A 72,089-nucleotide genomic window follows, 5' to 3' on the forward strand; every position below is an offset into this window, starting at 1 on the left:
AGCAAGGCACTTAACCCTAATTGCGCTGGATAAGAGCGTCTGCTAAATGACTAAAATGTCAAATGTAAATGTGTCTATATCCCCTGCCTATCTAAAAGCTTGTGATTTCAACCGGTGGCTACAGAGAATCCCCTACACTAAGTCTGATATCTAATCTAATAAGTGCTCGTCATATTTCTGCATGGACTGGCCTGGACACCTCTCCCTCTCAGCCAATCAGAGGACACCTATCATTCTCTCAGCCAGTCAGAGGAGACTAGTTAATACCAGCAGCTAAACACTTCTTCCTCCCCAGCTCAGCTAGCTCCTCCAGGGACCAGTGGCTTCATTGTCCTAAATTACATCCTATTCCCTAAATAGTTCACTAACTTTGATCTGAGCCCTAGGGTAGTGCACCATACAGGGAATATGGTGCCATTTGGGACACATCCCAGGGGCTTCTCAACCACTTAGCAGGAATGCCATGAGACATTACAGTAGTGAGTGGAGTAGACAGATCTATGCAGCATTAACACCATTTCAATGTTTACACTGCACAAGTGTACATTTCAATAAGGGAATAGATAAAACAATAAGGATAATAGACAGGGCACTGTCTATATAAAACTTCACAAGATAGTATGCATTTCCTTGAGTTTTCATTTCTATTTTGATCTACCGTTGATGCTCTATTTCCTCTGGAAAACAACAGGTGTACCAGTTGTTGCACTGGTGTTAAGAGTTAGTGAGTCTGGTGGTCCTCTGAGTGGGCTCACCAGAGAGGGGTTGTGTTGTGGGTGGAGGGGGCATCGGAGGCTCCAGTCTGGGGATCCTAGAGCCCACTGGCTCTGGAAGAGAGACAAAGAGAGAGAACAATATGTCACACTAACATACCTACTGTTATGAATCATATGAATCTTTGGCAGCCATACGTGTCCATGGAATCATCTAGAGTCTGTGCCAGAGAAAAGGTTAATGTGCTCACCAGGTGCCTTGCTTTCTTCTGTAGGAGATCATATCTAAACCACAAGGGAAATGGGTGTCAAAACAACTCAATTGAGTTAATCTGATCATAAAAAGAGCATGATGCCTGCCCTCACAAGAACCTTTTAACTCAAATGTCAAACTCACGTGGGCTCATTTGAGCTGGCGAGGAGGGCTGGTCTGGGGCGAGACCTTCTTGCTGAGTGGTGGCAGGATGGGGGGGTTGGGGAGCGGGAGCTGGGTGAGAGTCTGCAGCTGCTGGGGAGTGGGGGGGGGGGGGGGGGGGTCTTCTTGCTGGAGGTCTGGGGCATCTGCTGCTTGCCCTTGGAGTACAGGTCTAGGATCTGGTGGCAGATGTCTGTGGAGCAGAGGAGGTCATTAATGAGGAGTGTATTTCATACGTATGAAACTAAATGATGGTACTACATGAGTAATGATACTAACATGGTCATAAACAAATAGTCCACAAACTGAAGTCAAGAGGGGTCAAAGTAGCCTTGGAGCCACCCTGATCTCGCTAACTTATTATTATTGTTTATATTTTGTACCTTTATTTAGGCATTAAGGCATGTCAGTTAAGAACAAATTCTTATTTACAATAATGGCCTACCAAAAGGCCTCCTGCGGGGATGGGACTGGGATTAAAAATACAAATGTAGGACAAAACACATCACAACATTAAGAGAGACCTAAGACAACAACATAGCATGGCAGCAACATAAAAACACAGCATGGTAGCAACACAACATGGCAGCAGCACAACATGGTAGCAGCACAGAGCATGGTACAAACATTATTGGGCACAGACAACAGCACAAAAGGCAAGACGGTAGAGACAACAATAGATCACACGAAGCAGCCACAACTGTCAGTAAGAGTGTCCACGATTGAGTCTTTGAATGAAGAGATGGATATAAAACATGAATGATATGCAAATTGTTCACAAACTGGGCAGCGAACCATTCATGAACCATTCATGTACCATTCATGTATCATTCAAGAACCATTCATGTATCATTCAAGAATCATTCAAGAACCATTCAAGAATCATTCAAGAACCATTCAAGAACCATTCATGTGTCATTCAAGAATCATTCATGTATCATTCAAGAACCATTCATGTATCATTCAAGAACCATTCATGTATCATTCAAGAACCATTCATGAAAGCTTGTGAGATCTGGATGAAACAAGCTTTCAATTATATATGCTTTTGTTTTTAACATTTAAAACATCCTGCACAAATGTCATAAACCCACAACTGTTTCATAGAGAAAGACCAGCCAGTCCCACGTTCCCAGCAGCTCCACTGGGACATCCTGCACAAATGTCATAAACCCACAACTGTTTCATAGAGAAAGACCAGCCAGTCCCACGTTCCCAGCAGCTCCACTGGGACGTCCTGAACAAATGTCATAAACCCACAACTGTTTCATAGAGAAAGACCAGCCAGTCCCACGTTCCCAGCAGCTCCACTGGGACGTCCTGAACAAACTGCTCCCAACATCGCCGCGAAGACTGCCTGGACGTCCACCCCTGGATGTCAAACTAACACAGCCGGCCGGCCAGGTACATGACTGCTACAGCTATGATCTCTGGCTCCCACTGCAGGGACAGCATAGTACACAGACTGAGGAGAGAGAGGTGTGTCCATCACTCACAGGGCACATATTCATAAAGCATCTCAGAGTAGGCGTGCCGATTTAGGATCAGTTTTGCCTATTAAATCATAATGATTAAGATGGGGGACCTGATCTTAGATCAGCACTTCTACTCCGAGACGCTTTGTGACTATTTGACCTGATTGCTTCATCGTAGGCACATCGATGTACTTTCATGGTTCTGCTAAGTTATGCATCCATGCACAGTCAACTGCTCACCTGTCTTTCACAAAGGTCCAGGCCATCTCAACTAGTTTTTGGACTTTGTTCTTATCACCTGAAACAAATCAGAAATACTTCAGATCTGTGAACAGAAAGAGGTGAAGGGGTAGCTTTAATTCAGACAGGGTAATAATAGACTAGATCAGATTATTATTTTATTGTTTTAGATAAACTGTAGTGCCCGATTCCCACTATAGGGCCAACTGGTTACACTGTGCTGACTGGGTTCATATTTTCTCTTCACATTGTCCTTTTCCAGCACAGATCCAGCAACTATGGTGAACAGCTCAGCCCTAGTGTCAAATTTGGATTACTTTCCCAAACTTTCTAGAAATTCCATTTGGAGGAGTCACGGATTTCCTCCTTATTTCCATCCAGGAATATTCCAACCAGGATTTCTTGAAAACCTGAGAAAATGTAGGAAAGTTAGTGAAATGTTGCAACCCTAATCAAGCATATGTATCTGTGTACCTTTGAGCTGCTTGGTGTAGCAGAGCAGGAACTGGTATGGTAAAACCTAATGGTCTGCAGCAGGATCCTCTCCAACACCATCACCTCCGCCTGTACAGGGACAGAGTCATGGAAAACATTGTGACCAGGAAGTATTTTGGATTCAGACTAAGGGTGTGAATGTTTAAACGTTAAAATTAAGTTGGTATCCTTAATGTCATCGAAAAATCCCTAACTGAAAAACTGTTTTTTAGTTTTCCCCCCACACAATTAAAATCACAAAACATTATTTTCGTTGTTATAGTAGACATGCTATAAAGGGCCTGGGAAAGTCAAATAAAACCAGAGCGGAAGAGGTGAATTTGAAAGCTACTTGGTGAATTTGCAAGCCAAGACAATGAGAGATGCAGATTACCAAAACATATGAACCCACCTTCACCTCCGTCTCCCGCCTGCTCGGTCTCTTTCCTAATAATGCAAGTGTGTCTTCGGTCTGTTGCGTGTAGAATATCCTAGTCTAGTCATGGCACCGATGTCCTCGGGCCAGTCTTGCGAGCACGGGGTAGCGTACTCTTAATTTTTGCCTCATATGAGATGACAGTATGCTACCGGTAGCCTGTATCAATGACCCTTTTCTGACATAATGGAATGTGGCCTGTCATGCCAAATAGTGTGTGTCCCTGCGTCACAATGGGATTTGATGAGTTGTGAGAAAGGATGAAAGTGAGAGAGAGGTGGGAAGAGAGTGGAAGACAGACAGAGAGAGATGGAGAGAGAGAAACAGAGAAAGACAGCAGTGCAAATATACTTAGATTAGAGTATTTCAACCACTCTTCTCTTCCAACTTGTTAGGCAATCATATCTACCTATGGGGGAAGGATGGCCAGCTAGACAGGAGGGTGATTTTTACTAAGGAGGCCGTGCTGACCGAGATGCATGCTGTCCATTTCGGAGTGAAGCGCATGATTGCCAAAATCAACCTACTCTTCTTCTGACGGGGAATTGTCAAGGAGGTGGACAGCTGGGCAAGTGAAATAACCTTTTGTTTATCAATCATATTCTATTATATCTGGAATTATTATGATTTCAATGAAAGTCATATCAGAGAGGACACAATGTTTCAATTTGTAACTTTTTGCTTAAAAGGTCAGTACCCGTCTATCCTGCCAGAAGATTGAGAGGGTGAAGACTGTGGCTCCGGAGTTGAAGCCCATCAAAGTTGTTTCACCATGGCACATGATCGGTATCTGTCCCAATAAACATTTCATCCTGATAAGTTGTTTTGTAATGGTTGCTTTATTTGACCACAGCAGATATCAATATTATAGAATGTGTGTCAGTATCCTTACAAATTTGAAAATCTGCATACTGTATGACACAGATACAGGTAAGAATAAAGTAACCTTCTCTCAAACACTTCAAATGTTGGTGACCTCATCGGACCCTGCACGAAATCTAAGAATGGCATCAGTTGGTGTCTGATGGTAACCGATGGGTGGAGTGGAGTCAATAACCATTAAGGCCATTAAAGGAGGAGTACGTGCTGAACTCTAAATTCCCTTCTGTAACCCATTAAAAAGTGTGTTTGGAACCAAAAATAGATTTTTGTTTTGTATGATACCCCTCAAGGAGGAGACTGGCGAGGCCACCTCCAAAGTGATGATGGACATCTTCAACACCCACAGTTTTTGTTTTTCCATGGTACATAAATCAGACATATTTCAATATCTTTCATTGTCAATAGATATCACCTTCCTACCCCTCCTCCAGGTTTGGGGAATGGACCAACCAGACCCTCAAGACTGCCATGGGCAAGTCCCTTGATTGGTACCTGGAAGCGTGGGAGAAAACCTGAAGGTAATTCTCTTTGCACACAACAGCAGCATCCAGGCCTCTGAGTACGGATGGGAGGATAACAATGAAATTGCATATACAATTATTCTTTCAAATGTCTTTCAAATGTCTGATTGGACTTAGCGTTGTTGTTGATCTATTGCTATTTTTGTATAACGTCTGTGCTCTGAGTCGGAGGGGGACCAGCTTGAGGTAGACTATACCTTCCAAAAGTGTTGAAAAGTACATATCTCCCATTTATAACACTGCACTAATCCATCACATTCTCACTGTAGAGTGTAACCTGTGTGTTTGCTTGTCTCTGTCTCCTACCCTGTTCCCTTTAACTCTGCTCCTGTTCTCCAGAAGCTAGGGGTTCTGCCCAACACCCAGACATGGATCCACCTGATGTTCTCCATTACTAACCACCCTCCAACTTTTCATTACATCATCTACAGCTACTGTTGTTGTCATGTCTGCTCAAAAGGTTTTGTTGCTCGATCATACTGTGCACATAATATGTGAGATATACAGATGAACTAAAAACACTAGCACTGCAGACACTCAGAATAAAGTCAGCAGCAGTGCCTGGACTTTGTAGTCTCCCTCTTCAAGTCTCCCTTCCGAGATTGGCTGTCTGTTGAGAACAAGTGACAGGCAGAACCTCACACCCCCACAGCAACCACCTCTTCAAAATTCCACACACCAGAATTCAATATTTTAGTCTATGATTGCCATGTGAGTGTACCAAAGAAAAATCTGTGAAAATAATGACAAAGGTACCAAAAAATATCAACGTTTATGTATTAAAATCTTAAATATTGCCAGGTTGGTTTTCACAGCTGTTTCACACGGTGTTCATTACTGTAAGTTTTAAGGTTTCCTTTGGTGGTATTTATTTGCTCCACATGATTCATTGTAGTATCCTAGGACTTACAATACATACATATATATTCAACCACAAGGGTGTACTAATGAGCTATGCAATATAGAAAATGAAATAGTCCTAATAGAGGACTACTGAAATGATATTATTTCAGTGCAGACAAGGGAAGGGCAGGTGAAAATAAAAACAAGACATTTAGTAGAAATAAAACACTTTTAGCTACCCTACCTTAAAAAAACAACACAGCAGCACATCAACCAGCAATGTTAATTGTTGTCAGGGAAAAAAATAACCTTTTACACCAGAGCAGAATTCTACTGTCTGAAAGTGGTACATACCTGATGTGAAAAGTTGTCAATTGTCGCTATGGACATGTTACTGTAGCTGTGTTCTATGTCTGTAAAGGGTCGTTGTAGATAGAGCTTCATTGTCTGACTCTGGCGGTCATACATAATAGGACCATTATTCTACATTGTAAATTGAGATGGAATTTTATGATTTTTCCTTATTGTTTTCAGAAAAACAATTTAAAAAATGGCAGTTTAAACGTGAAGCAAAATCGTTCATTTGTTACATCCCGAATTCAGACCCTGTCCTTCGCAGGGATGGAAATATCATTTACTACTCGGTCAGGGGTCACAACTTTATACTAGCACAGCGCTTCCCAAACTCAGTCCTGGGGACCCCAAGGGGGGCACATTTTGGTTGTGGCCCTAGCACTACACAGCTGATTAAAATAATCAAAGCTTGATGATGAGCTGGATATTTTAAGTAGCTGTGTAGTACTGGTGGGGGGACACACATGCAATGGACACATCCATTCGAAGGACGAGGTACCCTCAATATCAAAGTACCAACTATTACTGAATATATGACATCTTGTAATCCAGACAATTGCAAAAGGTTAAATTAGTTTACACACTTGGTGAAGCTCTCACCTTTGGGTCATCTCCAAACTGAGCAAACTGTATATCGTTCAGCAGGCTGCGAGCCGTCTTGATGATGTCTTTACATTTCTTGGGGGTCTCTTCCACTTTAAAACACAGTCTGTGTTTTCTCAAATGACACATCCCTGGGGGGTACCTTTATCTACTTCATAGCTTTTTGACATAGAGCTCCTCACCCTCACTTCTATTGATCGCCCAAAAATACAATCTTTTAACCTTCCTCCAAACCCCATGATATCCTTATTTGCCTGTGCCTTCCGTATGACTGACTCAAGGCACAGTACAGGATCCATTGTTCCACTTTCATCTGGTGACATTAGTCCTCTACTCTGTAGAAAGTAAGTCAGCCTTTCTGTTACCATCCTTTCCATAAGTTTACATGCATGAGATGTCAATGTTATCGGTCTATAGCTTGAAAGACGAGTAGGGTCTTTCCCTGGTTTCCGTATTGACACCACTACCGCCTGCTTCCAACTTCCAGGCAGTTTCCCTTCCTGCCACATGTTATTTTAAAGGTCCAATACATTCCCCATTGCAGTGTCACTGAGATGAGCCATCATGATGTAACACATCTCATCCTTCCCAGGTGATGATACCCCAGCTTTAGCTAATGATCTCTTCATCTCAGCCATTGAAAAAAAAAGGTCCTTCAATGCATCCCGCACCATCCCTCTCTGATCCAGGACCCCCGGATGTTCTCCTCTAAACCCATCTCCCACCATCTCTCTCTGATCCAGGACCCCCGGATGTTCTCCTCTAAACCCATCTCCCACCATCTCTCTCTGATCCAGGACCCCCGGATGTTCTCCTCTAAACCCATCTCCCACCATCTCTCTCTGATCCAGGACCCCCGGATGTTCTCCTCTAACCCCATCTCCCACCATCTCTCTCTGATCCAGGACCCCCGGATGTTCTCCTCTAAACCCATCTCCCACCATCTCTCTCTGATCCAGGACCCCCGGATGTTCTCCTCTAACCCCATCTCCCACCATCTCTCTCTGATCCAGGACCCCCGTATGTTCTCCTCTAACCCCATCTCCCACGCAGCCCCTCTTTCGTCAGATTATTTGAGCTGTGTACCTTCACAAATGGCTGGGCTAAAATCTCTGCTTTCCCCATATCTCTCACTGCAACAGTCTCCTGTCATTCTATCCTGCCACACCGATTCCAGACCTGCTCTCTTATTTGTACATAGAGGTTATGGGGAGGGACGATGTTGTAAGTAACTGACACAGGTCTTGGTAGTGTTGGTCAGCGAGTGAAGAGGTCCCAACGTCACGTACGGTCTTTAAGGTAGTTGTTGTGAAATTGTTAGATTACTTGTTAGATATTACTCCATTGTCGGAACTAGAAGCACAAGCATTTTGCTACACTCGCATTAACATCTGCTAACCATGTGTATGTGACAAATAAAATTTGATTGGATTTCCTACTGAATTTGAATCGTGGGAAAACCCAGGTTATAGTTAACACTCCAAATGAAAAAATACACTAGAGCCAGTCTTCAGAACAGACGTAGGAGACTAAACGTCACAGCCACAGGCCCGCTCATGACTTTGAGCAAAAAATGGACTCTCAGGAGTTAAATGGAATTGACATAGGGAGAGTCATTGTGGGAGGTTTTGAAAACAAAGGTAGGATTTTAATATTTTTACCTTCACAGTAAAGAACAAGTTTGTAATCTGAATATGTGCTTCTATATTCTCATACATGTGTTCTACTGTAGCCGACATTGATTTATTTTATTTGAAGTTATAATATTCTGATATTTGTTCTACTGCTACATTGTCTTGCATTCGGCGCATGTGACAAATAAAGTTTGATTTGATACTCCTGTTCCACTCCCTCTCCCACACGCCTATATGGGATCGCTCCCTTTATAAAGGTAACACACCCTCCTCCTCCACCCTATCTCTACGGACTGCAACATAACCTTGTAATACAACACCTAGAGTAGGTTTAAGCCATGTCTCTTGGAGACATACACGTATCACATCAGGTTTCACTGGTAATTCCTGGTAATTCCTAAACTTTTTGAACTCTTGCCCACTAGCCATCAAACTTTTGGCCCCTTACAAAAAAAGATTGCAGTTTCAAAACTGCAGTAACTGCAGTCGACTGTGGTATTTTGGATGCAGTAATTGCAGTTACACTGCAAAGTGACGACAGTAAAACAAACAGCATCCGTCAGATACACTGCACTCCAACTGTAATATTTTTCAGTAAGGGGCATTCCATTGGAGGATTAACACAATGATGAAAATGAACCAATACATGAATCCTGGCTGGACTGATTCTCAATCTTATTGAGGTCATCCTGTACATTTTCCCCTGTCAGTCCTGTGATCCCAATATACCTCACTGCCTGCTCCACTATGATCTGTATCTTCTTAGTCTTAGATTGTAATGTTTCTGAGCAATTGTTTGCTGCTGTCACAAATGTAACAGCCTTCTTCAAGTCTCCTACCAGTCTTGTGTTCTCTCATTCTCCCATTCTGCTCCCTACATCACACCCAACCTGCATCCCAATCTGCCCTGGAATACCAACTCTTCTAGGTGCCCCGCTCATTTCTGCGTGAACTACTGTACTACTATGGCTTCTGCATACAATATTTTACACTCACTCCTGCTGCTGCCCATTCCACTTGTCTTTTCATCACTGCACAAACCCCATAGTTACAGCTCTTTAACTGGACCACGTCTCCACATTTCCCATATCCTCCCACACGTCTCCACATTTCCCATATCCTCCCCCACACGTCTCCACATTTCCCATATCCTCCCCCACACGTCTCCACATTTCCCATATCCTCCCACACGTCTCCACATTTCCCATATCCTCCCCCACACGTCTCCACATTTCCCATATCCTCCCCCACACGTCTCCACATTTCCCATATCCTCCCCCACACGTCTCCACATTTCCCATATCCTCCCCCACACGTCTCCACATTTCCCATATCCTCCCCCACACGTCTCCACATTTCCCATATCCTCCCACACGTCTCCACATTTCCCATATCCTCCCCCACACGTCTCCACATTTCCCATATCCTCCCCCACACGTCTCCACATTTCCCATATCCTCCCCCACACGTCTCCACATTTCCCATATCCTCCCCCACACGTCTCCACATTTCCCATATCCTCCCCCACACGTCTCCACATTTCCCATATCCTCCCCCACACGTCTCCACATTTCCCATATCCTCCCCCACACGTCTCCACATTTCCCATATCCTCCCCCACACGTCTCCACATTTCCCATATCCTCCCCCACACGTCTCCACATTTCCCATATCCTCCCCCACACGTCTCCACATTTCCCATATCCTCCCCCACACGTCTCCACATTTCCCATATCCTCCCCCACACGTCTCCACATTTCCCATATCCTCCCCCACACGTCTCCACATTTCCCATATCCTCCCCCACACGTCTCCACATTTCCCATATCCTCCCCCACACGTCTCCACATTTCCCATATCCTCCCCCACACGTCTCCACATTTCCCATATCCTCCCCCACACGTCTCCACATTTCCCATATCCTCCCCCACACGTCTCCACATTTCCCATATCCTCCCCCACACGTCTCCACATTTCCCATATCCTCCCCCACACGTCTCCACATTTCCCATATCCTCCCCCACACGTCTCCACATTTCCCATATCCTCCCCCACACGTCTCCACATTTCCCATATCCTCCCCCACACGTCTCCACATTTCCCATATCCTCCCCCACACGTCTCCACATTTCCCATATCCTCCCCCACACGTCTCCACATTTCCCATATCCTCCCCCACACGTCTCCACATTTCCCATATCCTCCCCCACACGTCTCCACATTTCCCATATCCTCCCCCACACGTCTCCACATTTCCCATATCCTCCCCCACACGTCTCACATCTCCTTTTGCCTTTACACAGCGCTGCCACATGCCCTTTGACAGATTACAGCAACGCAACAGTTTCGGAACATAAACTCTGACATAGTTTCAAATGTCATGTCTATATACAGTGTTGTAATGATGTGCAAATAGTTCAAGTACAAAAGGGAAAATAAATCAACAGAAATATGGGTTGTATTTACAATGGTGTTTGTTCTTCACTGGTTGCCCTTTTCTTGTGGCAACAGGTCACCAATCTGCTGTGATTGCACACTGTGGTATTTCACCTAATAGATATGGGAGTTCATCAAAATTGAATTTGGTTTTGAATTCTTTGTGGGTCTGTGTAATCTGAGGGAAATATGTGTCTCTAATATGGTCATACACTTGGCAGCATGTTAGGAAGTGCAGCTCAGTTTCCACCTCATTTTGTGGACAGTGTGCACATCGCCTGTTTTCTATTGAGACCAGGTCTGCCTACGGCGGCCTTTCTCAATAGCAAGGCTCACGGAGTCTGCACATAGTCAAAGATTTGTTTAATTTTGGGTCAGTCACAGTGGTCAGTTATTCTGCCACTGTGTACTCTCATTTTAGGGCCAAATAGCATTCTAGTGTGCTCTGTTTTTTTGTTAATTATTTCCAATGTGTCAAGTAATTATGTTTTTTTTTCTCATGATTTGGTTGGGTCTAATTGTGTTGCTGTCCTGGGGGGTCTGTTCGTGTTTGTGAACAGAGCCCCAGGACCAGCTTGCTTAGGGGGCTCTTCTCCAGGTTAATTTCTCTGTAGGTGATGGCTTTGTTATGGAAGGTTTGGGAATTGCTTTCTTTTAAGTGTTTGTAAAATATAACAGCCCTTTTCTTGATTTTGATAATTAGCAGGTATCGGCCTAATTCAGCTCTGCATACATTATTTGGTTTTTTACATTGTACACTGAGGATATTTTTGCAAAATCCTGCATGCAGAATTGTTCATTTCTGCTACTGCTGTAATAACTCCCTTCACCCACTACTGGTTGGTTTGATCCGGCATGCTACTATTAACCACATGTTTACATGGCTGCTTGAGTTGGAGGTTCGGAACCAGCGAGGAAAGATGGCAGAAGCAGATGACGTGGATTCTGAATACAATGGCAGTAGAATCAAGGAGAATTAGAGTATTGTCCAAAAGAATGAAAAACGGAGCAAAATAGTTACAGGGATGAGAATGATCCTTCGTATCTAGTAGGAGTACGGTTTGTTAATGAGGAGCAGCTGAGCAGAGTACCATTCTTGAAGAAACCATTTGAGTTATCTAAACTGGTGGAGAGAGTGCTAGGTAAAGTGAAGGCTGTGAGCATCACAAGATTTGTTGTGCTTTTGCGGACCTGAAGGAACTTGCATTGTCTTAAACGATTTGATTTGAAGTCAAATCAAATCTTATTGGTCACGTACATGTGTTTAGCAGATGTTATTGCAGGTGTAGTGAAATGCTTTGAAGTTTGAAGTGTGGTGTGTGTCTCTTCGGAACAGGGCACCCCTCAAGGGGATTATGTCTGGCATCTCGTTGGAAGTCGATTTTGAAGAGATAAAAAGTATTCCTGGAGTGATTGAAGCACTTCAAATGAATCGTGTGGTGAATGGTGAAAAAGTGAAGAGTCTATCTGTTCGTTTTTGATATGGAGTCTCTCCCTACTCAAGTGCAGTTAGAGTATATTAACTACAGAGTCAGAGCATTTATCCCAAGAACAATGCAGTGTGATCATTGTAAAGCTTTTGGTCATGTATCAAGTGTTTGCAGAAGGGAGAAGCCGAGATGTCAACGTTGTGGAAAAGAACATATGTGTTATAAAAGTGATGAAAATGTGACTTTGCAATTGCGGTGGGAACCATGAAGCCACGTCTTATGAATGCCCCACAAGGGTGAAAGAGAATGAGGGAGCCAAAGTCAGGGCTGTACAGAGCATTTCATATGCAGTAGCAGCTGTGAAAAGAGTTGAGGGTTTGAATGGTGCATCAGAAGAGTCCATGGTGGTGGATAGGCCTTCACTGCAGGATGCAGGGGTTTCCTTTCACCAGCAGGATCCTGACATTTTAAAGGTTAAGAAGGTGGACTTTGTGGCCTTTATAGCTATGGTAATTAATGGCACTGCCAAGGTGGAGAGAAGGTCCAGGAAGATAGAAATCATAGTGGATGCAGGGGAGCGGTTCCTGGGGCTGAAAGATTTCTCAGTGAAGGAGTTACATGGAATATTGGCACAAGACATACCACCCTCTCAGGTCTTAGAGCCGTACCACCCTCTCAGGTCTTAGAGCCGTACCACCCTCTCAGGTCCTAGAGCCGTACCACCCTCTCAGGTCCTAGAGCTGTATCACCCTCTCAGGTCCTAGAGCTGTACCGCCCTCTCAGGTCCTAGAGCTGTACCGCCCTCTCAGGTCCTAGAGCCGTACCACCCTCTCAGGTCCTAGAGCCGTACCACCCTCTCAGGTCCGAGAGCCTGAGAAGGGAGATATGGAAAAAATAAGTGGGAGTTTTGTTTGTTTGGCAATGTGCTATTTTTATTGGGGTGATTTAAGTTAGTTTCACTATTACCTGTGGATTTTTTCGGGGGGGGGGTTCAACCCGTCCAGTTGGTGGCAGAAATACACCCTCGTGGGTTGTAGTCCGCCATAAAAACCACAGAAGAAGAAGAATGCTTGAGTTGGAGCTCCTTGTCATGCTGTTTAGTATTGACGAACTTCAGCAACATATCCTGCTTTACTCTCCAAATCCCTAGCCTAATCTACGCGATCGGAGTGACTCTGCCCTCGTCCTTAGATTTCACCAACACCTTGAACACTCTCAGTACAACACTGCGAACCGAACCTCCCTCATCACTATTCTCTTCCGACAAGACCTGTAAAGGCTCCTCGGGCTTCCTCTTCTTCTGAACCTTTACTCCCACTACTCTACCTCCACCCTTTTCCACCAATACACTCATCCCGCACTCTCAACTCATACCCCCTACCTTTCCATCCATCTCTGCTCCAGTCACAATCAAATGTTGCTCAACCACCTCCACCGGATTTCACGCTTTCACGCTAAGACTTTTCAAGCGACCCGCCGGAAAAATAACAATAAATGATACTTTAAAATCCCCTGAAGTAAACTTCCAATCACAAACCACGAAGGGATGGTTTTTGTGTTGACGTTCCGAAGCCAAACTGCCATTCGCGAAATCTGATAATTTTGACCAATCCGTACGAAGAACCCGTAAACGATGTGCCAATAGGCAGAGAAATGAAGAAGAGCACACTTTCCAACAACCAATACAAATCAAGAAAGATAACATTGTTTACGTGGTGTAGAACGTTTGTGATCCAATCAAATCGTTAGAAAAAATATGTTACATTCGTGGCTCGCCCAAATCAACATCCAAGTTAGGTTTTGCTCCCCTACCTTGTGCAAGAGGCTTGAATTCCAGTTTGACAGGAGAGGAACTAGCTACTATACTCAATTACAAGGTAACTTAGTTTATAAAGCAAGTTATTAGCAATTATGTGCATGCAATTACTGTTTGATATTACTAGTCATTATGCTTGCCATTTAGCTAAAGCTTTACCTGTCACTCCTGCATTGCGGCGCGAACGTCGCTTTCATATTTGCGAGCCAAGCTAGCTGGTTAGCCAACTAGCAAGTGTGTGTTATAATTTTGCCTTTCAAAAACACTATTGTTGCAGGTTGTTTCCCATTTCTATATACTAAGGAGCGAGGAGAGACCTTAACGTACAAGTTTGATAATCACATTCTACGATATGTTTATTGGGCAAAGGAAATGAATGGGCTCGTCTGCTACAGTACACTGCAAAACCACGACTGTTAGCCAGTTTGATGGCGTGATTCAGTTGTCTCGCTAGGTCTGTCAAGCTGAAAAGCTAGCTAGTTCAGTTGGTCTGGGAAGCTGTTTTAAAGTGAACTGTTGTTGCCAGTGAGTGTCAACTGCTTTCTAGCTATCCTGCTTTCTAGCCAGTACAGTGGAATTGATTAGCTAGTTTAAAGCAACAAGCTTCCCTGAGGGAAGTCAGGATGAATTAAGCCCTTTTTATAATGTTCAACAATCCTTTTGTAGCAGGGCAGGGTAGGGTAGGGTAGGGGGGGAGATTTCGAACATGCTGGATTGGTGGACAGCTTGTCAAAACATCAGACTGTTACTATGGTTACTCCATGCTCTCAGTCTGAAAGAAGTTGCTATAAGAAGTTGCTATAAAAAAAAATGCAAGTCTCTAAGGCAGAATGTTGAATAGAGTGATATTTAAACCAGTGGAGGCTCCTCAGAGGAGTAAGGGGAGGACCATCCTATTGAAACATTTAGAAAGTTATCCTTTTTTAGATACAGCTGTACTATACATTCACGTCACCAGCTATTTTCTGTCCTCTGGGTACATTGACTTCAATACAAAACCTAGGAGGCTCATGATTCTCACACCCTTCCATAGACTTGCACAGTAATTATGATGACTTCCAAAGGACGTCCTCCAACCTATCAGAGCTCTAGCAGCATAAACTGACATGTTGCCCATCCAATCAAAGGATCAGAGAATACAGCTAGCACTGTAGTGCATAAAATGTGGTGAGTAGTCGACTCAAAGAGAGGGAGGCCAGTTTTGAACAAATTAATTTCTTCAAAAATTAAGTTGAAGCAGCAGCAAGAGAGCTCCATATTTCATTATTTTTTTCACTTACTTAGCTAGCTAATTTAGCCTACTCAAACACCCGGCTCAAACAGAGAGGAATGATATTTATGTTAGCTTGCTGGCTGAGGCTAACCAACACACCTTGATAGCTAGCTGGCTAAGGCTAACCAACACACCTTGATTACTCCAATTTGTATCTTGACCTGTGCACCTACGTTATAAACTTGAATTTTTAGGCTAGGTTGTAGCAACCCCACAGTGCATTCGGAAAGTATTCAGACCCCTTTTTCCACATTTTGTTACGTTACAGCCTTATTTTAAAATGTATTAATTTAACAAAATTCCTCATCAATCTACACGCAATACCCCATAATGACAAAGTGAAAACAGGTTTTTAAACATTTTTGCTAATTTATTGAAACAAGAAAACGTAAATACCTTATTTACATAAGTATTCAGACCCTTTGCTATGAGACTCAATTGAGCTCAGGTGCATCCTGTTTCCATTGATCATCCTTTCTACAACTTGATTGGAGTTCACCTGTGGTAAATTCAATTGATTGGACATGATTTGGGAAGGCACACACCTGTCTATATAAGGTCCCACAGTTGACAGTGCATGTCAGAGCAAAAACGAACTCGTGGCTTGGAAGGAATTGTTCGTAGGGCTGCGAGACAGGATTGTGTCGAGGCACACATCTGGGGAAGGGTACACAACAAATGTCTGCAGTAAGGTCCCCAAGAATACAATGGACTCCTTCATTCTTAAATGGAGAAGGGACTTGGGCAGGGAGTTAACCAAGAACCCGATGGCCACTGACAGAGCTAACTCTGGAGATGGTTGTTCTTCTGGAAGGTTCTCCCATCTCTGTAGCACTCCACCAGTCAGGTCTTTATGGTAGGGTGGCCAGAGGGAAGCCACTCCTCAGTAAAATGCACATGACAGCCCACTTGGAGTTTTCCAAAAGGCACCTAAAGGACTCTGACCATGAGAAACAAGATTCTTTACTCAGTACTTTGTTGAAGCACCTTTGGCAGAGATTTCAGCCTCCTTAACGTAATAGAGCTAATCACAGGCAAAATCCTAGAGCAGAACTTGGTTCAGTCTGCTTTCTAACAGACACTGGGAGACATTCACCTTTCAACAGGACAATAACCAACTGTATGTTGGTTGTGGAGATCCAGCCAAATGGAGGGTCTGACAACAATCAATAAATGTTGATTTTTAGAGTGAACTATCACACCTTCATTTTGTGACTTACAGTAGGGTAGTTTAGGGTTTGGAACTTTGATTCACTGATGCCTCATTTGGTCTGGTTGGTCCTAATGGATGCATACTTGATTGTGTTGGTGGAGGATTCTTGGCAGCCTTTCAAACAGTGTCAAGGGCCAGAGCTAGTGAACAATAACATGGCATGCTAGTGGCCAAAACCACTGAAAGGGGGTCAAAGCCTTTGTCCATTTGAGTGGAAGAAGAGGGTTGGAGTTTAGCCTGCACACTGTTTAACTGGGATCAGAATGTCACATTTAGGCTGTCCCAAATCCCAGACACCAACAGTGATGTTTAATATCACCCAAGTGATTCCTTTCTACAACACATTTATAAACTCAGCAAATAAAGAAATTTCCCCTTTTCAGGACCCTGTCTTTCAAAGATAATTTGTAAAAATCCAAGTAACTTCACAGATCTTCTTTATAAAGGGTTTAAACACTGTTTCCCAAACAATCCATGAACATGCACCTGTGGAACGGTCGTTAAGACACTAACAGCTTACAGACGGTAGGCAATTAAGGTCACAGTTATGAAAACTTAGGACACTAAAGAGGTCTTTCTACTGACTCCGTATAACACCAAAAGAAAGATGCCCAGGGTCCCTGCTCATCTGCATGAATGTGCCTTAGGCATTCTGCAAAGAGGCTTGAGGACTGCAGATGTGGCCAGGGTAATAAATTGCAATGTCCGTACTGTGAGAAGCCTAAGACAGCACTACAAGGAAACGGGATGGACAGCTGATCGTCCTCGCAGTGGCAGACCACGTGTAACAACAACACCTGCACAGAATCGGTACATCCAAACCTCACACCTGTGGGACAGGTACAGGATGGCAACAACAACGGCCCGAGTTACACTAGGAACGCACAATCCTTCCATCAGTGCTCAGACTGTCCGCAATAGGCTGAGAGAGACTGGACTGAGGGCTTGTAGGCCTGTTGTAAGGCAGGTCCTCGCTAGACATCGCCGGCAACAACGTCGCCTATGGGCACAAACCCACCGTCGCTGGACCCGACAGGACTGGCAAAAAGCGCTCTTCACTGATGAGTCGCGTTTTTGTCTCACCAGGGGTGATGGTCGGATTCACGTTTATCGTCGAAGGAATGAGCATTACACCGAGGCCTGTACTCTGGAGCAGGATCCTTTTGGAGGGTCAGTCATGGTCTGGGGCGGTGTGTCACAGCATCATCGGACTGAGCTTGTTGTCATTGCAGGCAATCTCAATGCTGTGCGTTACAGGGGAGACATCCTCCTCCCTCATGTGGTACCCTTCCTGCAGGCTCATCCTCATAGGACCCTCCAGCATGACAATGCTACCAGGCATACTGCTCGTTCTGTGTGTGATTTCCTGCAAGACAGGAATGTCAGTGTTCTGCTATGGCCAGCAAAGAGCCCGGATCTCAATCCCATTGAGTACGTCTGGGACCTGTTGGATCAGAGGGTGAGGGCCATTCCCCCCAGAAATGTCCAGGAACTTGCAGGTGCCTTGGTGGAAGAGTGGGGTAACATCTCACAGCATGAACTGGCAAATCTGGTGCACTCCATGAGGAGATGCACTGCAGTAATTAATGCAGCTGGTGGCCACACACACTTTTGATTTTGACCCCCCTTTGTTCAGGGACACATTATTCCATTTCTGTTAGTCACATGTCTGTGGAACTTGTTCAGTTTATGTCTCAGTTGTTGAATCTTGTTATGTTCATACAAATATTTACACATGTTAAGTTTGCTGAAAATAAACGCTGTTGACAGTGAGAGGACGTTTATTTTTTTGCTGAGTTTATGTTTGTTGGTCAGTCCCTGAATGCTGTTGAATGATTAAAAGCCTCCCATTCTCTATTGTCACCCCCCAGCCACTGTTGTCAGTCAGCCTGACTGACTGAGTTAGGACGTCACACCACGTATCTACCACGTATCTACCAAAGTGTTACCTTTGCATTAGATTTTTGATTTATAATCTCAGTGTATGTCACTACTACATGCATGTTGTTAAAATGATTTAGGAAACTCCCATTCTCTATTCTCACTCCCCCAGCCACTGTTGTCAGCCTATAGCCTGAATGTTAAGAACAGGAAGACAGCATAACGGCAGGCCTTCACACGGTGCTGTGACACAGCTGTCCTCCTTGGCCCTGCACCGAGCTCTTGGCTAGGCCATAGGGTCCATCTCAAATGGCCAGGGCCCATAGGACCGTTTGGAATACACCCATAAACATACAAGCAGCTGTCCCACTGTGTCTTATCATCCTCCGTCCCCAATATTACCTGGAATAAGCCTAAATTGTGTGGCAGCATCAACTGTATTTCAACTGGCACATGTGTACAGTGGTGCTGCTGTGTCTGTGAAAGGCAGGCACACTCGGTGCCCATTTATTTCCCTTCAGAGCAGATGTGCTGTTGGAAAGTAAGGTTTCTTGCTGCCAAAAATGACTTTGAACTGTTGTGATGGTGGTTGAGTCTCGGGATTTCTTTGCCCTTTGCGAGGAGCTGCAAGAAGAGCAGTTGACAAAGTGAGAGGGAGGATATCAGAGGAGGCTGGTGGCATGCGCTATAGGAGGATGGGCTCATTGTAATTGCTGGAATAGATTCAATGGAATGGAGGCAAACGTGGTTTCCATATGTTGATAGAGGGAGTTAGGGTGAGTGAGTAGAGAAGGCTGGACTTGAGAGGGAAGGGAGCGAGGCAGCTGCAGAGGGGAATGATGAATAAACATGACTCCTAAAATGTCCACATATGTAATGCTAACTGAACTTTGACACTACTACCATGGCTATTTAAAGCAATCATTATACCAATGTGAAGGACATAGCAGCCTAATACTGTTTAAAAAAACAACAACTTAATACTGTAAAAAACAACTACCTTTTGATGTTTCATTTTTACAAAAGATGAAGTTTCATTCACCTGAGGGCAAGTTCCATGGTAATGGAATTACGCTGAGATTCAGATGTTTCACTTTAAAATGTATGCCAAAGAAAAACCATTTGATTTCAGTTTAACAAACCATACAATTCTATGCACAATGACTACTTTTAACAATTTGCTAATTTGCCAAAAACACATTTACTGGAAGGACTGTGCAGATACAAAGTTAATTTTATTTACTGTGTAAATTGTTTGTCGTTTGTGCATAGAGGTGTATGGTTTGTTAAACTTTTGAAAAAAATGTTTTTTGCATACATTTCAAAGTGAAAAATCGGAATCTCAGCGTAAATCGTAATCTCAGCGTAAATCGTAATCTCAGCGTAAATCGGAATCTCAGCGTAAATCGGAATCTCAGCGTAAATCGGAATCTCAGCGTAAATCGGAATCTCAGCGTAAATCGGAATCTCAGCGTAAATCGGAATCGGAGTCCTGCAATTCTACACATTTTGTCATGGGGCTGAGAATTGAAAGTTTTAAAGCTAATTTGCTGCAATTCTATACATTTTGTCATGGGGCTGAGAATTTAAAGTTTTAAAGCTAATTTGCTGCAATTCTACACATTTTGCCATGCTTATGTGTGTTTATGCTATCTGAGTGACTAAAACATTATAACAAAATCAATGTGGGCCCCATGCCATGACATTTGGGGAATTTTAGATTCTCCCTGACCGTCTAGTTTTTATTTTGGTGATTGTTAGTCCTCAAAAATGATCTGATTTAAAAAAAAATAAAAAAAATATTGCCCCATTTATCTTTTCTACATATTTTATATCTGGTTGTAGTCGTTTTAAGTTTACACAGAATTTTAACATTTTTAATTGCAGTGTTGGTGCGCATCTGCTTAATGCATGAAAGGGAAACACTGAATGGGTTTATATCATTCATTAGTAAGTCCAAAAATGTATGTAGTTAGTACAGATTGGCCCTTTTAGTGATAAAAATTGACAGCAATTACAAAATACAGGTTTTAGGAGCACCATAAAAATATATATTTTAAGATTGAGATATAGTCTAAATTGGGCCTACATAGCTGTGTTTACACAGGCAGCCCAATTCTGATATTTTTTCCACTAATTGGTCTTTTGACCAATCAGACCAGCTCTGAAAAATATCTGATGTGAAAAGATCTGATGTGATTGGTAAAAAGACCAATTGGTGTAAAAAAATATCCAAATTGTCTGCTTGTGTAAACACTATGAATCATAGCTACTTTTGAAGCTCATCTCCTGAAGAAGCTCTACCATGTCCTTTCTTTCTGTGCCACCACTTTTGCATACTACCGAGGCTGCGGGAAAGCGAAGAAATCCTTACAAAAATCCTTAATCTCAAATTTAAAATTCCAGGTAGCACAGCAAAATATGTAGGCACATATGCCCTGAAAAAGGTAGAATTGTAGAGCCCTGTACATTGTCAGTTTACTAGAGTAGGCCTGTGACATTGGACCACAGGCATTGTACTGTAGTTTCTCTCTCTGTGTGACACCATGTTTATTTCTACTGACTGCTTGAGGCTGTTTTAATCTGGCAAAGGCACAGGTTACCATGGCAATGCCTTTTACTGGTATTCTTTTGTATGAGACGCTCATCTCGCTCACTACTAGACTGAAAACTAAGTAGAACATTCTAGAATGTTTACACTCTCAGATATTCACTGTAAAAAAAATAAACACCCACAAATTATTATTTATTAACTGTTTCCACAGCCTTTTTTGTTTACTCAACTTTTCAGTCCAAGTGTTACCTGAACAAAAATAAAATGTTGCCCCAAATTTATCTCCAATTTGAGAATTTGGGCCAAAATTCAGTCCATTTAAAATACTATGTTTGCTCAACTGGGTCTCAATTGTTGTTTCAGCTATTAATTATTATTTGGGCATCTTAACTAAAAATATCTGTGCAATTGTTTACATGCACATAAGCTGTGCTTTTAACATACAATGTTTTCAACATACATATTTGACACACGTTAACATACATGATTACATTGTGCATGTTCATTTATACAGTCATTATTATTCAACATGTTCTCAGCTGGGATTTGAACTCACAACCTCTTGGTTCATGGCATTCTGACCTTCCTGCTACGCACCACATCTGTGTCATTATTAGGTAATCTGACCTTTCTCTCATCATTCATTTGATTTATTATTTAAGACATTTGCGGTTTTTCCGTATAATTGTCTACTGTTGGTGGAGCATATTATTCTGTTTTAATATTACTCCTTAATCAGTTTGCTAAATATTTTTTTGGACTGTATTTTTAACAGAGCTGATATTTACTTTTTGAATACATTTTGAACTCAGTCATTGACACACACGGTGGTGTCGCAGGAAGATTGGAATGCTGTAAACCAAGAGGTTGTGAGTTCAAATCCCAGGTGAAAACATGTTGAATAATAATGAGTCTATAAATGAACATGCACAGTGTAATCATGTGTAAAAAAACATGTGTATGTTGTGGTGTAACTAGTTCCACCGCATAAAAAGTAAATGAAATATACATTTCTAATTGAATGAACATATGAAACAATTTGTGTAAACAAATCATTTTAAGTGACTGAATTTTTGCCTACGTTTTCTCATGTTGGAACTAAGTTTGGGACAACTAAAAATGTTAAGTTCAGGTAACACTTTGACTGAAAAGTTGAGTGTAAAAAAATAAATAATAATAATTAAAGGCTGTGGAGCCAGTTAGTTGAAACAACTACATTTTTTCCCAGTGTTGGTTAAGCCTCTGGAATTTAGATTCCCCAGTACAACAGGCGGGGACAGTAGTGCATAGCCTACTCCACACTTGCATAAGGACAAGGTTATCAGCCAAGAACTGCTGGTACACCATTTTTAGCCCAATGCCCTTATCAGCATATCAACATTTGTTAATCAGGATGACATAGCAGAATAGTATAATTATTCTTTCAGTTTTCTCAGGAAAGGCTTGTTGACCTGCAGAAACACAAACAATGGGTATATAGGATACATACCGGATACTTGGCTAATATCATAGTAGTCTGTTATGATGATGTCCTCTCAGTTGAAGTATTAAAGCACAGTTGAACATTTTCTCTTGAAATCTGTGTATGATTTCTATATAGGCACCTGTTCTTCCCCTTAACTATCAAGAGTAGATGTGGGATTGATATTGAGCCAATATGAACAAAAATATCCTCTAGTTTTACATGCCCAGCCAACCACCCTGCCTTGAAGCTTCGGCATTAAAGGGATGCTTTGGGATTTTGGCAGTGAGGATTCCATTTTTATGTCTCTGTTTCTTGTATGAAGGAAGTTAGAGCTAGTTTCGTGAGCCAATGCTAACTAGCGTTAGCTCAATGTCTGGATGTACTAGCATGCCAAAATCCCTAAGTATCCCTTTAACTCTGAAGGCATTGGCCCAGTTTAGATTTTGCAGTGTCTTGTGCCCTCTAGTGGCCATTGCATGTAGATACAACTTTTCTTTGTTCTCACGAGCGCTGGGAATGGAACGCTTACCCTATTTTGTTGACTGGGTCATTAATTAGTACACACCGTAGCATGTTTTTATTGGACAAGTTCATGTAATTTGTCCCTCACTGCTTCAGTTCTTTTTTCTTTGTCTGTGAATACGACCTGCACAAAAAAATCTGGTTTGTTTTGATTAAGAAATGTGTGATTTTTGTCATGTTTCTTCTCTTCCTGTCTCTCTCAAGAATCCACTTTAGATGAGTGATTGACTTAGTGCTGTCTGTCTCTCCTCCCCTGCCCCTGCCCTGCTCTGACCAGCTGACTTAGTGCTGTCTGTCTCCTCCTCAGCCCTGCTCTGACCAGCTGACTTAGTGCTGTCTGTCTCTCTTCCCCAGCCCTGCTCTGACCAGCTGACTTAGTGCTGTCTGTCTCTCCTCCCCTGCTCTGACCAGCTGACTTAGTGCTGTCTGTCTCTCCTCCCCTGCTCTGACCAGCTGACAGTGCTGTCTGTCTCTCCTTCTCAGCCCCTGCCCTGCTCTGACCAGTTGACTTAGTGTTGTCTGTCTCTCCTTCTCAGCCCCTGCCCTGCTCTGACCAGTTGACTTAGTGTTGTCTGTCTCTCCTCCTCAGTCCCTGCTCTGACCAGCTGATTTAGTGCTGTCTGTCTCTCCTCCTCAGCCCTGCTCTGACCAGCTGACTTAGTGCTGTCTCCTCCTCAGCCCTGCTCTGACCAGCTGACTTAGTGCTGTCTCTCCTCCCCAGCCCTGCTCTGACCAGCTGACTTAGTGCTGTCTGTCTCTCCTCCCCAGCCCTGCTCTGACCAGCTGACTTAGTGCTGTCTGTCTCTCCTCCCCTGCTCTGACCAGCTGACTTAGTGCTGTCTGTCTCTCCTCCCCAGCCCTGCTCTGACCAGCTGACTTAGTGCTGTCTGTCTCTCCTCCCCTGCTCTGACCAACTGACTTAGTGCTGTCTGTCTCTCCTCCCCTGCTCTGACCAGCTGACTTAGTGTTGTCTGTCTCTCCTCCTCAGCCCTGCTCTGACCAGCTGACTTAGTGTTGTCTGTCTCTCCTCCTCAGTCCCTGCTCTGACCAGCTGACTTAGTGCTGTCTGTCTCTCCTCCCCTGCTCTGACCAGCTGACTTAGTGCTGTCTGTCTCTCCTCCCCTGCTCTGACCAGCTGACTTAGTGCTGTCTGTCTCTCCTCCCCTGCTCTGACCAGCTGACTTAGTGTTGTCTGTCTCTCCTCCTCAGCCCTGCTCTGACCAGCTGACTTAGTGTTGTCTGTCTCTCCTCCTCAGTCCCTGCTCTGACCAGCTGACTTAGTGCTGTCTGTCTCTCCTCCCCTGCTCTGACCAACTGACTTAGTGTTGTCTGTCTCTCCTCCCCTGCTCTGACCAGCTGACTTAGTGTTGTCTGTCTCTCCTCCTCAGCCCTGCTCTGACCAGCTGACTTAGTGTTGTCTGTCTCTCCTCCTCAGTCCCTGCCCTGCTCTGATCAGCTGCACCATGGGAAGGAAGAGTAGAGTGAAGACTCAGAAGTCGGGGACAGGTGCCACAGCCGTGGTCTCTCCCAAAGAGATGATGAACCTAATCTCAGACCTCCTACAGAGTATGTTCCAACGCTGCGTCCCAAATGGCAACCCATTTCCGCTATATAGTGTACTACTTTTGACTAGGACCCATAAGAATAAAAAGTTTGTTCCATTGAGAGTTCTTAGGCTTGATCTGTGTCTGGGAAACAGGCTTTATGTGATTTTGTAGCTATGTAACTTATCGTGTGATATGTATGTCTATCCCATTAGAATGCAGCAGTGCTGCCCCTTCTCCAGGGAAAGAGTGGGAGGAGTATATCCAGATAAGAGGACTGGTGGAGAAGATCAGGAAGAAACAGAAAGGTAGGCTGGATCACAGACACACACAGACAAACCCTAATTCTAACCCTAACCCCTAAGCCTAAAATAGCCTTTTTTTCTAAGTGAGGACCGGCAAAGTTGTCTCACTTCTCTGAATTTTAGTTGGTTTACAGTTCTTGTGAGGACTCCTGTTACTCACAAGCAATGTTCCCTCTAAGCTGCGCGCAGGCGCGCACCTCCTCTGGGGCTTCCTCGCAGAATAATTATCAGCCCACACAGAGAAGCACGAGATTGAACTTCACTCAACTTTCTAGAGTTTTCCCCGTTAGTTAACACTATAAACGTTTCCCTTTACTGTGGGAATTGTGATCGAATCAACAAAATATTAGCCACTTTCAATGCAACATACCGAAACAAAGTGAACTATGCAAGATATTCTGTTGTAGGCAGAACGGATCAGAGTAGGGTTCCATTGCATTGACACACATGACTCAGGCCCGTACTCTACACAGATCGGTGCACCATAACCAATCAGACCTGCAGTAGGCCTATATGTAAATAGACCATTGCCATATACGGATCTGTGCCATTTACTTTGAACTGGACTCTGACTGTGTTTACAGCATGAGCGGTCGACAGTAGATGTGCTTGTTTTGAGATCAAAGCGGACGCTGCATGTAGCCATGTGTGCACATTCGTACATTTGTTCATATCCTTTGCTAGTTAGTGAGTTATTAGCCCAGTTATAGATCATGTGTGGTCAGCAATGGGGGAGGGATTGCTTCCTACAAGTGCATAAAATGTGTGTATTTCTAGCCATCTTTGAAAAGAGAGTAATGTAAATAACTTTTTTTTGTCTTGAAGGGACAGTGTTGTATTTTGAGACAGGCTTGAATAAGCTTTGTAGCCAATAGGCAGAGGGTAGCATAATTTGTCTGATTCTCTGTAATAATGTTTCATTTTATCTTGCATTAAACAACACAACATTTTCAGTCACCTTGTCTGAAGGCCAAGTGAATAAATAGGTTAACGTCAAGCCCTGTATGTTTTTTATGGAATGTAGACCTACGTTGAACACAGGAGGATCGAACAGGTATTTCCAACGTAGGCTGAATTAAAGAACTGCTATTTTCCATGTTATGGGATGCATTCTCTCCATTGTTTTTGATGGTAGGCCACTGATAGGCCTTCATTATTATCAAATAGCCACAGTAGCCTACTTGACTACTGCTAAACTGTAACCTAATGCGGGTACAGCCTGTGTTCTCAGTAAACGCACACCGGAAGTTGCACATCATTTTCACAACATTCAAGTTTTGGCTCGGCACACCTGAGATTTGCTCAGTGCCAGAAAATGTTTTGAGGGAACATTGCTCACAAGTATAGTAAAGCATGTGTACACACACACACACACACACACACACACACAGAGAGACAGAGACACATACAGCTTGATTTGAGCCATGGTCTATATAGTTTAAATATGAATAGTTGAATCATAAGTGTGTCTCTCTCTCTCAGGTATCTCTGTGATATTTGAGGGCAGCAGAGAGGAGTTCTTCCCGGAGCTGATGGCGTGGGCTCAGGAGAGTGGCGCTTCCTGCGAGGGGGTTGAGATTGCTAACTTCGCTGGCGAGGGCTTCGGCCTCAGGGCCACCAAGGACATCAAGGTGGGTCCGTACAACTGGACGGACTCTGTTCCTGGCAGTAGTTGTCAGGGTGAAACATCACCTGGGTCATTTTCCTTAAAGGGACATTTCACCCGGGATCTGCCACTGGTATACAGTCATTACTGTATTAACAACATTAGGTTTTTGTCATAAACATCAGAATTATCCAAACCATAAGCTAGAACAAGCTTATTTTAATTTCACTGGTAGAATCAGGAAGTTTAGACTTTCTGTGTATTTGTCTGCTCATAGTAAACCCTGAGGTGAAATTTCCCTATTAAACCACAACATTACGAAACATTTTAGCAACTGAAATGAGAGTTTCTCATTGGACAAGTGCAGGTAGTGCCTCCCTGTTTCGATTAGTTTTCTTCCCTATGGTGTTTAGTAAGTACGACACTGGTTCCACTGTGGATAGAAGGAACCTGAAAGAGAATGACAGTTCTAGTTGGTGTTCTTGTTATTAGTAACATTTGAAAATGGCTGCCACTTATAGCTGATCGAACAAGCAGACCTGTTCTAATGATGCCCAGGTGCTCTGTGTCCTGGTGTAAGTTTAATCAGTGACGTAACACTGTCGGAAGAGTTTAAAAGCACAATGAACACTTACATTCCATTAAGCCTGAGGTAGACTGAAATCACCGGGCCAAACTTTTCACCCATATGATGTCATTGTCCATTTTGTTCTCAGGCAGAGGAGCTGTTTCTGTGGATCCCCAGGACGATGCTGATGACTGTGGAATCAGCCAAAAACTCTGTCCTGGGTTAGTGGAAATGTTAGGCCATTGTACTGTGATGCCATCCTACCCTTCATTGACTATAAGGCTTTTGTCCTCTGACATTTGAACCCCCCCTGCTGTGTCCTCCCCTAGGGCCCCTACACACACACACACACACACACACTCTATTATTTATGTAACCGTCCCTCTCCCCCCCAGGTCCCCTGTACAGCCAGGACCGTATTCTCCAAGCCATGGGTAACGTGACCCTGGCCCTCCACCTGCTGTGTGAGCGGGCTGACCCCGCCTCCCCCTGGCTTCCCTACATCAAGACCCTCCCTGGGGACTACGACACCCCCCTATATTACGAGGAGGAAGAGGTACACCACCTGCTGTCCACTCAGGCCATCCCGGACGTCCTCAGCCAGTACAAGAACACTGCACGACAGTACGCATACTTCTACAAGGTCATCCAGGTGAGTGGCAGAAAGGTACTCCGTCACACACTGGATTTCTGAAGAAACAGTCATGTTCTAACTGTCATCCAGGTGAGTGGCAGAAAGGTACTCCGTCACACACTGGATTTCTGAAGAAACAGTCATGTTCTAACTGTTTCTGCTATTCACTACTTCTACAAGGTCATCCAGGTGAGTGGTAGTGCTCTGTCCCTACAAAGTCATCCAGGTGAGTGGTAGTGCTCTGTCCCTACAAAGTCATCCAGGTGAGTGGTAGTGCTCTGTCCCTACAAAGTCATCCAGGTGAGTGGTAGTGCTCTGTCCCTACAAAGTCATCCAGGTGAGTGGTAGTGCTCTGTCCCTACAAAGTCCTCCAGGTGTGTGGTAGTGCTCTGTCCCTACAAAGTCATCCAGGTGAGTGGTAGTGCTCTGTCCCTACAAAGTCCTCCAGGTGAGTGGTAGTGCTCTGTCCCTACAAAGTCCTCCAGGTGAGTGGTAGTGCTCTGTCCCTACAAAGTCCTCCAGGTGAGTGGTAGTGCTCTGTCCCTACAAAGTTATTTGGTATTTTATAGTAATAGCTGCGTTTCATTGCATCTACAACCAAATATTAATTCAACACTACCCTGAACAGGTTGCAAAACATTGTGAGCAGAAAGGACGCAAAACTGTCTGTCTGCACAGGTTTTACACAATATGAGGTGCTGCTGACTTTGCAAAAATCCCGAAACATGTTTGTCACGGGTATGTGAAACAGACTATCCTCTGTGTGTGTGTGTGTGTTTTCCATGGATAGACAGGAGTATAGATGTGTTTTTTTCCCTTAAGTAGTCTGAAGTGTGTCTTTTCCATGGGCAGACTGAGGAGTAGAGGTGATTTCCTTGTGTTTTTGTGCCAGACAGATTCATTGCCCCCCCCCCCCCCCCCGACGATGAAACTGGGGAGGGGAATGTGGATCTGTCTCGTTCCGTCCGTTCCTATGTTATTCACACTAGATATCTGACAGCACTTGCCCGATTTTGACGACACTTGAGTCAATGAAGTGTCTTGCCATAGAGATCCGGTATTTACAAAATTACACTGATTGGCCCATTTCAGAGCCCAGTTCTTAGGGACTGTATGATCAAACCCTCAGTTCTAAAGCCTGGTATGGCAAGTTGATTTATCTCCTTAAAGACTCAGCTGTAGAACATTCACCTTGAAGCCAGGTATAGAGTAAATCTTTGGGCTGGGTTCATTTGGCTCGTGTTAAAAGTCAGGACTCTTTCTCTCTCTCTCTCTGTTCTGTCTTTCTCTGGCCCTTCTTCCTCGTCCTTCCATCATTCCGTCTCTGCCTATCCACCTATCTGTCAATGTGTGGTGTGCTTCGAGGTGTGCTTAGCGAGAGGGATCAGGTTTTAAGAGGTTTCCAGCTGTAGGGAGATGAGGAGAGCAGCTGCAGAATGGCCTCTTGCACCCAATTTCAGAAGGCCTGATAAGCTGCCAGTAGCATAGAAAGTGTCAGGGAACTTGTCTTTTAAATATCACAGTAACCAACAGGGGGAGCTTTTTACCTCTTACAGTCTGAACCAGTGGTATTCAAACTCAGCGGGGACCTAATGTTTTTCTGACAGAATTTCTGGGGATCCCATTTTTTTTTCACAACAATTTCTCGTGACCCGACCCCAAATCTAATGACACAACCTTAAAAAAACAAACATTTTCATTACATTTTCATCTCTTATCAGAATGAAAATAAACCAATAAATACATTTACTCCAAAAAAATGTTTTCTTAAAATGATCTTTCTCAAAAACGTTTATATATTGTTCCATACAATAATCTGTACTCTTAATTTGTTGTTCCTAAAAGAATCATAAAAATATTTGTTTAGCCTATCCCACTGCTGTTCCCATACAATTTTAATACCACTGGTCTGAACTGAAGACCACTCCTGTGTGATCGGTGGAACATCCTATATAGTGCACTACTTTTGCTATTCCTTATATACTTTCGTGCACTAATTTTGAGAAGGGTCCAGGGGGCTCTGGTGAAAAGAAGTTACTATATAGGGAATAGGGTGCCATTTGGGATACGGTGTTTGTAGATGTGTACTATTTACCACAATACAACACATTGATATTTATTCACATTTCATCTTTCACAAGGTTCCCAAGCAAAATATGACTCAAATCTCAATGAGAGCAGCATAGCATTATAAAGGCTTCATAGATAGAACATTCACAATGGTTAAATGGCCAACGGTGCTTTTCTTAGGGATTGATGCCAGTACCTCTACTCTCCATAGCTATTTAGTTTGAAAGGTCCAGTTTATCTGGAGGTAGGTAGCTGTACCTTCAGTCAGGAAAACGGAGAGACAATGTGATTACATTTTATTATGATTTGGAAGAAACGCAAGACAAATTGTGATGCAAATCTCTCTCCCAGTATGCTAATTTGAAGTTATTAACTGACATGTTTGCTTTCCCTTTGATCAAACCAATGAAGACTAGGGATGCGTCCTAAATCTATCCCTATTCCCTATATAGTGCATTCGAGCCATAGGGCTCTCGTCAAAATGTATACACTATGTATTGAGTAGGGTGCCATTTGGGACGGAGACTAGACTACTCTAGGTTCTCTAGTCTCTTTATCAAAGAAGGAGAAATAAAAAAACACATTTTTCTCCAAATGATTTTCACATTCTTTAGTTGGGATGCTTTGTGTGTCTGATTCTGTCATCAAATAACTGTCAATTAGGGAAGAGAAAACAACATTCACATTACTGTCAAGACATGAAATATGAAATATTCATGATGGCAATAGTTCATGTTTGTCATTGTCTCTTGGTTGATCTGGACTGGTGTGTGTGTGTTGACATGTTTTTTGATGAAATGTTAGTTCTCAGTTGAACGAGATGGTTTATTACTGGTCCTTGCTAGTACCCATTCATCAAACCATATTTAAGGCATGTCATTTTAAACATATTGTCAATGTACTTCACATACTCTACAAAAAGTAAAGATGTCTAAGATATACTTTTATTTTTGTCAGGGATCGTACATTTCACTTGCTAATTACTCATTAGTAATCTAATATTAACCTTGAATGGAGAACTTGAGTACTCATGCCAATCCCTGCTATCTAGGTGAAGCATTTTAGTTGCTTTTGTCCCTGCAATATTTGCTTTCATACAATTGACTGAATTAAGCAGAAGAGTGAATCATAAAGTGGGTGCTACTTGACAGAAATGTGCTGTTTTGTTGCCTTGACAGACAGCAGGTGGCCTGTCTCTGAAAAGACAGTACCATCAATGCCCACTAGATGGTAATGGTGAGTTATAGGTATAGTTGGGTGTCTGTTACCATGTAATAAAACTGATAACATCACATTATTAATAATTATATAATAAGTGTTATATACTGTAGCTTTAAACCAAAGACTCAATAAGCAACCATAAGGAAACAAAACAACTGTGGTAATGATAATAAAATAGAAGGTGAGTGGTGGTTCCAGCAGCATCGGTAATATTCCACTATGTTCTAATGAAGATGTGTTGGAAGCCTCATGGCCATGGTGTTGTAGTTGAACTCTCCTTCTGGGTTGATTTGAGCGATGTATTCTTTAGAGGGCGTGTTTGTGAAAGGTGTGTGTACTGTCCATATTTCCCCTCTTCTTCACTACATCTCCTTTCAGCCCCTCCCCCCCTCCACACTCCCTCTCACATCTTTGCTCTTCCTCGCTCTTTCCTTTTGTTCTCCTCTACTTCTCCTCTCTCATCCCTCCCTCTTTTTGAATCCCCCTCCTTCTTTCCTCTGTCATGTCCTCTGCGTCAATGTAATGACTACTGTCAATGTCAGCCTCTCTCTCTCTCTTTTCCAAGGCGGGTGGCCGCAGATGACCGGGCTGGAAAATGATGTTGTCGCATTGGCTTTGAATTGAATTGACCTGATTGTACCTTCTGTACATGTTTGAGTGGCTGGGACTACCCCCCCCCCCACACAGTCCTCTTGTGTTAGAATTGGGTAGTCAGTCAGTGAGTTTTTAATGCATGTGTCTCCCTCCTATAGATATTCACCCCCCTGTGAAGGTGGGGTGGGATAGGCTGTTGTCAGTGAGTGTAGCAGGCCATCTGAAGTAGAACCCAGTGAGTGTAGAACCCAGTGAGTGTAGCAGGCCATCTGAAGTAGAACCCAGTGAGTGTAGCAGGCCAAAGAGTGCCTCTTCCTTCCAATGGGACTGTATGAGTTTGTAACTGTGTGTGTTTGAGTATCCAGAAGCTGAATGTGTGGACCTCATAAGGTGACCTCAGTATGCAGCAAACCAATGCAAAGTAACCTTGGAATGTGTGTGTTTGTGGCGCATGGTGTGATTATATATATATTTTTTTTGTGTCCCAGTGGTGTCGTTTTCATTTCCTCTCTGAGGAGCTCCATGTATCTGTCCATCTATCTAACCTTCCCTTTCCTCTCTGAGGAGCTCCAGGTATCTGTCTAACCTTCCCTTTCCTCTCTGAGGAGCTCCAGGTATCTGTCTAACCTTCCCTTTCCTCTCTGAGGAGCTCCAGGTATCTGTCTAACCTTCCCTTTCCTCTCTGAGGAGCTCCAGGTATCTGTCTAACCTTCCCTTTCCTCTCTGAGGAGCTCCAGGTATCTGTCTAACCTTCCCATTCCTCTCTGAGGAGCTCCAGGTATCTGTCTAACCTTCCACAGGCAGGTAGCAGTCAGGGCCCAGCCCAGGATCAGGCCTGGCTGCTGGGCTCCACGTCGACACTACACCTCTCCCACTAGGATCCATCCGCTAGTCTAGACGCTTATCTTTTAATGGCTGTCAGAGCAGAGCAGGACGAGGCTCAAAGCTGCTCCTCCATCCCACTACCACTTCTTCTCTGTCAAAACCAGGGGGAGGGAGGAGGCTGCAGTCTACCTGGGTTATTATTCCATCCCCTGTCTTCAATATTTGGGGACACCCTGTCATTTAAGTGGACTTATGTCAAAGAGTTAAAGTAGTAACTTATATTTAACTACTAGTAGGTTGTAGGTTGTAACTAGTAGGTTGTGTCAGGTGAAACGTGTGGGTCTTGAGGGGGTAGGTTGTCAGGTGAAACGTGTGGGTGTTGGGGGGGTAAGTTGTGTCAGGTGAAACGTGTGGGTGTTGGGGGGGTAAGTTGTGTCAGGTGAAACGTGTGGGTCTTGAGGGGGTAGGTTGTCAGGTGAAACGTGTGGGTGTTGAGGGGGTAGGTTGTGTCAGGTGAAACGTGTGGGTGTTGAGGGGGTAGGTTGTCAGGTGAAACGTGTGGGTGTTGAGGGGGTAGGTTGTGTCAGGTGAAACGTGTGGGTGTTGAGGGGGTAGGTTGTCAGGTGAAACGTGTGGGTGTTGAGGGGGTAGGTTGTGTCAGGTGAAACGTGTGGGTGTTGAGGGGGTAGGTTGTCAGGTGAAATGTGTGGGTGTTGAGGGGGCAGGTTGTGTCAGGTGAAACGTGTGGGTGTTGAGGGGGTAGGTTGTCAGGTGAAACGTGTGGGTGTTGAGGGGGTAGGTTGTCAGGTGAAACGTGGGTGTTGAGGGGGTAGGTTGTGTCAGGTGAAACGTGTGGGTGTTGAGGGGGTAGGTTGTCAGGTGAAACGTGTGGGTGTTGAGGGGAGTAGGTTGTGTCAGGTGAAACGTGTGGGTGTTGAGGGGGTAGGTTGTCAGGTGAAACGTGTGGGTGTTGAGGGGGTAGGTTGTCAGGTGAAACGTGTGGGTGTTGAAGGGGTAGGTTGTGTCAGGTGAAACGTGTGGGTGTTGAGGGGGTAGGTTGTGTCAGGTGAAACGTGTGGGTGTTGAGGGGGTAGGTTGTCAGGTGAAACGTGTGGGTGTTGAGGGGGTAGGTTGTCAGGTGAAACGTGGGTGTTGAGGGGGTAGGTTGTGTCAGGTGAAACGTGTGGGTGTTGAGGGGGTAGGTTGTCAGGTGAAACGTGTGGGTGGTGAGGGGAGTAGGTTGTGTCAGGTGAAACGTGTGGGTGTTGAGGGGGTAGGTTGTCAGGTGAAACGTGTGGGTGTTGAGGGGGTAGGTTGTCAGGTGAAACGTGTGGGTGTTGAGGGGGTAGGTTGTCAGGTGAAACGTGTGGGTGTTGAGGGGGTAGGTTGTCAGGTGAAACGTGTGGGTGTTGAGGGGGTAGGTTGTCAGGTGAAACGTGGGTGTTGAGGGGGTAGGTTGTGTCAGGTGAAACGTGTGGGTGTTGAGGGGGTAGGTTGTCAGGTGAAACGTGTGGGTGTTGAGGGGAGTAGGTTAGGGTTGGCCCTGTGAGTGTGATTCTCCTCACTTTACTGTTGGGATAAATCAGTGTCGCTGTCGGACTGTCTCTTACACACACACACCTCACACACACCCAGCCATCCACTCAGGGGGAGAAATGTGACCACTTGCTTTTATAACCTTACCACCACAGCCCTAGCTAAATACCCCTCTGTGTGTGTGTAACAACGAGAGAGCCTTGGTTACGTGTCTTACTGTGGAGAGAGCCTTGGTTTCGTGTCTTACTGTGGAGAGAGCCTTAGCTACATGTCTTACTGTGGAGAGAGCCTTGGTTACGTGTCTTACTGTGGAGAGAGCCTTGGCTACGTGTCTTACTGTGGAGAGAGCCTTGGCTACGTGTCTTACTGTGGAGAGAGCCTTGGCTACGTGTCTTACTGTGGAGAGAGCCTTGGCTACGTGTCTTACTGTGGAGAGAGCCTTGGCTACGTGTCTTACTGTGGAGAGAGCCTTGGCTACGTGTCTTACTGTGGAGAGAGCCTTGGCTACGTGTCTTACTGTGGAGAGAGCCTTGGCTACGTGTCTTACTGTGGAGAGAGCCTTGGCTACGTGTCTTACTGTGGAGAGAGCCTTGGCTACGTGTCTTACTGTGGAGAGAGCCTTGGCTACGTGTCTTACTGTGGAGAGAGCCTTGGCTACGTGTCTTACTGTGGAGAGAGCCTTGGCTACGTGTCTTACTGTGGAGAGAGCCTTGGCTACGTGTCTTACTGTGGAGAGAGCCTTGGCTACGTGTCTTACTGTGGAGAGAGCCTTGGCTACGTGTCTTACTGTGGAGAGAGCCTTGGCTACGTGTCTTACTGTGGAGAGAGCCTTGGCTACGTGTCTTACTGTGGAGAGAGCCTTGGCTACGTGTCTTACTGTGGAGAGAGCCTTGGCTACGTGTCTTACTGTGGGTTCCTTCCTACTGAACTGGAGTCTTTTTGCTGCAGCTCACTTAGCATGTTGGGGAAGCACAGGTGCTCTGCTCTCTCTCTCTGTCTCTACTTATCCCTCTATCCCCCCTCCACCACACCCTTATCTCCCCCCACCTATATCTCTTTCTAGCTGCGAAATGTACTAGTCCTCTCCGTCCACCTCTACCTCCTGCTAGGTTGGAAATTAGCCCTTGGAGGCGTCCAGTGTGGGGCTTTAAATGTAGATTTCTGTGGCACTGGTGGTTCTCTGTCACCCAAATTGATGAAGCAGATTGATGACGTCTGCTGGGCACAACACATTAAGTTGACAGTGATGTATGGGGGGCCAACGCCACCCTAATCCTCACACCGCAGACGCTAACACACACACACTAACATACACTGTTTTTAGGATGTTAGGCAGTGTCGGGATGACATTTCACACACTGTTTTTAGGATGTTAGGCAGTGTCAGGATGACATTTCACACACTGTTTTTAGGATGTTAGGCAGTGTCAGGATGACATTTCACACACTGTTTTTAGGATGTTAGGCAGCAACAGGATGACATTTCACACACTGTTTTTAGGATGTTAGGCAGCAACAGGATGACATTTCACACACTGTTTTTAGGATGTTAGGCAGCAACAGGATGACATTTCACTGTTTTGTGTTTATCTTTCCCTCCTCACTCCATTTCTCTCCATCTCCCTTTCTTTCTTGCACTCCATTTCCTTCTTTCTCTCCTTTTCTCTCTTCCTCACCTTCAATTTCCAGACTCATCTGACCACCAGTAAACTGCCCTTGAAGGATGCCTTCACGTTCGACGACTACAGGTTGGTGTGTGTGTGTGTGTGTGTGTGTGTGTGTGTGTGTGTCGGCCTGCTTTTTAAATGGCTTTCCTCCACCTCCCCTGTGTGTGTGTTTCTGTCTGCCTGCTTTTTAAATGGCTTTCCTCCACCTCCCCTGTGTGTGTTGGTGTGGGTGTTTGTCTGCCTGCTTTTTAAATGGCTTTCCTCCACCTACCCTGTGTGCGTTGGTGTGGGAGTGTGTCGGCCTGCTTTTTAAATGGCTTTCCTCCACCTCCCCTGTGTGTGTGTGTGTGTGTGTGTGTCGGCCTGCTTTTTAAATGGCTTTCCTCCACCTCCCCTGTGTGTGTTGGTGTGTGTGTGTGTGTCGGCCTGCTTTTTAAATGGCTTTCCTCCACCTCCCCTGTGTGTGTTTGTGTGTGTGTGTCTGCCTGCCTGCCTGCTTTTTAAATGGCTTTCCTCCACCTACCCTGTGTGCGTTGGTGTGGGAGTGTGTCGGCCTGCTTTTTAAATGGCTTTCCTCCACCTCCCCTGTGTGTATATTCTCATCTGCATGAAACAATATGCACATTTCCCACCAGAGATGTTTCCATCAAACTGGTAAAAGGCTGTGTGTGATGAAATAGTGCACGTAAAAGTGACTTTTGCCATTAAATTCCTATGTACCGAATGTAAAAATACAAGTTAAAAGGTTTTCTGTCGATATGATGGTTAATACAGTATATCAAAATGTGCATTTACACCTCCATTTCTCTCTTTTATTTTGCCAACACAAAAAGATCCCACCGTATCGAACCGCGTTTTCTGTCTGCTTTTATCAAACTGTGACCAGCATTTCATGTTTTCATCAGCCCGGTCGTGACTTTTTTCATGCGTCAGGTGAATGTTTGGATGGGAACATGGTTAGTAGCAAGGTTTGCTATCTGATGTGGTTGAAGCCACTTGTCTTGGGGACTAGTTGAATTTCCCAAAACATGAGGCTATAACTGGGGTCCTCAGTTTTCCCTGCTCAGGAAAAACACAGGGTCCTTGTTATGATTGGCTAGTCCATGAAAAGTGAATCTTGTTGCTGATTGATGATTGGTTTACCGTGACCTTTAATCCCTATAGATGGGCGGTTTCCTCAGTGATGACCCGTCAGAACCAGATCCCTACAGAAGACGGTAGCCGTGTCACCCTTGCCCTCATCCCTCTCTGGGACATGTGTAACCATACCAACGGCCTTGTGAGTACTACAAACACCCTACTACATACGTATTAGATCACTATTGCATGGCTGAAGCATGCCTATTGCATGGCTGAAGCATGCCTATTGCATGGCTGAAGCATGCCTATTGCATGGCTGAAGCATGCCTATTGCATGGCTGAAGCATGGCTGAAGCATGCCTATTGCATGGCTGAAGCATGCCTATTGCATGGCTGAAGCATGCCTATTGCAAGGCTGAAGCATGGCTGAAGCATGCCTATTGCATGGCTGAAGCATGCCTATTGCACTACTGCACACTTCCCACTATTTGAAAGGTTTTAAATTATTCAGAAAAATAATTATAGATTTGAGAGAAACCACACAGACTGTGTTTTCCTCAGTTGATTACGCTTATCTCATGGGCATCTGTTACTTATTTGAATCATTTGGCTTTGATTGTGTTTAGTGACTGATTTGTAACAGAGCAATAATATCCCCTCCTTTAGTATGCATGTTAACTGCATTTACGCCCCTCAAATTAGATATGTTTTTGTGAAGACCCGATACATTGCTGAAACAAGTCATTTAAAGACTGAAATGTCTTTCTGTATATTCCCTTGGTGTTTGTTTAATAAAAATAGGTTGCAGCTTCCAACATATTTCCACATTTTATTGCTGTTCTTTAGCTCCAGTTCCTTGAGTATGTTGTTATTCTCACTGGTGATAATTGTATGGGTTCATTCAATGTCCTTCATTTCTGCCTATTTGTGTAAACCTCTCACTAACTCAGAATCTGGGGAAGTATCTGTATTGATACAGACCTTGATTATTTATGCTAAACTAATACATTCATGTTTTTAAATAAATGTTCTTATTTTGTTGGTTAGTCTTGTTATTAGAGGAATGGATGATGGATATACAGCTCTTTTAATACTAGGAGAGAAGCTGGTCATGTGTTGTAAAATAAATGTGCTGCAAATTGTATCGCCAGTCAGTCAGTGAAGAAGCTCCCAGAATTCACTGCAGCTCTATAGTATAACTACTCTATTTATTTTGACTGTAAAGTGTGTTTTGATTTTTAAACATGTTTGATTAGTGACTGTTGGAAAAACCTAATTGAAGCGAATCAAGGACTGGTTCAAATCAGTGAATGGATGAATTACACTTTGTGTGTTGTTCAGATCACCACTGGTTACAACCTGGAGGATGACCGGTGTGAGTGTGTGGCTCTGCAGGACTACAAAGAGAATGAACAGGTGAGTCGGGTCAGGGTAGCATGGACTCTTTAGCTACTATACAAATTGTCCAGGGGTGTACATGTACACCAAGCCGCCTCATGCTACAGAAACAAGAGGACACTGCCCTATGGGCCATGACTTATTTGAACTATACATCATGTTGGATTGTGTAGGATCTGATTGCATCATGTTTGTCAATCAAAAGGCAGTTGGTTCTAAATCAACTGTCAACTCCCTCCATCTGGGTTACTTTTAACAACAGCCACAACAGTTACCTAAATGAATGTTGCATGTATCTTCTTTTGTTTGTTTCCTATGTATTATTTGTTGTCCATCACACAGTTCAGAGATCAATTGTATTCTGCCATTTGAATGAACTCGAGCTTGATAGGCAGCTGTGCAAGTCAAACACACTCCTGAAAGCTCAAGCTGCCTGTAAAGCCATACTCTGTAATTGACTCTGGCCTGAGTATCACTAGTTGTGTTGTAGTGGTGACGTTATGTTCACCTCTGAGAGGCCTTGACAGACTGGTTGACTGGTGTTGATGTTATGTCAGGGAGAAGGCCATGCCAGAGCTGGGTGTGAGTCAGCTGGACCTAGCCAGGCTTAACGGTCCAACCCTCTGCTCTAAAGCAGTGTGTTATTGTTTCACTCCCTCCCTGTCACTTACTCACTGGCTGCATCACAATTCTCCACCTTTTACAGAAGTATGCACTTCCACACTCCATGTCATGGATTTAAAAGCATAGGATTGGTGTCAGCATTGGCTGGAGGGAGGTTTGAATAATTGGTGTAAGCATTGGCTGGAGGGAGGTTTGAAGAATTGGTGTCAGCATTGGCTGGAGGGAGGTTTGAATAATTGGTGTCAGCATTGGCTGGAGGGAGGTTTGAATAATTGGTGTAAGCATTGGCTGGAGGGAGGTTTGAAGAATTGGTGTAAGCATTGGCTGGAGGGAGGTTTGAAGAATTGGTGTAAGCATTGGCTGGAGGGAGGTTTGAAGAATTGGTGTAAGCATTGGCTGGAGGGAGGTTTGAAGAATTGGTGTAAGCATTGGCTGGAGGGAGGTTTGAAGAATTGGTGTAAGCATTGGCTGGAGGGAGGTTTGAAGAATTGGTGTAAGCATTGGCTGGAGGGAGGTTTGAAGAATTGGTGTAAGCATTGGCTGGAGGGAGGTTTGAAGAATTGGTGTAAGCATTGGCTGGAGGGAGGTTTGAAGAATTGGTGTAAGCATTGGCTGGAGGGAGGTTTGAAGAATTGGTGTAAGCATTGGCTGGAGGGTGTTTCCGCAGTTGTTAAATCCATACTTTGGGAGAAGGCTGGAGAATCACGACACAACCAACCTCTATTGCTCCCACTTCTTCCTCCCAGTCCTCTCTCTCACCCTCTGGTGCTCCCCCTCCCTACAGTATCTCTTTAGAATGGGAATTATTTGATAAGATTCAGAGAGACCGCAGGGGGTAGGGTGACGGGGAATGGAGCGCTTGATCCCATGATTCCTCTGGCAGATATCACCATCCGGCCAAAGTGCCCTGAGCTCACAGAGTGTGTGTCCCAAATAGCACCCTGTTCCATATATGGTGCTCTACAGGTCTACGGGCCCTGGTCAAAAGTAGTGCACTACATAGGGAAAAGGCATTTGAGATGCAGACTCGGCCTGAGCTCACAGAGACACAAACCACTAAGCTACATTTACCTACTAAGCTTTATCACTCCTCCTCCTGTCTGTCCCCTGCCCCTACCCCTCTCTCCAGCTTTCCCTCTCACCTGTTCCCTTCTGCTATCTGTAAATGTGGATGTAATATGTTGGAGCCATACGGGTGTGGTGTGGGGATTCTCTGTGCTCCTGTGAAGCTTCCACTAGATCAAACATGATATCATGGTTATGAGGGAAAATGGTAGAGGGAATAGGAGGTGGAATGTTCACCACATTGCTGAGCCAACCCATACCGATGTACAATAACCTTTTAGAGGTTGAGTTGGAGTCAGATGATAAAGGGGAAGTTCAGCTATCTAGTGAAGTTTGAAGAAAGCCACACCATACATAACAGTTACTCCTGGCCCATATACCTTCAGCAGGGGGAGGAAGCAGCTAAGATTTAAGTTGTAAAATACTGAACTATCCCTTTTATGTTGAGTGGCTGTTCTCTTCTCTGTCCTCAGATCTACATCTTCTACGGGACGCGATCCAACGCTGAGTTTGTGATCCACAACGGCTTCTTCTTCCAGGAGAATGCCCATGACAGAGTCAAGATCAAACTGGGCGTGTCCAAGAGTGAACGGCTGTACGCCATGAAGGCGGAGGTGCTGGCCCGCGCTGGCATCCCCTCGTAAGTAGAGACACACGCGTACACACAGGAATCCCCTCATAAGTAGGGAGGGGGGGGAAAGTGGTAGGGAGGGAAACTGGGAGAGGGGTAGAGTGAGAGAGAAATAGATGGTATCTCTCAATTATGTCAGAGATGGAGGTAATTTCAGGAAGGCAATATTTTCCTGCATTTCAGTGAATTGATCAATGTGACAATTGGCAGGACATGGCCGATATTATTACACTGCAAACACATTACTGAGGCCCGCTCTAGTCTAGCAGCATTACTATTACATTACCCAGAGCTAGTGGATCCAGGAGAGGAGAATTTACTATTAAAACAAAGGCTACACTGGGAGACTTATGCTGTGTCTCAAACCACAGCCTATTCCTTTATAGTGCACTACATTTGACCAGAGCCCGATGTGGCTCACAACTCCTTTCATCCGTCTTCTTCATAGATCTTATTTTTATTCAACCTTTATTGAAGCAGGGAGGCCTGCTGATACCACCTGCATGAACACATCAATAAACATCAATTATACTGTACATGTCTACTGTATATACACATCAGTTATACTATACATATCTACTGTATATACACATCAATTATACTATACATATCTACTGTATATACACATCAGTTATACTATACATATCTACTGTATATACACATCAGTTATACTATACATATCTACTGTATATACACATCAGTTATACTATACATATCTACTGTATATACACATCAGTTATACTATACATATCTACTGTATATACACATCAGTTATACTATACATATCTACTGTATATACACATCAGTTATACTATACATATCTACTGTATATACACATCAGTTATCCTATACATATCTACTGTATATACTCATCAATTATACTATACATGTCTACTGTATATACACATCAGTTATACTATACATGTCTACTGAATATACACATCAGTTATACTATACATATCTACTGTATATACACATCAGTTATACTATACATATCTACTGTATATACACATCAGTTATACTATACATATCTACTGTATATACACATCAGTTATACTATACATATCTACTGTATATACACATCAGTTATACTATACATATCTACTGTATATACACATCAGTTATACTATACATATCTACTGTATATACACATCAGTTATACTATACATATCTACTGAATATACACATCAGTTATACTATACATATCTACTGTATATACACATCAGTTATACTATACATATCTACTGTATATACACATCAGTTATACTATACATATCTACTGTATATACACATCAGTTATACTATACATATCTACTGTATATACACATCAGTTATACTATACATATCTACTGTATATACACATCAGTTATACTATACATATCTACTGTATATACACATCAGTTATACTATACATATCTACTGTATATACACATCAGTTATACTATACATATCTACTGTATATACACATCAGTTATACTATACATATCTACTGTATATACACATCAGTTATACTATACATATCTACTGTATATACACATCAGTTATACTGTACATATCTACTGTATATACACATCAGTTATACTATACATATCTACTGTATATACACATCAGTTATACTATACATATCTACTGTATATACACATCAGTTATACTATACATATCTACTGTATATACACATCAGTTATACTATACATATCTACTGTATATACACATCAGTTATCCTATACACGAAAAGCAAAACACAATCCTATGAATCACTGATTCTTCAGTTAAAAGGCCCTCTTCCTGAATCGGCCTAGAGGTCCCAACTCTGGGGATCATTCCACATGAGAGGTGCTAAGAAACTTAAAGCATATTTATTTAACTTGGTGGAGATTGAGTCCGGGTCTGGTAACTTATAGGTCTGAAGGTTAGGTTTGAAGTTAGGTATGGCGGAAGTTTATGCAATAAGGCTTTCTAGGCACATTGCAATGATCTATGAGACTTCAAAGAGGGCCGGCCTACTTTCTGATACAAAATGTAACGATGTCTACTGACACATCTCCCGTAATAAAGCACAATGCACTATGATACAGTTCGTCCAATGGCTTCAGTACAGTGGCAGCTGCATTCATATAGACCATATCGCCATGGTCATTAACCAGAATGATTTAGGTTTCTGCTCTTTAATGAAGACCAGACCTGTTCCTCTAGAAGAAGCCTATTTGAATTCTTCATTTCTTAACTACTCAACGTGCTTTTTAAATGATAGCTTTTTATCCATTCAGATGCCCAGATATTTATAAGCGGAAACACAATCAATGAGGGCACCATCCAAAGTACATATGCCTAAATCATCAGACAAATTGTATGTGATTTGGATAATATCACATCCTTGGTTATACCTGCATTAAGTACCAATTTCAGTTCAACAATGGCTTTCTAATCTAATTCCCAGAATGCCCCGTCAATAAGAGATGAAAAAGCGTTTAAAATGACAGAGGGGGAGGGCTGCATGATATTAATGTAATGATAAAATGATTAAGCTTCCTGTTGATGGAAATGTCAAGGGGAGGATGGAAAGGTTCTCTCATGGTATAGAGACCTATTCTGAGACAATGATGCAATGTTTATTCTGGATAGATTTCAAATGACCAAAGCCCCAAAAACTATTCTGCTTGGCTGGAACAGAAGCCAGCACCCACACCGGCTCACCAGCCTGGTCACCCCACCAGCCTGGTCACCCGTGGTGTAGTAGTCTCTCTGTCTCTTGCTCATTCACTCTCTCTTGCTTGTAATTGATTGAGTGGCTATTAAAATTGCATCATGGGATCATGGTTCGGCCTCCATGCTAAACGTGAGTGGGCCTGGGTTAATAGTGGGCCACTGGCCACCATTAACATCTACTGTACCTACCAAGCCACTGATCAGGGTTTTAGATGGTTCACGTCATACAGGGATTCATTGTGGAAGGTTTTTTTTTCGGTTGGGGCTACAAGGTCCTGTGGGGTCTACTGGTCTAGCTTTATGAGGTCATATCTGTGTGTGCAAAGGGTAATGTGAATTGGAGAAGTTGTGTCTGTACTGTGATGTTTCTTTTTTACTCTTTCTCTTGCCCTCTTTGCCTCTCTCTCCCCCCTCATCAGGTCCAGTATCTTTGCCCTGCACTGCAGCGATCCTCCAATCTCTGCCCAGCTACTAGCCTTCCTCAGAGTCTTCTGTATGACTGAGGGTAAGACACACACACTCTCTCTCTGCCTCCCTCTGCCAGTCTGCCTGCCTGCCTGTCTGCCTGCCTGCCTGTCGTCTCTCTCTCTGTCGTCTCTCTCTCTGTCGTCTCTCTCTGTCGTCTCTCTCTGTCGTCTCTCTCTCTGTCGTCTCTCTCTCTGTCGTCTCTCTCTCTGTCGTCTCTCTCTCTGTCGTCTCTCTCTCTGTCGTCTCTCTCTCTGTCGTCTCTCTCTCTGTCGTCTCTCTCTCTGTCGTCTCTCTCTCTCTGTTGTCTCTCTCTCTGTCGTCTCTCTCTCTCTGTCGTCTCTGTCGTCTCTCTCTGTCGTCTCTCTCTCTCTGTCGTCTCTGTCGTTTCTCTCTCTCTGTCGTCTCTGTCGTCTCTCTCTGTCGTCTCTCTCTGTCGTCTCTGTCGTCTCTCTCTCTCTGTCGTCTCTCTCTCTCTGTCGTCTCTCTCTCTCTGTCGTCTCTGTCGTCTCTCTCTCTGTCCTCTCTGTCGTCTCTGTCGTCTCTCTCTCTCTGTCGTCTCTCTCTCTCTCTGTCGTCTCTCTCTCTCTGTCGTCTCTGTCGTCTCTCTCTCTGTCCTCTCTGTCGTCTCTCTCTCTGTCCTCTCTGTCCTCTCTGTCGTCTCTGTCGTCTCTCTCTCTGTCGTCTCTGTCGTCTCTCTCTCTGTCGTCTCTGTCGTCTCTCTCTCTGTCGTCTCTGTCGTCTCTCTCTCTGTCGTCTCTGTCGTCTCTCTCTCTGTCGTCTCTCTCTCTGTCGTCTCTCTCTCTGTCGTCTCCGTCTCTCTCTCTGTCGTCTCTGTCGTCTCTCTCTCTGTCGTCTCTGTCGTCTCTCTCTCTGTCATCTCTGTCGTCTCTCTCTGTCATCTCTGTCGTCTCTGTCATCTCTGTCGTCTCTGTCGTCTCTCTCTCTGTCGTCTCTCTCTCTCTCGTCTCTGTCGTCTCTCTCTCTGTCGTCTCGCTCTCTGTCGTCTCGCTCTCTGTCGTCTCGCTCTCTGTCGTCTCGCTCTCTGTCGTCTCGCTCTCTGTCGTCTCGCTCTCTGTCGTCTCGCTCTCTGTCGTCTCTCTCTGTCGTCTCTCTGTCGTCTCTCTCTGTCGTCTCTCTCTCTCTCTGTCGTCTCTCTCTCTGTCGTCTCTGTCGTCTCTCTCTCTGTCGTCTCTGTCGTCTCTCTCTGTCATCTCTGTCGTCTCTCTCTGTCATCTCTGTCGTCTCTGTCGTCTCTCTCTCTGTCGTCTCTCTCTCTGTCGTCTCTCTCTCTGTCGTCTCTCTCTCTGTCGTCTCTCTCTCTGTCGTCTCTCTCTCTCTCGTCTCTGTCGTCTCTCTCTCTGTCGTCTCGCTCTCTGTCGTCTCGCTCTCTGTCGTCTCGCTCTCTGTCGTCTCGCTCTCTGTCGTCTCGCTCTCTGTCGTCTCGCTCTCTGTCGTCTCGCTCTCTGTCGTCTCGCTCTCTGTCGTCTCGCTCTCTGTCGTCTCGCTCTCTGTCGTCTCGCTCTCTGTCGTCTCGCTCTCTGTCGTCTCGCTCTCTCTCGTCTCTCTCTGTCGTCTCTCTCTCTCTCTGTCGTCTCTCTCTCTCTGTCGTCTCTCTCTCTCTGTCGTCTCTCTCTCTCTGTCGTCTCTCTCTCTCTGTCGTCTCTCTCTCTGTCGTCTCTGTCGTCTCTCTCTGTCGTCTCTGTCGTCTCTCTCTGTCATCTCTGTCGTCTCTGTCGTCTCTCTCTCTGTCGTCTCTCTCTCTCTCGTCTCTGTCGTCTCTCTCTCTGTCGTCTCGCTCTGTCGTCTCGCTCTGTCGTCTCGCTCTGTCGTCTCGCTCTCTGTCGTCTCGCTCTCTGTCGTCTCGCTCTCTGTCGTCTCGCTCTCTGTCGTCTCGCTCTCTGTCGTCTCGCTCTCTGTCGTCTCGCTCTCTGTCGTCTCGCTCTCTGTCGTCTCGCTCTCTGTCGTCTCGCTCTCTGTCGTCTCGCTCTCTGTCGTCTCGCTCTCTGTCGTCTCTCTCTCTGTCGTCTCTCTCTCTCTGTCGTCTCTGTCTCTCTCTCTGTCGTCTCTGTCGTCTCTCTCTCTCTCTGTCGTCTCTCTCTCTCTCTGTCGTCTCTCTCTCTCTCTCTCTCTCTCTCTCTGTCGTCTCTCTCTCTGTCGTCTCTCTCTCTTTACTTGATCGGCTAACTTGTTGAACTTTTTAGGGCTGCAATCCCGTTAACGGGATCGGTATGACAACAGCCAGTGAAAGTGCAGGGCGCCAAATTCAAACAACAGAAATCTCATAATTAAAATTCCTCAAACATACAACTATTTTATACCATTTTAAAGGTAATCTTTTTGTTAATCCCGCTACAGTGTCCAATTTCAAAAAGGCTTTACAGCGAAAACACCACAAACGATTATGTTTAGTCACCTCCAAATCACAGAAAAACAGCCATTTTACCAGCCAAAGACAGGAGTCACAAAAAGCACAAATGTAGATAAAATTAATCACTAACCTTTGATGATCTTCATCAGATGACACTCATAGGACTTCATGTTACACAATACATGTATGTTTTGTTCAGTAAAGTTTATATTTATATAAAAAAATCTCAGTATACATTGGCGCGTTATGTTCAGTAGTTCCAAAAACATCGGTGATTTTGCAGAGAGCCACATCAATTTCCAGAAATACTCATCATAAACGTTGATCAAAGATCAAGTGTTATACATGGAATTTTAGATCCACTTCTCCTTAATGCAACCGCTGTGTCAGATTTCAAAAAGCAAACCATGCAATAATCTGAGGTCGGCACTCAGAGCCCAATCAAGACAAAAATATATCCGCCATATTGTGCAGTCAACAGAAGTCAGAAATAACATTATAAATATTCGCTTACCTTTGATCTTCATCAGAATGCACTCCCAGGAGTCCCAGTTCCACAATAAATGTTTGATTTGTTCGGTAATGTCCATCATTTATGTCCAAATAGCTACTTTTGTTAGCACGTTTGGTAAATAAATCCAAAGTCACGAAGCGCGTTCACTAAAAGCAGACGAAATGTCAAAAAGTTCCGTAACAGTCAGTATAAACATGTCAAACGATGTATTGAATCAATCTTTAGGATGTTTTTAACATAAATCTTCAATAATGTTCCAACTGGAGAATTCCTTTGTCTTCAGAAGTGGGATAGAACAGAGCTCGCTCTCACATGAACGCGCATTGTCAGCGCATGTTCAGGTCATGGTAGACCTTACTCAATTAGCTCTCAATCGCCCCTCCTTCCCAGTAGAAGCATCAGACATCTGTTGACATCTAGTGACTGTTGACATCTAGTGGGAGCCTTAGGAAGTGCAAAATGACCCATAACCTACAAACCTCAGATTTCCCACTTCCTGGTTGGATTTTTTTCTCAGGTTTTTGCCTGCCATATGACTTCTGTTATACTCACAGACTTCATTGAAACAGTTTTAGAAACTTCAGAGTGTTTTTCAACTGGGACTGAGGAGCAGGCAGTTTCCTCTGGTCACCTTTTCATCCAAGCTACTCAATACTGCCCCTGCAGCCATAAGAAGTTAATAGGAAAAGTCCTGGTACTACAGGCAGGCTAAAGCAAACTCAGTCTATTTAATGCAACCCTTGCTGTTAATAGATCGCAGAGCAGCATTCAACTGCCCTAAACGTTAGGAAATGATGAGTTCACTTTAAAAGGCATCTCAAGTGCAATTGCACTGTTTAGCTCACATCTGAAGACTGGGGGGCATTTAGGACGTACTACAGATTGCTATAATATCCTAATGATTATGATCACACTTCCTCAATTCCAGTAATATGGTGACACTATAGGAAAGCTGGTTTGGTATGGTTTAGAAACTTGGGATCCAAGCTGGAGTTATCAGTGTGGCCCTGTCACCTGGACATGTGGAAATACAGTATCTTGACACCTATAATAAAAACCTCCAGGCTTCTGTCATAACTGTCAATTTATTAGAAAAAACAATTAGTTTAGGAAAAAAACTATCCCGCCCAACTCGTCATCCTGAATAATGGACATTCTGGAGTAATAATAACACAACCAACGATCTGTAGTAATACTAGTCCCGTGCCATTAGGTCTTTGGTCACGTGCATGAGATGCATACTTGTGTCACGGAAAGAGAGCAAGGATTGAGGGAATATGGAAAGTTTTTCCTAAACAAATTGGTGATTTCGGTAACAGAACTTTTCAGTCAGAAATAGCTGTAATTATCTTGCAGTTTCAGCAACATGGACAGCTCGATAAACACTGATGTTCTGTGGTGGTCGCTACAGCAGGGGGGAGAGAGAGACAACGGGTTCTAGTCACAGTCACTCGCTGTCTTTTTTAAGACAGCGCTGCAAGTCTGAGCCCGGCACAATCAAATCAATTGCTGGTCGGACTCCCTCTAGTTATTTGTGTGTCTTAATTATTTAATCAAACAGTGTGCTTAAAGCATCAGACAAGCTCAGTGAATATAGTTGATTTGATTAAAACACAGAGGATGTGTCAACATATTGAATAATACATTTAAAACAAATTTGACCAATCGATTGGACGAAAGAACAGACGACGACTTGGTCGATTTAAAAAAAAAAAAACATTTTTATTTATTTATTTTTGTGTCAACGATCTACACAAAATACTCTGTAAAAGTGGATGAAAAATTCTAACGTTTGTAAATCATTTATTATTATTGATTAGGTAAGTACTCAACCCTCTGAGTCAATATGTGTTAAAATCACCTTTTGGCAGCGATTACAGAGTCTCAAAGAGCTTTTGCACACCTGGATTGTACAATATTTGCACATACATTTGTTTATTCTTCAAGCTCTGTCAAGTTGGTTGTTAGTCAATGTTAGACAGCCATTTTCAAGTCTTGCCATATCATTTTCAAAATGATTTTAAGTCCAAACTGTAACTAAGCCACTCGAACATTCAATGTCGTCTTGGTAAGCAACTACGTTGTATATTTGGCCTTGTTTTATTTGATTTCTACTCATCTACCAATAGGTGCCCTTCTTTGCGAGGCATTGGAAAACCTTTGTGGTTTAATCTTTTTTTGAAATTCACTGCTCGGCCTGAGGGACCTTACAATTATCTGTATGTGTGGGGTACAGAGATGAGCAGTGGTGGAAAAAGTTCCCCCCTATCATACTTGAGTAAAAGTAAAAATACCTTAATAGAAAGTGACTCAAGTGAAAGTAACCCAGTAAAATACTACTTAAGTAAAAGTCTAAAACTATTTGGTTTCAAATATACTTTGGTATCAAAAGTAAATGTAATTGCTCAAATATACTTAAGTACCAAAAGTAAAAGTATAAATCGTTTCAGGCTTGCCATAACAAAGGGGAAAATATAATTCTGCTTTGAAAAAATCTAAATTGATACAATTTTAAGTGTGTGGGTGTATTATGATGTGTGTGTTTGTGCAGCGTTTGAACATATTAGGCAGTCATCCTCCCCTCCTTTCATCCTCCCCTCCTTTCATCCTCCCCTCCTTTCATCCTCCCCTCCTTTCATCCTCCCCTCCTTTCATCCTCCCCTCCTTTTCATCCTCCCCTCCTTTTCATCCTCCCCTCCTTTCATCCTCCCCTCCTTTCATCCTCCCCTCCTTTCATCCTCCCCTCCTTTCATCCTCCCCTCCTTTCACCCTTCCCCTCCTTTTCACCCTTCCCCTCCTTTTCACCCTTCCCCTCCTTTTCACCCTTCCCCTCCTTTTCACCCTCCCCTCCTTTTCATCCTCCCCTCCTTTTCACCCTCCCCTCCTTTCATCCTCCCCCTTTCATCCTCCCCCCTTTCATCCTCCCCCTTCATCCTCCCCCCTTCATCCTCCCCCCTTCATCCTCCCCCCTTCATCCTCCCCCTTCATCCTCCCCCCCTTCATCCCCCCCCTTCATCCTCCCCCCCTTCATCCTCCCCCCCTTCATCCTCCCCCCCTTTCATCCTCCCCCCCTTTCATCCTCCCCCCTTTCATCCTCCCCCCTTTCATCCTCCCCCCCTTTCATCCTCCCCCCCTTTCATCCTCCCCCCCTTTCATCCTCCCCCCCTTCATCCTCCCCCCTTCATCCTCCCCCCTTCATCCTCCCCCCCCTTCATCCTCCCCCCCCTTCATCCTCCCCCCCTTTCATCCTCCCCCCCTTTCATCCTCCCCCCCTTTCATCCTCCCCCTCTTTCATCCTCCCCCCCTTTTCACCCTCTCCTCCTTTTCACCCTCCCCCTCCTTTTCACCCTCCCCCTCCTTTTCACCCTCCCCCTCCTTTTCACCCTCCCCCTCCTTTTCACCCTGCCCTCCTTTTCATCCTCCCCTCCTTTTCATCCTCCCCTCCTTTTCATCCTCCCCTCCTTTTCATCCTCCCCTCCTTTCACCCCCTCCTTTTCACCCCCCCTCCTTTCACCCTCCCCTCCTTTCACCTTCCTCTCCTTTTATGTCCCATCCTTTCATCCTCCCCTCCTTTCATCCTCTCCTCCTTTTCACCCTCTCCTCCTTTTCACCCTCTCCTCCTTTTCACCCTCCTCCTCCTTTTCACCCTCCTCCTCCTTTTCACCCTCCCCTCCTTTTCATCCTCCCCCCCTTTCATCCTCCCCCCTTCATCCTCCCCCCTTCATCCTCGCCCCCTTTCATCCTCCCCCCCTTTCATCCTCCCCCCCTTTCATCCTCCCCCCCTTTCATCCTCCCCCCCTTTTCACCCTCTCCTCCTTTTCACCCACCCCCTCCTTTTCACCCTCCCCCTCCTTTTCACCCTCCCCCTCCTTTTCACCCTCCCCCTCCTTTTCACGCTCCCCCTCCTTTTCACCCTCCCCTCCTTTTCATCCTCCCCTCCTTTTCATCCTCCCCTCCTTTTCATCCTCCCCTCCTTTCATGTTCCCCCCTTTTCACCCCCCCTCCTTTTCACCTCCCCTCCTTTCACCTTCCTCTCCTTTTATGTCCCCTCCTTTCATGTCCCCTCCTTTCATCCTCCCCCCTTTTCACCCTCTCCTCCTTTTCACCCTCCTCCTCCTTTTCACCCTCCTCCTCCTTTTCACCCTCCTCCTCTTCACCCTCCTCCTCCTTTTCACCCTCCTCCTCCTTTTCACCCTCCTCCTCTTTTTCACCCTCCTCCTCCTTTTCACCCTCCCCTCCTTTATGTCCCCTCCTTTATGTCCCCTCCTTTCATGTCCCCTCCTTTCATGTCCCCTCCTTTCATCCTCCCCCCTTTTCACCCTCTCCTCCTTTTCACCCTCTCCTCCTTTTCACCCTCTCCTACTTTTCACCCTCCCCTCCTTTTCACCCTCCCCTCCTTTTCATCATCCCCTCCTTTTCACCCTCTCCTCCTTTTCATCATCCCCTCATTTTCATCATCCCCTCATTTTCATCATCCCCTCATTTTCACCCTCCCCTCCTTTTCACCCTCCCCTCCTTTTTATCCTCCCCTCCTTTTTATCCTCCCCTCCTTTTTATCCTCCCCTCCTTTTTATCCTCCCCTCCTTTTCACCCTCCTCCTCTTTTTCACCCTCCTCCTCCTTTTCACCCTCCCCTCCTTTATGTCCCCTCCTTTCATGTCCCCTCCTTTCATGTCCCCTCCTTTCATGTCCCCTCCTTTCATCCTCCCCCCTTTTCACCCTCTCCTCCTTTTCACCCTCCCCTCCTTTTCACCCTCCCCTCCTTTTCACCCTCCCCTCCTTTTCATCATCCCCTCATTTTCATCATCCCCTCATTTTCATCATCCCCTCATTTTCACCCTCCCCTCCTTTTCACCCTCCCCTCCTTTTTATCCTCCCCTCCTTTTTATCCTCCCCTCCTTTTTATCCTCCCCTCCTTTTCATCCTCCCCTCCTTTCACCCTTCCCTCCTTTCACCCTTCCCTCCTTTCACCCTTCCCTCCTATCACCCTCCCCTCATTTTAATCCTCCCCTCCTTTTCATCCTCCCGCTCTTTCATGTCCCCTCATTTTCACCTTCCCCTCCTTTTCACCCTCCCTCCTTTTCTCACTCCCCTCCTTTTCACACTCCCCTCCTTTCACTCTCCCCTCATTTTTACCCCCCCCTCCTTTTCATTATCCCCTCATTTTCATCATCCCCTCATTTTCACCCTCCCCTCCTTTTCACCATCCCCTCTTGTGTCCCCTCATTTTCACCCTTCCCTCCTTTTCATCCTCCCCTCATTTTCACCCTCCCCTCATTTTCATCCTCCCCTCCTTTTCACCCTCCCCTCCTTTTCACCCTCCCCTCCTTTTCACCCTCACCTCCTTTTCACCCTCCCCACATTTTCACCCTCATTTTATGTCCCCTCCTTTTCATCATCCCCCCCTTTTCATCCTCCCCTGCTTTCACCTTCCCCTCATTTTCACCCTACCCTCCTTTTCACCTTCCCCTCATTTTCACCCTACCCTCCTTTTCACCCTCCCCTCCTTTTGTCACCTCCTTTTATGTTCCCTCCTTTCACCCTCCCCTCCTTTTCATCCTCCCCCCCTTTTCATCATCCCCTACTTTCACCTTCCCCTCCTTTTCACCCTCCCCTCCTTTTCACCCTCCCCTCCTTTTCACCATCCCCTCCTTTTCACCCTCACCTCCTTTTCACCCTCACCTCATTTTATGTCCCCTCCTTTTCATCATCCCCTACTTTCACCTTCCCCTCATTTTCACCCTCCCCTCCTTTTCATCCTCCCCCCCTTTTCATCATCCCCTACTTTCACCTTCCCCTCATTTTCACCCTCCCCTCCTTTTCATCTTCCCCTCATTTTCACCCTCCCCTCCTTTTCACCCTCCCCTCCTTTTCATCTTCCCCTCCTTTTCACCTTCCCCTCATTTTCACCCTCCCCTCCTTTTCATCTTCCCCTCCTTTTCACCTTCCCCTCCTTTTCACCCTCCCCTCCTTTTATGTTCCCTCCTCCAGCGTAATCGAGCCCTACATAATATCGCCGATCAAAAGAAAGATCTGGAAAACAGCAGTTGGCTACCAGTCAACCTGTAGAATAACAGTCCCTTATCTTAACCTTTGTCTGATATTCTTTTAAATGAATGTCACCAAACTAGATGGACATCTTTAAAAATATGTGTACCTGTTTAGCTATAAAGATCTGGCCCTCTGATGAATAGACCTGAATTGTGTACTTGTGTTTTCCCTCTGTAATCATATTGGTCCTGCCATTCTGGTTCACTGCCATTTAACTGTTTCTCTCCACAGAGGAGCTGAAGGACTACCTGGTAGGTGAACATGCCATCAATAAGGTCTTCACACTAGGTAACACTGAGTTCCCAGTGAGCTGGGACAATGAGATCAAACTTTGGACATTCCTGGAGACCAGGGCTGCCCTGCTGCTCCAGACCTACAAGACCAGCTCCCAAGTCAGTGAAGATTTCACCCACCTCACTGTGTTGTTTTGGGTCAGCGTGTCTACTCTGTATCAGTGTTGTATAAAGTAATGTTTAGTATATTTCAACAGGACCCATTCTCAACCTGATAAGTTAACAAACTCTTCCTCTGCCTTCTGTATGTTATCCCTTTCTCTCTCTGCTTTCCCCCCTCTGTCTCTGTCTGTCTCTGTGTGTGTGTCTGCTCTCCCCTTCCCTTCTACCTCACTCCCTTCCTCTCTGCCCAATGTCTCCCCACCTCCCTCGGTCCTCCAGGATGACCAGTGTGTGTTGGAGAATCCCGACCTCTCCTTCCACTCCCGTGTGGCCATCCAGCTACGCCTGGCCGAGAAGCAGATCCTGGAGAAGGTTGTGGCCAGAGGCAAGGCCAGACGCCTGCACTTCCAGCAGCAGCAGGAGGAGGGCGCTCCGCTGCCCCGCTATGAGGAGAGCGACATCTCCCTTCTGGAGAACGCAGAGGCCGACACCAAGCTGCCTCTCATATTGAGGAAACTTCAGGAGGAGGACGAGGAGGGAGACGACCAGGCAGCGGTGGAACGGGTGTTAGCCCAGGTACAGCAGCTGGGACAAGGGGATGCAGCCAGGGAACTAACCTCCCTCATAGTCAACGGGGATGGTGGGAAGGTTGTAGTCAACGGGAATGGTACGGACGCTAGCCCAGTCCTGCAGGTTGGTGTGGACGCTAGCCCTGTCCTGGAGGTTGGTGTGGACGCTAGCCTGAATCAGGAGGCTAGCAAAAAAGTTAGCTTAACCTCCTTGGACGCTGGCCAATGTGCTAGCCCTGCCCAGGAGGAGGATGGTATGGTTGCTAAGTTCACCACGGCAGACGCTGCTGACCCAGCTACCACCCAGGAACAAGAAGGCCAAACGGAGAATGGAGAAGACAAGGCTACTGCTTCTCTCTCACCGGAAGTGGACGTGGACCTGAGTGCAGAACGAACTGGAGACGTGCCCAATGTGAACAGTGTATAGGTGTAATCATCATCTAGCTAGGCCTTATTGCAGAAGAAGAGCAGCAGCCAGCCAGTCAGTCAGCCAGTCAGTGTTGTCTCTCTTAAGTGACTCACAGAAATAAAGGAGCTAAGAATTAATGAAGAATTCAGATTTAAAAAACTGAACACTGTTGGTTGGTTCATCCCTCCTTCCACTGCTTTGTTAGTTTTACCTCCGTACCGCAGCAGACGGCACAGTGCCAGTCAATGTCCCCCCCCTTTCCCTTCTATCTGAGCAGTAAACATTTCTAATGTTTTATGAACAACTGGCTTTGTTTTTTTCTTTTACAGTGCTTCACTGGTTTACCTTGAGATTATTGACACACGAGCTGTGAGACAATGGTAGTTAGTAACAATGGCAGCGCTGGTTTCAGTTCCACTACTGTAGATTGAATTTAGTTTAATGTTATTTCCAGCAAGCCAAAATCTTATCCTAACAGCTTTACCCCTCACTCCTCAGAGTCAGTTTAGTACTGTGGTTTATCTCGATATACGGCTGCTATAATTTCACTTGACAATCTTCTTCAGTGGTGTATTCGGCTCTTTGTTGTTCATTGTTTGAGACCATCGCTGCCCCTCTTTCTCACGTTACACTTCCTGGTTTCACTCAATAGCATTTAAAATACAACTGAAGGAAACTTTTGACACAAAATCGCGGATATGTCCTGTGCTCTTGATCTGGGAGCAATCAGCATTTTATTTCTCTACTCTGAGAATAATGTACAATTTTGAAATGTGATGGAAAATGTAAGGATAATAAGTGTGTTTATTGAGCGAAATGAGATGACTAAAAGCAGGTGTTTTGGGTCGTTTTTGAAAACGTTAAATAATTACAATGTTTAAAATGTTAAACTTTATTATGAATGTACCTCCGCTCTCCAAGTTGCAGTTCAATCACCTGAGGACGAGTTGCGGCTTTGATGAAGAATATGACTAATGCTATAGTCTATTATGAAAAAGCCATAACAGTCAGAATGGAGACTAATTCAAACCTCTTCATCAGCAAGACAGGGCAAGAGACGTCATGTGACCTCCTAGACGTGTCTCACATAAAGGACTTCAACTCATTTCTGTTAGATTATTGTTTTGTTGGACATCCTTAGTGTTTTTGACTCCTCCTTTCTCCACTCCAGAATGAAAACAAACAGAACATCGATAACGCGGCCTCTCATCCAGTCGCTATTTCTCCACATGTTTTTATTTGTCTTTATGATGTCTGCTCTGCATTTCAAAGCCTAGGTTGGTTTTCTATTAGCTTTGAATGGCAGTGAGACATGAGGATGTCTAGCTTGCTCTCGTTGTTAGATGTAAGCACTTAAATAACCCTTAGCTTCAGTACACCAGCTGTTGTTAATATTATCATGTTATCTGTTATCATGTTGGGATAGCCAAGGGAGCTAATTCAGAATATTGGTGTCTGCGTTCTCCCCCTGTGAATAAGCCATGTGATGGATGGTGGATATGAGGGGCACCATTACCACCTCACTAGTTAAAGTTAACCTTACTCCAAAGTGTTAGCTAGTGCTGCTTATTATAACTTGTCTATCTATAAGTTGATGCTGTTGCCAACCTCAAAGTGAAAGAGTTCTGAGATCTGAGTCTATTCTACTGTGTAGTTTAAAACTAAAAGGGGTTTGTTTTGTAACTTTTAATTGGACTATCACCATGTTGGTTTCTGCATCATGGGACTGGTTCCTTTCTGTATTTTCATTCACTCATCATTTGTACCATTCTCTACCGGTCAAATCAACCTGCTGCTTTTCTAAAGACTTGGTTTTTTCTTGTTACTGAGAATCTACCGACTGCTTTAACCAATCACACTCTCCAAGCAATTCACAGCACCTGGTGTATCCAGAGCTGTCCTTGTCCAACCAATGAGTGACAAGGAGTTGGCATGATGGCACAAACGGACTGGTACTCAGGCTACCTTGTAGCCTGGTCCCACGTCTGTACTCTACGTGCGTCCTCTGACATTGATAGTTGGTGGTAACATTGGACAGTAGTGTCCTCATTACTGTTTGATTAATATTGTAAGTACAATGTATGAACATTGTTAATGTACGTACAGCAGTATCCCCAACCCTGCCACAGTATCTGTGTGTTAGAGATGTTGACGATGAGTATGACGTGCCTCTTCTCGAACGCCCAGGAAGTTACAATTCAAACTCCCATTAGACATTTCTTCATTTAGTCCCATTATGACCGGTATGTACTTGTGGAAGGCTACCTGAGAAGCAACTGAAAACCATGCCTCCACTATATTAAGCTGTTGTAGACTCCTGACCTGTGGGTGGCAGTAATGAGACGCCGAATTTGTATTTTTTTCAGTTGCTTGGGCATTTTATCTAGATCTTTTTTTGGAAGTTCTGATGAGGACGATGATGATGATGACGATTGCTCAGTGACACTCCATATTTGGTGAGTAACAAAAGTATTTTGACATAACGCTTGCAGAGCTGTCTAATGGGAGTTTGAATCGGAGCTTCCTGGGCTTTAGAGAGGAGGAACGGCATACTCATCGTTGAAATCTCTAGCGCACAGATACTGTGGCCCCTCAACCCTCGGAAGCCAAGGCTTCTCACATTCTGTCAATCACACAAGATTTGTGCCAGCCGAACCTAACCCTTACCCTAAATGCAGTGTAAGATGTAGTAAGTACAATAGTTGTTACACTGTGCTACAGCACATCCAGATATGCAGCAGTTTTGGGCTTGTTTCTCTGACTGTGAGATACCGAAGGTTGTGATGTACACTAACTATGGAGGACAGAATACAGTCATGAAACTGTCATGGAAACAGATTAAAGTTCTAATTTCTCACTCATTGTCTCCTGCCTTCTTCTCTCTTTCTTTTGATAAGTCTTTCAGCCCATCCTCTCCTCCAGAGACACAAGGTCACCATCCCTTCTGATGTCGCTTTCTCTTGATCTTTCTCGCTCTCTTTCTCTTGCTTTCTTTTTCTCTCACTTTTTCTCTCTCCCTCTTCTCCTTTGTTGGGGGAAAAAGTTTTATTTAATGTATTTTCCCTTTCTCTGGCCCTATTACAAATTTATAAAAGAAACATTATCTTGAATCATTTAATTCGGGGCAATTAAATTTTGAAATTCCCCATTCATAATGCATTGGAGCTCCAAGATAAAACCCCTTTAATCCTTGAATATATTATTATAATGGCCGTGGGGGTGGGCAGTGGAGAGAGCGGCAGTCCTACACATGTCCACTATTGTTAGTACTCTCTGTGTCAGCAGCCTACTGTAGTGGGAGAGCAGGGGGAAGGAGGGATGAGGAGGAGAGGGACAGGAGCAGGCCTGGGACCAGTGACTCCAAAGTAATCCTTTGCCATAAATTATAAACTCACCTACAGTTGAAGTCTGAAGTTTACATACACTCAGGTCGGAGTCACTAAAACTTGTTTTTCAACCACTCCACACATTTCTTGTTAACAAACTATAGTTTTGGCAAGTTGGTTAGGACATCTACTTTGTGCATAACACAAGTCATTTTTCAAACAATTGTTTACAGACAGATTATTTCACATATAATTCACTGTATCACAATTCCGGTGGGTCAGAATTTTAAATACACTAAATTGACTGTGCCTTTTAAACAGCTTGGAAAATTCCTGAAAAGGATGTCATGGCTTTAGAAGCTTTTTATAGGTTAATTGACATTTCAGTCAATTGGAGGTGGACCTGTGGATGTATTTCAAGGCCTACCTTCAAACTCAGTGCCTCTGCTTGATCATGGGAAAATCCAAAGAAATCAGCCAAGACATTTTTTTTGTAGACCTTCACAAGTCTGGTTCATCCTTGGGAGCAATTTCCAAATGCCTGAAGGTACCATGTTCATCTGTACAAACAATAGCACGCAAGTATAAACACCATGGGACCACGCAGCCATCATACCGCTCAGGAAGGAGACACGTTCTATCTCCTAGAGATGAACGTACTTTGGTGCGAAAAGTGCAAATCAATCCCAGAACAACAGCAAAGGACCTTGTGAAGATGCTGGAGGAAACAGGTACAAAAGTATCTATATCCACAGTAAAATGAGTCCTATATCGACATAACCTAAAAGGCCGCTTGGCAAGGAAGGAGCACCTGCTGCAGAACTGCCATAAAAAAGCCAGACTATGGCTTGCACATGGGAACAAAGATTGTACTTTTTGGAGAAATGTTCTCTGATCTGATGAAACAAAATTAGAACTGTTTGGCCATAATCACCATCGTTGAAAAAGGGGGAGGCTTGCCAGCCGAAGAACACCATCCCAACCGTGAAGCACGGGGGTGGCAGCATCATGTTGTGGGGGTGCTTTGCTGCAGGAGGGACTGGTGCACTTCACAAAATAGATAGCCTCACGAGGGAAGGAAAATTATGTGGATATTTTGAAGCAACAGCTCAAGATATCAGTTTAAAAAGCTTGGTCGCAAATGGGTCTTCCAAATGGACAATGACCCCAAGCATACTTCCAAAGTTGTGGCAAAATGGCTTAAGGACAACAGAGTCAAGGTATTGGAGTGGCCATCACAAAGCCCTGACCTCAATCCTATAGAAAATTTGTGGGCAGAACTAAAAAAGCGTGTGTGAGCAAGGAGGCCTGCAATCCTGACTCCGTTACACCAGCTCTGTCAGGAGGAATGGGCCAAAATTCACCCATCTTATTGTGGGAAGCTTGTGGAAGGCTACCTGAAACGTTTGACCCAAGTTACACCATTTAAAGGCTAAATACTAATTGAGTGTATGTAAACTTCTGACCCACTGGGAATGTGATGAAAGAAATAAAAGCTGAAAGAAATAATTCTCTCTACTATTATTCTGACATTTCACATTCTTAAAATAAAGTGGTGATCCTAACTGACCTAAGACAGGGAACTTTTACTAGGATTAAATGTCAGGAATTGTGAAAAACGGAGTAAATCTATTTGGCTAAGGTGTATGTAAACTTCTGACTTCAACTGTACCCATTTTATTTTTCTCCCCAATTCCGTGGGATCTAATTGGTAGTAGTTAGTCTTGTCTCATCGCTGAAACTCCCGTACGGACTCGGGAGAGGCGAAGGTCGAGAGCCATGCATTCTCCGAAACACAACCCAGCCAAGCCGCACTGCTTCTTGACACAATGCCCATCCAACCCGGAAGCCAGCCGCACCAAGGAGGAAACACCGTACACCTGGCTACCGTGTCAGCGTGCACTGGGCCCGGCCCGCCACAGGAGTCGCTAGTGCGCGATGAGACAAGGCTATCCCTGCCGGCCAAACCCTCCATTAACCCGGACGACGCTGGGCCAATTGTGCGCCGCCCCATGGGTCATGGCCGGCTGCAACAGAGCCTGGACTCGAACCCAGAATCTCTAGTGGCACACTGTGCCACTCGGGAGGCCCTAACTGTACCTATTTAATATAGATTTGCAGCCGCCACAGCCCAGCCAAACGCTAGGGCCCATTTTGTCATGCAAGTGTTTATTTACCATCACATCCAATCCACTTCTCCTGGCCTGGGAAGGGGAAGGGGTGGTAGAGAGGAGGGTAGGATACAGACGGATACAAAAACACACACTCAGGCATGCATGTTACACACACATTCACACACTCGTATGTACGGTATCGCTCACAGACAGACATTTGACTCCACCGTAGGAAGTTCACTGTTTGCACTCGGCTGTGAGTCTGTTGCAACCACATGGATAAGAGATGACAGGACTGTACAGTGCTAAAAACATCAGCAGCTGCTCGCTGCCCATTACGCTTCTATATCCAACTACAGTTCTGTCTGTTCACGCTTACAGCTAGAGTTTGGCTAGAGGTTAGGCTGTTATTGTCTCACACAGAGACACTATCTTTACAGTATGTGTGGGATTGCGCTCTGTGAGAGTACAATATAATGCTACTGTCTTCTTGTGGTTGGGCCTCCCCTAACCCATCTTAACCTCGGTGGATACACTAAGCCCACATGGAGGTTTGTGTAGACGACAGCAGCATGTCTTGGGGGTTAACGGTCATGTTTCTGACACAAGCCACAAGGTTCTCTGATGTCCGCTGTGCTTCTGTCAGTCTCCATAGATAACCCATCTGTTTGTCCATTGGTCTGTTCTCTGTCTGTTTTGAAGTGGTTTCCAGAACAAGTTGATCAACTTTGTGTCAGTGAAAGATGCATTGTGGCATCTGTCCGTGTGACCAAAGGCTGTCTGATAATCACACATGTTGTAGTCAGTTAGCCTTACTATATTACTATAAAAGAGTTTGTCAGACACCACATCCTGTTTTGCACCGGTAAAGCATCTGAAAAGTACAGTTTGTGTATATTTAAGTGATCCTTGCTATATTACAATTCCCACCAAGTGGGATAATCATATTGGTGAAATGCGTAGGGTGTCACGCCTGCGACCTGGGTTTGCTTCCCTGCCCGCCATTTACTACTATAGATATATACACACACCTATCTATTTGAGTGTACAAAACATTAGGAACACCTTCCTAATATTGTGTTGCACCCCCTTTTGCCCTCTGAACAGCCTCAATTCATCAGGGCATGGACTCTACAAGGTGTTGAAAGCGTTCTACAGGGATGCTGGCCCATATTGACTCCAATGCTTCCCACAGTTGTGTCAAGTTGGCTGGATGTCCTTTGGGTGGTGGACCATTCTTGATACACACAGGACACTGTTGAGTGTAAAAAACCCAGCAGCGTTGCAGTTCTTGACCCATTCAAACCAGTGCGCCTGGCACCTACTACCGTACCCCGTTCAAAGGCACTTACATATTTTGTCTTGCCCATTCACTCTCTGAATGGCACACATACAATCCATGTCTCAAGGCTTAAAAATCATTATTTAACTTTAACTTCATCTACACTGATTGAAGTGGATTTACAGGTGACATAAATAAGGGATCATAGCTTTCACCTGGTCAGTCTGTCATGGAAAGAGCAGGTGTTCCTAATGTTTTGTGCACTCTGGGGAAAATATATGCAGTACCATTCTCTTAACCAGCTTTGTGAGGTAGTCACCTGCAATGCATTTGAATTAACAGGTGTGCCTTGTTAAACATTAATTTGTGGAATTTCTTTCCTTAGTACGTTTAAGCCAATCGGTTATGTTGTGATCAGGTAGGGGTGTATACAGAAGATAGCCTTATCTGGTAAAATACCAAGGCCATGTTATGGAAAGATAAGCTCAAATAAGCAAAGACAAACCACAGTCAATCATTACTTTAAGGTTAGTCAATCCGGGAAATTTAAAGAACTTTGAAAGTTTTTTCAAGTACAGACGCAAAAACCATCAAGTGCTATGATGAAACTGACTCTCATGGGGACCGCCACAGGAAAGGAAGACCCAGAGATACCTCTGCTGCAGAGGAGAAGTTCACTTAGAGATAACTGCACCTCAGATTGCAAATAAATGCTTCACAGAGTTGAAGTAACAGACACATATCAACATGAACTGTTCAGAGAATATTGTGTGAATCATGCCATCATGGTCGAATTGCTGCAAAGAAACCACTACTAAAGGACATCAATAAGAAGAAGAGACTTGCTTGGGCTAAGAAACACGAGCAATGGCCTTTGGACCGGTGGAAATCTGTCCTTTGAGAAATTTGAGATTTTTGATTCCAACCACCCGTGTCTTTGTGAGACGAATAGTAAGTGAACAGATAATCTCTCCGCATGTGTGGTTCCCACCGTGAAGCATGGAGGAGGAGGTGTGATGGTGTGGGGGTGCAATGCTGGTGACACTGTCTGTGATTTAGAATTCAAGGCACACTTAACCAGCATGGCTACTACAGCATTCTGCAGCGATACGCCATCCCATCTGGTTTGCGCTTAGTCCCACTATCATTTGTTTTTCAACAGGACAATGACTCAAAACACACCTCCAGGCTTTGTAAGGGCTATTTGACCAAGAAGGAGAGTGATGGAGTGCTGCATCAGATGACCTGGCCTCCACAATCACCCGACCTCAACTCGATTGGGATGAGTTGGACCGTAGAGTGAAGGAAAAGCAGCCAACAAGTGCTCAGCATATGTGGGAACTCCTTCAAGACTGTTTGAAAAGCATTCCAGGTGCAGCTGGTTGAGAGAATGCCAAGAGTGTGCAAAGCTGTCATCAAGGCAAAGGGTGGTTACTTTGAAGAATCTAAAATATATTTTGATTTGTTTAACACTTTCTTGTTTACCCTTGAATGAGTAGTTATGTCCAAACTTTTGACTGGTACTTTGTGTGTATGTATATGTGTGTCTGTTTTGAGATGGACTTCGCTAGAGTTTGGTTCTATCCCCTGTCTCTCTTCCCTCCCTCCCTCACCGCAACTCAAACTCATCTTCACCCCTGCGCCCCTCTCACCCCCCGTCCCGTAGTCTGCCTGAGCCTGAAGGCAGCATCAGAGCTCATAATGGAAGTGTCCATGTATTATTACGTGACCGGCTCGGATCTCCATGCGCCTGCCTCATGAAAGTGACATGTGGAAAAAGTGATTGACAAGCGAAGTATTTGGCGTTGAAAAAGTGTGAATAGTGCACGGGATAGAGAGAGTGGAGTGCCTCAAATTTAAGAACAGAGAGAGAGAGCGAATCGAGGCAGAGTGGGTGGGTGGGAGCTTTGGGTGCGTTTTTGCTCTCTTTCGGGCTCTCTCTCCCTCTAGCTCTCTGTCGCTGTGTTTCTTGCTCTCTCTCCTCAGGGTTCTTAAGCACCGTGTGTGTGTGTGTGTGTGTGTGTGGGGGGGGGGATTTTTAAGATTTAAATAGGTGAAGTGATACAACAAAAGCAGGATTAATCTCAGCTGCGTTCTGTGTATGAGCACGGTAAAAGAGGCAATACTGAAACGGAGAGGAGGGGCATCTTGGGAATGAATTGAGCAAGAGAGAGGAAGTGATATCAATTTTCACTGCATTCGATTTTTTCATTTAATTATTTAGTCTCTTGACTTGTACCTCTGAAATAGATATGCATGGCTACTGGTTTCTGTACACATTAGTATCAACCAAGGTTTTAATATTTCGTTTTTATTTCTTGGATTTTTGATTTTCATTTGAAATTCAGTTTAGTTTCAGTTAGTTTTCAGACCTGCTTTACTAGTTTGTATTTATTTGAAGTTTTATTAACATTTCTACTTGTTTTTTATATTTCGTTTCAGTTTCATGCAGGTATTAGCTAGCTATAAGCCATTTTGTGTTGTATTGTTTGTGTTTTTTGTGATGTCACTTCTTGCCACTGAGGAGCAGTAATGCATAGGGTGATGGGTCGGGACACTGGTAAGGTTTTAAATTATAAAGTCACTCTCAATATGACTTGGATTTAAAAGGATTAGTGCCAAGACTGGTGAAAGAAAATATTTTAGACCAATCACACATGGACCAATCACACATGGACCAATCAGACCTCCACCGTGGTATAGACGGCACAACAGCTGAATAGATTTGGCATTGGCCCTTAGATCCTCAAGAAGTTCTACAGCTGCACCATCAAGAGCATCTTTACCGGCTGCATCACCGCCTGGTATGGCAACTGCACCGCCATCAACCTCTTGGCTCTGCAGAGCGTGGTGCGGATGGCCCAATACGTCACTGAGGGCAAGCTCCCTGCCCTCCAGGATATCTCCACCAGGCAGTGTTTGAGGAAGTCCCGGAAGATCATCAAGAACTCCAGTCACCCGAGCCATGGACTGTTCACTCTGTTAAAGTCTGGCAAGAGGTATCGGAGCATCGGGTCTCGAACCAACAGGCTACGAGACAGTTTCTACCATCTTAGTGACCATCTGCACTGACTCTCCACACATCCAACCCTTACACACACACACACAATTCAGTCTCATTCAAAATCATATTTTCTCTAACCCTAAACCTAACCCTGGCTCCTAACACTAATTCTGACCTTAACCCTAAACCACCTAGAAATAGCATTTGACCTTGTGGGAACTAACAAAATGTCCCCAGTTGGTCAAATTTGTTTGTTTACAATCCTTGTGGGAACTTCTGGTCCCCTCAAGAATAGTTAAACACGTCACACACACACACTCAACACTGCTGTTTTATTCTACAGTACTGTTTATTCAACTGCACAACCAAGACATACTACCCACTTTATATTTGGGAATACTCTTACTTCTAGCACATTATGTGAACCACTGCATTTAACCACGGCAAGGTGACTGTGAATATGGTATAGTACAAACAGTCCAGTTATGCCCTCTGTAAGGTAATCAACAGGCAAAACGTCAGTACAGTGACACAGTGGAGTCGCAATTCAACGGCTCAGACCATCACGGATTATAAAGGGAAAACCAGCCACATTGCAGACCTCAACATCTTGCTCCCTCCCGGACAGGATAAACACCTTCGCCAGCTTCGAGGGAAACGCAGTGCGGACCGACGCAGGCCACCACCACTCCAGTGGACTGTGAGCTCTCATTCTCTGTTACCGACGTGAGTAAGACATTGAAGCGCGTTAACCTCGCAAGGCTCCCAGCCCAGATGTCACCCCTAGCTGTGTCCTCAGAGCATGCACATACCAGCTGGCTGGAGTGTTTATGAAAATATTCGATCTCTCCCTATCCCAGTCTGTTGTCCCCACCTTGCTTCAAGATGTCCACAATTGTTCCTGTACCCAAGAAAGTGAAGTTAACAGAACTAAATGACTATTGCCCCTTAGATCCACGAATTACGCAATCATGATCGCACTGCCCTATCCGACAAGAGGAATACCTATGTAAGAATGCCGTTCATTGACCACAGTTCAGCCTTCAACACCATAGTACCCTCCAAGCTCATCATTAAGCTCGGGGGCCAGTGTCTGAACCCCGCGCTGTGCAACTGGGTCCTGGACTTCTGACGGGCCGACCCCCAGGTGGTGAAGGTTGGCAACGACACCTCCACTACTCAGATCCTCAAACACAGGGGGCCCCACAAGGGTGTGTGATTAGCTCTCTCCTGTACTTCCTGTTCACCCATGACTGCGCGGCTACGCACGTCTCCAACTCAATCATCAAGTTTGCAGACAACATAACAGTAGTAGGCCTGATTACCAACAACGACGAGATAGCCTACAGGGAGGAGGTGAGGGCCCTGGGAGAGTGGTGCCAGGAAAATAACCTCTCACTCAACCTCAACAAAATGAAGGAGAGGATTTCAGGAGACAGCAGAGGGAGCACGCCCCCATCCACATCGACGGGCCGCAGTGGAGAAGGTGAAAAGCGTCAAGTTCCTTGGCGTATACATTACTGACTATCTGGATTGGTCCCTAAGACCCTCACAAACTTTTACAGATCCAACATTTATAGTATCCTGTTGGTCTGTATCACCGCCTGGTACGGCAATTGCGCACCGTCCGCAACCGCAGAGCTCTCTAGAGGGTGGGGCGGTCTGCCTGCCCTACAGCACATCTACAGCACCCAGTGTCACAGGAAGGACAAGACGATCATCAAAGACAGCCACCCGAGCCATGGCCTGTTCACCCAACTACCATCCAGAAGTTGTGGTCAGTACAGGTGCATCAAAGCTAGGAACGAGAGACTGAAAAACAGCTACCTCAAGGCCATCAGACTGTTAAAAAGTCACCACTAGCTGGCCCCCGCCCAGTACCCTGCCCTGAACTTCACTGTCACTTGCCGGCTACCACTCGGTTACTCAACCATGCACCTTATAGGCTTGCTGCCCTATGTACAGTGCCTTGCGAAAGTATTCGGCCCCCTTGAACTTTGCGACCTTTTGCCACATTTCAGGCTTCAAACATAAAGATATAAAACTGTATTTTTTTGTGAAGAATCAACAACAAGTGGGACACAATCATGAAGTGGAACGACATTTATTGGATATTTCAAACCTTTTTAACAAATCAAAAACTGAAAAATTGGGCGTGCAAAATTATTCAGCCCCCTTAAGTTAATACTTTGTAGCGCCACCTTTTGCTGCGATTACAGCTGTAAGTCGCTTGGGGTATGTCTCTATCAGTTTTGCACATCGAGAGACTGACATTTTTTCCCATTCCTCCTTGCAAAACAGCTCGAGCTCAGTGAGGTTGGATGGAGAGCATTTGTGAACAGCAGTTTTCAGTTCTTTCCACAGATTCTCGATTGGATTCAGGTCTGGACTTTGACTTGGCCATTCTAACACCTGGATATGTTTATTTTTGAACCATTCCATTGTAGATTTTGCTTTATGTTTTGGATCATTGTCTTGTTGGAAGACAAATCTCCGTCCCAGTCTCAGGTCTTTTGCAGACTCCATCAGGTTTTCTTCCAGAATGGTCCTGTATTTGGCTCCATCCATCTTCCCATCAATTTTAACCATCTTCCCTGTCCCTGCTGAAGAAAAGCAGGCCCAAACCATGATGCTGCCACCACCATGTTTGACAGTGGGGATGGTGTGTTCAGCTGTGTTGCTTTTACGCCAAACATAACGTTTTGCATTGTTGCCAAAAAGTTCAATTTTGGTTTCACCTGACCAGAGCACCTTCTTCCACATGTTTGGTGTGTCTCCCAGGTGGCTTGTGGCAAACTTTAAACAACACTTTTTATGGATATCTTTAAGAAATGGCTTTCTTCTTGCCACTCTTCTATAAAGGCCAGTTTTGTGCAATATACGACTGATTGTTGTCCTATGGACAGAGTCTCCCACCTGAGCTGTAGATCTCTGCAGTTCATCCAGAGTGATCATGGGCCTCTTGGCTGCATCTCTGATCAGTCTTCTCCTTGTATGAGCTGAAAGTTTAGAGGGACGGCCAGGTCTTGGTAGATTTGCAGTGGTCTGATACTCCTTCCATTTCAATATTATCGCTTGCACAGTGCTCCTTGGGATGTTTAAAGCTTGGGAAATCTTTTTGTATTCAAATCCGGCTTTAAACTTCTTCACAACAGTATCTCGGACCTGCCTGGTGTGTCCCTTGTTCTTCATGATGCTCTCTGCACTTTTAACGGACCTCTGAGACTATCACAGTGCAGGTGCATTTATACGGAGACTTGATTACACACAGGTGGATTGTATTTATCATCATTAGTCATTTAGGTCAACATTGGATCATTCAGAGATCCTCACTGAACTTCTGGAGAGAGTTTGCTGCACTGAAAGTAAAGGGGCTGAATAATTTTGCACGCCCAATTTTTCAGTTTTTGATTTGTTAAAAAAGTTTGAAATATCCAATAAATGTCCTTCCACTTCATGATTGTGTCCCACTTGTTGTTGATTCTTCACAAAAAAATACAGTTTTATATCTTTATGTTTGAAGCCTGAAATGTGGCAAAGGGTCGCAAAGTTCAAGGGGGCCGAATACTTTCGCAAGGCACTGTACATAGTTATGGAACACTGGTCACTTTAATAATGTTAACATGCTGTTTTACCCACTTCATATGTATTTACTGTTTACTAGTGAAGACCTGTCCTGTACACGTGCTATTTCTCAGATATGCTATCCATATTGTCAATACATCCTATCTCTCACACACACACACACACACACACACACATCTATATATAATTCAGTTCTTTTACTTTTTGTGTTTATTGTTAAATATGATTATATTAGTGCACTGTTGGAGCTAGGAACACAAGTATTTTGCTACAACCATGATAACGTCTACTAAATATGTGTATGTGACCAATTAAAATGATTTGAATTAATGATCTATACTGCATATCCTATTGTTCATTAACTATAAGTAATATCCTATTATATCCTGTTTACATGCCAGGCTATTACTAGGCATACTAACTCTTTTACTTTTTATTTGACTTTACTATTGTTATATTGATTATTGTTGAGGTAGCTAGCGCACAAGCATTTAGCTGCAGCTGTTATACCTGCTGTAATCTGGACGTGACAAATACAATTTGATTTGGAAGGAAACTCTCGTCCGATCACTGGTGGTTTAGGGTTTGCTTACACGATTGTTAACGCTATGTGCTCGCCCTATGGCTAGGCTAGCTACCTAGCAGAGTCCTTCCCTGTTAAGTGATCGATGGTGATGGATAAGCTATGCCTATTTGAAACTTCACCTTGCACCATTTACCCGTCCAGATTCAGAAACTTAAACCCATTAGATAAAGAAAAATAATCCATTGAAAACCCATTAGATAAAGAAAAATAATCCATTGAAAACCCATTAGATAAAGAAAAATAATCCATTGAAAACCCATTAGATACAGAAAAATAATCCATTGAAAACCCATTAGATAAAGAAAAATAATCCATTGAAAACCCATTAGATACAGAAAAATAATCCATTGAAAACCCATTAGATAAAGAAAAATAATCCATTGAAAACCCATTAGACAAAGAAAAATAATCCATTGAAAACCCATTAGATACAGAAAAATAATCCATTGAAAACCCATTAGACAAAGAAAAATAATCCATTGAAAACCCATTAGATACAGAAAAATAATCCATTGAAAACCCATTAGATACAGAAAAATAATCCATTGAAAACCCATTAGATAAAGAAAAATAATCCATTGAAAACCCATTAGATACAGAAAAATAATCCATTGAAAACCCATTAGACAAAGAAAAATAATCCATTGAAAACCCATTAGATACAGAAAAATAATCCATTGAAAACCCATTAGACAAAGAAAAATAATCCATTGAAAACCCATTAGATACAGAAAAATAATCCATTGAAAACCCATTAGATAAAGAAAAATAATCCATTGAAAACCCATGCCCAAAGGTTTTAGGGGAAAAACTAAAACGGTTTATTTTAGTTAGTTTTGCACTCAAAAACAATAGTTTCAGTATAGTTTTAGTCATTCAAACTGGTTTATTAATTTTTATTTCAGTTCAATAAATAGTTTTTCATGATTTGTTTCTATTTTCGTTTAGTATAATAACCTTGGTGTCAACTAAATCTAACTTTGCACGGTTGCACTGCACTATGCCCTTCTGTTACATGGACACAGAGGAGCTCACACACACATGCAAACAACCCTGTGTTCCCTCCCTGATGTTCTAAATGGCCACCCTCCCAAGTGGCACAAGTTCAAGCTGATTTGGTATTACTCCACAGCAAGTAACATTGAATTGTTAATCCTATTTAAGCCAACTGGAAACGGTATTTTGCACGGCATCTATAATGGATGCTTTGTATTTGCTAATGCAGTGGGCATGTTTTGAGAGCCAGAGTGATGCATGGAAGATGCTGTGGACATGGATCCAATCTGGTTGCCCAGTCACACAGAGAGAGGTAAGGGAGAGAGGAGAGACTTGGGGAGGGGGGAAGAGGCATGAGCTGGAGAGAATAAGACTGAAGGGTGGATGGAGGGTTGGAAGAAGACAGAGATAAGGGAGAAAGAGGGAAGAAAGAGAGGGAGATGGAGGGCTAGCTGAACACGGATGCAAATGGCATGCTGATAATCCAGAGTGTGACGCCCTCTGCCGTCATCTGTCTGTACACCCCCCACACCCACTCCCCCCCCCCCAACACTGAGACACACTCTCACAGGAGGAATAAAGGGCTGTAGGTGAGTGGATGGAAGGAGGGGGGCCAACAAAAAAATCTCAATCCCATTTTAACCAGGAAAAGTAGATTGATTCTCAGTCGCCAGAGAAAACTCCTTTCGTCCACTGGTCCTCTACTTTTTTGTTCCCAAGATTCCTCCTCTTCTCATCTCTCCTCCAATATCGGATAGGGCCATGCCCCAAAAACACAGGGTGGAGAGAAAGGGAGAGAGTGACAGTCTCGTGGCACGGCCGTCCCTACAGAGTTGTTAATTCTGGGGGCCTTCTGCCCGTCCTCACCTTCTAGAGAGAGAATGATAGCAGGGGAAGACAAAGAGGAGAGGGATGGAGAGAGAGAAGAGGAGAACATCATTCTCTATTCTCCCAGGTCAGAGAGGGAACAATTAAGCGTGTAGGGCACAGGGAGCGTGGTTGGAGGAGCGGGAGGGAAGGGAGTGGGGGGAGCGCATGGCGAGTCGGCCGACAGCTGATGAATGACCGGGCAGGCTGCAAGTGACAATATGCAGACAAGCGAGATCATTTGCAAATGGATGCAGGGAGAGCGAGGGGGATGGCGGGAGAGAGGGAAAGTCAGGAGCAAGTGAGGGGGATGAGAAGAGGGGGGGAATGGTTAACCCTTTCCAGGCCCTTACTTCCAAGGACAAAGGAGAGGCATTTTCTCATTTGGGCAAAGTCCTTCCTCCACCCTCTCTCCTCCGTTCTCTCTCCTCCATTACCTGGAAACCGATGAGTGGTCAAGGAGATGTCAATTCGTTAGTAGGCTAACGGAAGAGCCCTCCTTGATAGACACCTTTTCATTTAGGATAATCGTGTCTCCCACCTGAGTCCTTCTCTGAAAAGTTTTCAAATCTGCCGCACTCCCTTTGAATCAGCTCTGAGGAGAAAAGCATGCTCACATTTAAAAACAACATGCTACTGTCGTTTTACCTATAACATCTCTTGCACAACTAACTTCATTTGCACTCTGCATTGGAAGGAATGGAGATTTAGACGCAGAGGAGTGACTAACAATACTGTTGCTTCTGTTCTTTGGATCAGGCCTTTGCAGATGTTTCTAGTTTAGTAGTCTGCAAACCTAGAGAACAACCAGAAGAAAAGGCTGTCTTGTTGACATTTTCCCTCTGAAATGGGGCCATTACATCCACTGTTGGTGGACAGTACATTTCTCTATTCTATTTAGGGTTGCAAAATTACAGTCACTTTCCTTAAATTCCCTGGTTTTCCAGAAATCCTAGTTGAAGGAATTCCGGATTTCCTGCTTATTCCCTCTTGATTCCGGGAACCGTCCAACTAGGATTTCTCGTTAAATTGGGAATTTGGGGGAAGTCAGTTAATTTACAACCCTAATTCTAATGTATTCTATCCCAACTCCTGTCTCCCTATACATTGTGTGCTGAGTGGAAGTGCTAGTGGTGGAATAGAATAGAAGGGGTGATCAGTATCAAATGAAGATCCATTAGTCTAATCGTGATAGAGTAAGTAGGGCCCAATATCCAGTCCAATCTAACATTAATCATGCTTTCTCATAACGCTACAGCTACGCTGTGTTACACTCTCATCCAACAGCATCGACATTTAACAACCACCAGACACACTCTACTACTCAATACATCACCCAGTGGCAGGCTCAGTGTGTGTGTGTGTGTGTGAAGTAGATTCCAGTACACAACCATGGGGAGAAGACAAGGAAGGAAATCACTGAGAGAAATGACTGTGGGAATTTCAATCAGTGAGTGAGTGTCATTGTAAGATCATTAGTTCATTAGCCCATCTAATGCCACCTCCTGTCAGTCCGGTTGGATTCATGTTTTCATAGTGAGCACTCTCCCTCTTTTCTCTTTGTTCTCTATTTTTCTCTCTCTTTCTCTCCATTCAATTCAATTTAAGCTTTATTTGCATGGGCAACATATGTTTATATTTAACATATGTTTAACATATATAATAAATAAAAGGCGAAAGTGAAATAAACAATAAAAAATGAATAGTAAACATGACACTCACAGAAGGCCAAAAGAATAGACATTTCAAATGTCATTATGTCTATATACAGTGTTGTAATGATGTGCAAATAGTTAAAGTGAAAATAAATATACATAAATATAGGTTGTATTTACAAAGGTGTTTATTCTTCACTGGTTGCCCTTTTCTTGTGGCAACAGGTCACACATCTTGCTGCTGTGATGGCGCACTGTGGTATTTCACCCAATAGATATGGGAGTTTATCAAAATTGGATTTGTTTTCGAATTCTTTGTGGGTCGGAAAATATGCATCTCTAATATGGTCATACATTTGGAAGGAGGTTAGGAAGTGCAGCTCAGTTTCTACCTCATTTTGTGGGCAGTGAGCACATAGCCTGTCTTCTCTTGAGAGCCAGGTCTGCCTTCGGCGGTCTTTCTCAATAGCAAGGCTATGCTCACTGAGTCTGTACATAGTCAAATATTTACTTAATTTTGAGTCAGTGGTCAGGTATTCTGCCACTGTGTACTCTCTGTTTAGGGACAAATAGTTTGGTGTTTTTTTGTTAATTCTTTCCAATGTGTCTAGAAATTATCTTTTTGTTTTCTCATGACTTGGTTGGGTC

At 44.3% G+C, this 72,089-nt stretch overlaps 1 protein-coding gene and 1 pseudogene across 2 annotated transcripts in view; one reads left to right on the forward strand and one right to left on the reverse strand.

Moving 5' to 3' along the window:
• Positions 1-3,520, reverse strand: part of LOC149972138 (cyclin-K-like) — a 10,551-nt pseudogene extending 7,031 nt beyond the window's left edge. Inside the window, exons 1-6 of the transcript XR_016492040.1 lie at positions 3,318-3,520; positions 2,844-2,901; positions 2,429-2,593; positions 1,111-1,326; positions 965-998; positions 756-827 (exon numbers count right to left, since the gene is read on the reverse strand). The product of XR_016492040.1 is annotated as a cyclin-K-like (transcript). The remainder of the gene's footprint in view (positions 1-755; positions 828-964; positions 999-1,110; positions 1,327-2,428; positions 2,594-2,843; positions 2,902-3,317) is intronic.
• Positions 3,521-14,200: 10,680 nt separating this feature from the next.
• On the forward strand, positions 14,201-56,883 carry LOC110504226 (actin-histidine N-methyltransferase). The gene is made up of 13 exons (XM_036962510.2): positions 14,201-14,333; positions 24,616-24,746; positions 24,940-25,032; positions 26,512-26,660; positions 27,352-27,424; positions 27,599-27,855; positions 35,772-35,830; positions 36,914-37,028; positions 38,171-38,245; positions 40,390-40,556; positions 43,673-43,758; positions 52,885-53,045; positions 53,328-56,883. Exons 2-13 carry the CDS (start codon positions 24,644-24,646, stop codon positions 54,042-54,044), a joined length of 2,055 nt encoding a protein of 684 aa, XP_036818405.1. The 5' UTR covers positions 14,201-14,333; positions 24,616-24,643; the 3' UTR covers positions 54,045-56,883.
• Positions 56,884-72,089: the final 15,206 nt, after the last annotated feature.

The sequence above is a fragment of the Oncorhynchus mykiss genome, chromosome 25 (genome assembly GCF_057628025.1).
Source record: "Oncorhynchus mykiss isolate SJ-2025 chromosome 25, ASM5762802v1, whole genome shotgun sequence".
In the NCBI taxonomy this organism is placed as follows: domain Eukaryota; kingdom Metazoa; phylum Chordata; class Actinopteri; order Salmoniformes; family Salmonidae; genus Oncorhynchus; species Oncorhynchus mykiss.

What these genes read in the sequence shown, in the direction of transcription:
- LOC110504226 (XM_036962510.2), top strand. Translation starts at nt 24,644, where the DNA reads ATGGGAAGGAAGAGTAGAGTGAAGACTCAGAAGTCGGGGACAGGTGCC. An exon ending in GCCCGCGCTGGCATCCCCTC is followed by an intron (nt 40,557 to 43,672) that starts GTAAGTAGAGAC and finishes CCCCCTCATCAG; the next exon opens with GTCCAGTATCTTTGCCCTGC. An exon ending in AGTCTTCTGTATGACTGAGG is followed by an intron (nt 43,759 to 52,884) that starts GTAAGACACACA and finishes TTCTCTCCACAG; the next exon opens with AGGAGCTGAAGGACTACCTG.